Below are 69,942 nucleotides of genomic sequence, written 5' to 3'. Positions count from 1 at the left end.
ACTCCCTTAACTTCCCCCATTCATTTTCAATGGGAGTGTCTTTCAGTACAGATCCAATACTCGTTTTCACCACTAGAGCAAAAATGGGGGCGCTGTTTCGCTCCTTCCTCAGAGTTAAGGAAAGCAGTTGTTGTTGTTGTGTGTTTATCAGTCAGAGAGAGAGGAGCGTCGACTTTTATCAGATTTACAACTTTATCTCAAAGACCAGGACTGCCAGAGAATGAAGTACTGGAACCAGGAAGTTGTGACTGACTACATGAACCAGGACATGGTGACAGACTACCAGAAAAATGAAGTAGTGATGGACTCCTGGAACCAGGAAGTTGTGACAAGCTACCAGAAGCAAGTGGCCACAGGCCGCAGGAACCATGAAGAAGAGACGGCTTGCAGGAACCACCAAGTAATGACGGACTGCCACAAGCGGGAAGTGGTGACCAACGACTGAAAGCATTAAGCAGAGACAGACTACTAGAACCAGGAAGGTACTTACCAGTTGTACTTTTCTTCAGAATGAAAACTGTTGACGACAGGACAGTAACTGCACTCTGCATATTCCTCTTTCAGTATGACCAGCAGATGTAGACTCTGCTTTTCATCCTGGGCATGACTGCCTTGTCATTGAAGACCTGGATCACTCAGGAACTTCAACAGGTCCAGCTGAGGCAGATTAAAAGCCCTGCTGCATTGGCCAGGAATCGAGCCCGGGCCTCCCGCGTGGCAGGCGAGAATTCTACCACTGAACCACCAATGCCAGTATGCGGACAAAATTTCACCATGAGAAGACATCTGGTCCAACCGCAGTGACCTCTGAGCCCCTGCCCCCAACACCGTGACCATAACTCCTCCGGTCACGCCGGTTGGACTCAGTGGACAGCAAGGCACCTCTCCTCGTTAGTATAGTGGTGAGTATCCCCGCCTGTCACGCGGGAGACCGGGGTTCAATTCCCCGACGGGGAGTGTCTTTCTTATCACCCATCAACGTTGGCCTTCTTGCTGTCCCTCACTGGATTTCCATGGTGTTTTCTGTGCCTCTGACACCTTGGGCTCACACCCTTGTGTTCTTCTAAGAGCTTTCCATTGTTCTCCACACGATGTACAGCCATACCAAGCTGATCTCACATTAAGAAACCTCACGACTGTCTTTCGGCCGTTGCCAGATGCTAATTAACAAATGTCTTCTTTCGGAACTCTGCTAAGACACAAATGACAGTCATTGCACCAACCACAGTCTCCAGCTTGGCAGGAGAACATTTATCACTGAAACACCAAATGCCTGACTCAGACTCAGACTCAGACCCAGACTCCCTGAATCAAACACAAAAACATGCAGGTTTACTGCAGAGGAGGAAGAGACGAGCTACACAACCAGGAAGCCCTGATGGGCTCATGAGTTCATGAGGCCTCATTTGTCCATCGCTCTGGACCAAGTGATCTCTTCACTTGTTGGTCCTGAAGGCTCCAGATATTCTGTCATCTCTCAGGAGCTGCCTGGCCTGGAGCAGGTTCCCAACGTTCTCGAGGAGCATTCTGACCAGCCACAGTGTGGACAGGGAGTCTGTGCTATTGAGGACCGAGATAGCAGACACATCAGGAGGTTTCACCTGGACAAACGATTTCAGGCTCTTCCTGAGGACACAGTGGCAGTGCCCTCTTGTGGACACAGCTGCAAACAGCACCTTTGTGGATTCAGAAGGATCAGTCCGCTGGGAGCAGATTCTGTGGGATCTGAGGAGTTGAGATTTGGCTCATCCAGCAAAGGTGTGGCTTGGATGAAAACCGGCTTTATACAAGAGGGTGTGGGTGTTGGCAGGCTCAAAGAAAACTCGAATATCCCATCAGAGAGTGTGTGGAGAGATTTTCCATTTGGATGTGGGTGTTGTGACTGTCCAAGAAGACTTTAAAACCCCGCTCTGAATGGCACCACACTCCCCAGATGTCTGCAGGGCCCAGGTCTCCCAGTCAGTCGTCAACATGTTGGTGGTTGCGGGGGGCAAACTCCTTCTTCATTGCCATTCCTTTCACCTGCAGGCAAAAGTCACCACTGAGCTGAAAGAAATTTCTGGTCAGGTTCATCTCCACCAGCTTCAACAGTCATTGGCCAGGTCTGGTCTTATCTAGGTAAATCATCATATATCATTAGATTAGGGTTAGGGTTAGAGTAACCCTAACTCGAGGATTATGTAATCATGTAACAAGCCTGGATTACATCGACCATCAACTGGGATGGAGTGACAGACTTCAGGAACCAGGAAGGAGTGACCTTCCGCCGACAGCTGTCACCCACAACTTGGCTCAGTACCAACTATGAAGCACAGGACACGGACAAGAAAAGCTGTTGACAGCAGCCAGTCACTTCAATGGAAACAGACACGCTCCCCGTTGGGGAATCGAACCCCGGTCTGCACGGCGGCCGCATGTGGCTCAGCTGAACTCCCTTAACTTCCCCCATTCATTTTCAATGGGAGTGTCTTTCAGTACAGATCCAATACTCGTTTTCACCACTAGAGCAAAAATGGGGGCGCTGTTTCGCTCCTTCCTCAGAGTTAAGGAAAGCAGTTGTTGTTGTTGTGTGTTTATCAGTCAGAGAGAGAGGAGCATCGACTTTTATCAGATTTACAACTTTATCTCAAAGACCAGGACTGCCAGAGAATGAAGTACTGGAACCAGGAAGTTGTGACTGACTACATGAACCAGGACATGGTGACAGACTACCAGAAAAATGAAGTAGTGATGGACTCCTGGAACCAGGAAGTTGTGACAAGCTACCAGAAGCAAGTGGCCACAGGCCGCAGGAACCAGGAAGAAGAGACGGCTTGCAGGAACCACCAAGTAATGACGGACTGCCACAAGCGGGAAGTGGTGACCAACGACTGAAAGCATTAAGCAGAGACAGACTACTAGAACCAGGAAGGTACTTACCAGTTGTACTTTTCTTCAGAATGAAAACTGTTGACGACAGGACAGTAACTGCACTCTGCATATTCCTCTTTCAGTATGACCAGCAGATGTAGACTCTGCTTTTCATCCTGGGCATGACTGCCTTGTCATTGAAGACCTGGATCACTCAGGAACTTCAACAGGTCCAGCTGAGGCAGATTAAAAGCCTTAAAAGCCCTGCTGCATTGGCCGGGAATCGAGCCCGGGCCTCCCGCGTGGCAGGCGAGAATTCTACCACTGAACCACCAATGCCAGTATGCGGACAAAATTTCACCATGAGAAGACATCTGGTCCAACCGCAGTGACCTCTGAGCCCCTGCCCCCAACACCGTGACCATAACTCCTCCGGTCACGCCGGTTGGACTCAGTGGACAGCAAGGCACCTCTCCTCGTTAGTATAGTGGTGAGTATCCCCGCCTGTCACGCGGGAGACCGGAGTTCAATTCCCCGACGGGGAGTGTCTTTCTTATCACCCATCAACGTTGGCCTTCTTGCTGTCCCTCACTGGATTTCCATGGTGTTTTCTGTGCCTCTGACACCTTGGGCTCACACCCTTGTGTTCTTCTAAGAGCTTTCCATTGTTCTCCACACGATGTACAGCCATACCAAGCTGATCTCACATTAAGAAACCTCACGACTGTCTTTCGGCCGTTGCCAGATGCTAATTAACAAATGTCTTCTTTCGGAACTCTGCTAAGACACAAATGACAGTCATTGCACCAACCACAGTCTCCAGCTTGGCAGGAGAACATTTATCACTGAAACACCAAATGCCTGACTCAGACTCAGACTCAGACCCAGACTCCCTGAATCAAACACAAAAACATGCAGGTTTACTGCAGAGGAGGAAGAGACGAGCTACACAACCAGGAAGCCCTGATGGGCTCATGAGTTCATGAGGCCTCATTTGTCCATCGCTCTGGACCAAGTGATCTCTTCACTTGTTGGTCCTGAAGGCTCCAGATATTCTGTCATCTCTCAGGAGCTGCCTGGCCTGGAGCAGGTTCCCAACGTTCTCGAGGAGCATTCTGACCAGCCACAGTGTGGACAGGGAGTCTGTGCTATTGAGGACCGAGATAGCAGACACATCAGGAGGTTTCATCTGGACAAACGATTTCAGGCTCTTCCTGAGGACACAGTGGCAGTGCCCTCTTGTGGACACAGCTGCAAACAGCACCTTTGTGGATTCAGAAGGATCAGTCCGCTGGGAGCAGATTCTGTGGGATCTGAGGAGTTGAGATTTGGCTCATCCAGCAAAGGTGTGGCTTGGATGAAAACCGGCTTTATACAAGAGGGTGTGGGTGTTGGCAGGCTCAAAGAAAACTCGAATATCCCATCAGAGAGTGTGTGGAGAGATTTTCCATTTGGATGTGGGTGTTGTGACTGTCCAAGAAGACTTTAAAACCCCGCTCTGAATGGCACCACACTCCCCAGATGTCTGCAGGGCCCAGGTCTCCCAGTCAGTCGTCAACATGTTGGTGGTTGCGGGGGGCAAACTCCTTCTTCATTGCCATTCCTTTCACCTGCAGGCAAAAGTCACCACTGAGCTGAAAGAAATTTCTGGTCAGGTTCATCTCCACCAGCTTCAACAGTCATTGGCCAGGTCTGGTCTTATCTAGGTAAATCATCATATATCATTAGATTAGGGTTAGGGTTAGAGTAACCCTAACTCGAGGATTATGTAATCATGTAACAAGCCTGGATTACATCGACCATCAACTGGGATGGAGTGACAGACTTCAGGAACCAGGAAGGAGTGACCTTCCGCCGACAGCTGTCACCCACAACTTGGCTCAGTACCAACTATGAAGCACAGGACACGGACAAGAAAAGCTGTTGACAGCAGCCAGTCACTTCAATGGAAACAGACACGCTCCCCGTTGGGGAATCGAACCCCGGTCTGCACGGCGGCCGCATGTGGCTCAGCTGAACTCCCTTAACTTCCCCCATTCATTTTCAATGGGAGTGTCTTTCAGTACAGATTCAATACTCGTTTTCACCACTAGAGCAAAAATGGGGGCGCTGTTTCGCTCCTTCCTCAGAGTTAAGGAAAGCAGTTGTTGTTGTTGTGTGTTTATCAGTCAGAGAGAGAGGAGCGTCGACTTTTATCAGATTTACAACTTTATCTCAAAGACCAGGACTGCCAGAGAATGAAGTACTGGAACCAGGAAGTTGTGACTGACTACATGAACCAGGACATGGTGACAGACTACCAGAAAAATGAAGTAGTGATGGACTCCTGGAACCAGGAAGTTGTGACAACCTACCAGGAGCAAGTGGCCACAGGCCGCAGGAACCAGGAAGAAGAGACGGCTTGCAGGAACCACCAAGTAATGACGGACTGCCACAAGCGGGAAGTGGTGACCAACGACTGAAAGCATTAAGCAGAGACAGACTACTAGAACCAGGAAGGTACTTACCAGTTGTACTTTTCTTCAGAATGAAAACTGTTGACGACAGGACAGTAACTGCACTCTGCATATTCCTCTTTCAGTATGACCAGCAGATGTAGACTCTGCTTTTCATCCTGGGCATGACTGCCTTGTCATTGAAGACCTGGATCACTCAGGAACTTCAACAGGTCCAGCTGAGGCAGATTAAAAGCCCTGCTGCATTGGCCGGGAATCGAGCCCGGGCCTCCCGCGTGGCAGGCGAGAATTCTACCACTGAACCACCAATGCCAGTATGCGGACAAAATTTCACCATGAGAAGACATCTGGTCCAACCGCAGTGACCTCTGAGCCCCTGCCCCCAACACCGCGACCATAACTCCTCCGGTCACGCCGGTTGGACTCAGTGGACAGCAAGGCACCTCTCCTCGTTAGTATAGTGGTGAGTATCCCCGCCTGTCACGCGGGAGACCGGGGTTCAATTCCCCGACGGGGAGTGCCTTTCTTATCACCCATCAACGTTGGCCTTCTTGCTGTCCCTCACTGGATTTCCATGGTGTTTTCTGTGCCTCTGACACCTTGGGCTCACACCCTTGTGTTCTTCTAAGAGCTTTCCATTGTTCTCCACACGATGTACAGCCATACCAAGCTGATCTAACATTAAGAAACCTCACGACTGTCTTTCGGCCGTTGCCAGATGCTAATTAACAAATGTCTTCTTTCGGAACTCTGCTAAGACACAAATGACAGTCATTGCACCAACCACAGTCTCCAGCTTGGCAGGAGAACATTTATCACTGAAACACCAAATGCCTGACTCAGACTCAGACTCAGACCCAGACTCCCTGAATCAAACACAAAAACATGCAGGTTTACTGCAGAGGAGGAAGAGACGAGCTACACAACCAGGAAGCCCTGATGGGCTCATGAGTTCATGAGGCCTCATTTGTCCATCGCTCTGGACCAAGTGATCTCTTCACTTGTTGGTCCTGAAGGCTCCAGATATTCTGTCATCTCTCAGGAGCTGCCTGGCCTGGAGCAGGTTCCCAACGTTCTCGAGGAGCATTCTGACCAGCCACAGTGTGGACAGGGAGTCTGTGCTATTGAGGACCGAGATAGCAGACACATCAGGAGGTTTCATCTGGACAAACGATTTCAGGCTCTTCCTGAGGACACAGTGGCAGTGCCCTCTTGTGGACACAGCTGCAAACAGCACCTTTGTGGATTCAGAAGGATCAGTCCGCTGGGAGCAGATTCTGTGGGATCTGAGGAGTTGAGATTTGGCTCATCCAGCAAAGGTGTGGCTTGGATGAAAACCGGCTTTATACAAGAGGGTGTGGGTGTTGGCAGGCTCAAAGAAAACTCGAATATCCCATCAGAGAGTGTGTGGAGAGATTTTCCATTTGGATGTGGGTGTTGTGACTGTCCAAGAAGACTTTAAAACCCCGCTCTGAATGGCACCACACTCCCCAGATGTCTGCAGGGCCCAGGTCTCCCAGTCAGTCGTCAACATGTTGGTGGTTGCGGGGGGCAAACTCCTTCTTCATTGCCATTCCTTTCACCTGCAGGCAAAAGTCACCACTGAGCTGAAAGAAATTTCTGGTCAGGTTCATCTCCACCAGCTTCAACAGTCATTGGCCAGGTCTGGTCTTATCTAGGTAAATCATCATATATCATTAGATTAGGGTTAGGGTTAGAGTAACCCTAACTCGAGGATTATGTAATCATGTAACAAGCCTGGATTACATCGACCATCAACTGGGATGGAGTGACAGACTTCAGGAACCAGGAAGGAGTGACCTTCCGCCGACAGCTGTCACCCACAACTTGGCTCAGTACCAACTATGAAGCACAGGACACGGACAAGAAAAGCTGTTGACAGCAGCCAGTCACTTCAATGGAAACAGACACGCTCCCCGTTGGGGAATCGAACCCCGGTCTGCACGGCGGCCGCATGTGGCTCAGCTGAACTCCCTTAACTTCCCCCATTCATTTTCAATGGGAGTGTCTTTCAGTACAGATTCAATACTCGTTTTCACCACTAGAGCAAAAATGGGGGCGCTGTTTCGCTCCTTCCTCAGAGTTAAGGAAAGCAGTTGTTGTTGTTGTGTGTTTATCAGTCAGAGAGAGAGGAGCGTCGACTTTTATCAGATTTACAACTTTATCTCAAAGACCAGGACTGCCAGAGAATGAAGTACTGGAACCAGGAAGTTGTGACTGACTACATGAACCAGGACATGGTGACAGACTACCAGAAAAATGAAGTAGTGATGGACTCCTGGAACCAGGAAGTTGTGACAAGCTACCAGAAGCAAGTGGCCACAGGCCGCAGGAACCAGGAAGAAGAGACGGCTTGCAGGAACCACCAAGTAATGACGGACTGCCACAAGCGGGAAGTGGTGACCAACGACTGAAAGCATTAAGCAGAGACAGACTACTAGAACCAGGAAGGTACTTACCAGTTGTACTTTTCTTCAGAATGAAAACTGTTGACGACAGGACAGTAACTGCACTCTGCATATTCCTCTTTCAGTATGACCAGCAGATGTAGACTCTGCTTTTCATCCTGGGCATGACTGCCTTGTCATTGAAGACCTGGATCACTCAGGAACTTCAACAGGTCCAGCTGAGGCAGATTAAAAGCCCTGCTGCATTGGCCGGGAATCGAGCCCGGGCCTCCCGCATGGCAGGCGAGAATTCTACCACTGAACCACCAATGCCAGTATGCCGACAAAATTTCACCATGAGAAGACACCTGGTCCAACCGCAGTGACCTCTGAGCCCCTGCCCCCAACACCGTGACCATAACTCCTCCGGTCACGCCGGTTGGACTCAGTGGACAGCAAGGCACCTCTCCTCGTTAGTATAGTGGTGAGTATCCCCGCCTGTCACGCGGGAGACCGGGGTTCAATTCCCCGACGGGGAGTGTCTTTCTTATCACCCATCAACGTTGGCCTTCTTGCTGTCCCTCACTGGATTTCCATGGTGTTTTCTGTGCCTCTGACACCTTGGGCTCACACCCTTGTGTTCTTCTAAGAGCTTTCCATTGTTCTCCACACGATGTACAGCCATACCAAGCTGATCTAACATTAAGAAACCTCACGACTGTCTTTCGGCCGTTGCCAGATGCTAATTAACAAATGTCTTCTTTCGGAACTCTGCTAAGACACAAATGACAGTCATTGCACCAACCACAGTCTCCAGCTTGGCAGGAGAACATTTATCACTGAAACACCAAATGCCTGACTCAGACTCAGACTCAGACCCAGACTCCCTGAATCAAACACAAAAACATGCAGGTTTACTGCAGAGGAGGAAGAGACGAGCTACACAACCAGGAAGCCCTGATGGGCTCATGAGTTCATGAGGCCTCATTTGTCCATCGCTCTGGACCAAGTGATCTCTTCACTTGTTGGTCCTGAAGGCTCCAGATATTCTGTCATCTCTCAGGAGCTGCCTGGCCTGGAGCAGGTTCCCAACGTTCTCGAGGAGCATTCTGACCAGCCACAGTGTGGACAGGGAGTCTGTGCTATTGAGGACCGAGATAGCAGACACATCAGGAGGTTTCATCTGGACAAACGATTTCAGGCTCTTCCTGAGGACACAGTGGCAGTGCCCTCTTGTGGACACAGCTGCAAACAGCACCTTTGTGGATTCAGAAGGATCAGTCCGCTGGGAGCAGATTCTGTGGGATCTGAGGAGTTGAGATTTGGCTCATCCAGCAAAGGTGTGGCTTGGATGAAAACCGGCTTTATACAAGAGGGTGTGGGTGTTGGCAGGCTCAAAGAAAACTCGAATATCCCATCAGAGAGTGTGTGGAGAGATTTTCCATTTGGATGTGGGTGTTGTGACTGTCCAAGAAGACTTTAAAACCCCGCTCTGAATGGCACCACACTCCCCAGATGTCTGCAGGGCCCAGGTCTCCCAGTCAGTCGTCAACATGTTGGTGGTTGCGGGGGGCAAACTCCTTCTTCATTGCCATTCCTTTCACCTGCAGGCAAAAGTCACCACTGAGCTGAAAGAAATTTCTGGTCAGGTTCATCTCCACCAGCTTCAACAGTCATTGGCCAGGTCTGGTCTTATCTAGGTAAATCATCATATATCATTAGATTAGGGTTAGGGTTAGAGTAACCCTAACTCGAGGATTATGTAATCATGTAACAAGCCTGGATTACATCGACCATCAACTGGGATGGAGTGACAGACTTCAGGAACCAGGAAGGAGTGACCTTCCGCCGACAGCTGTCACCCACAACTTGGCTCAGTACCAACTATGAAGCACAGGACACGGACAAGAAAAGCTGTTGACAGCAGCCAGTCACTTCAATGGAAACAGACACGCTCCCCGTTGGGGAATCGAACCCCGGTCTGCACGGCGGCCGCATGTGGCTCAGCTGAACTCCCTTAACTTCCCCCATTCATTTTCAATGGGAGTGTCTTTCAGTACAGATTCAATACTCGTTTTCACCACTAGAGCAAAAATGGGGGCGCTGTCTCGCTCCTTCCTCAGAGTTAAGGAAAGCAGTTGTTGTTGTTGTGTGTTTATCAGTCAGAGAGAGAGGAGCGTCGACTTTTATCAGATTTACAACTTTATCTCAAAGACCAGGACTGCCAGAGAATGAAGTACTGGAACCAGGAAGTTGTGACTGACTACATGAACCGGGACATGGTGACAGACTACCAGAAAAATGAAGTAGTGATGGACTCCTGGAACCAGGAAGTTGTGACAAGCTACCAGAAGCAAGTGGCCACAGGCCGCAGGAACCAGGAAGAAGAGACGGCTTGCAGGAACCACCAAGTAATGACGGACTGCCACAAGCGGGAAGTGGTGACCAACGACTGAAAGCATTAAGCAGAGACAGACTACTAGAACCAGGAAGGTACTTACCAGTTGTACTTTTCTTCAGAATGAAAACTGTTGACGACAGGACAGTAACTGCACTCTGCATATTCCTCTTTCAGTATGACCAGCAGATGTAGACTCTGCTTTTCATCCTGGGCATGACTGCCTTGTCATTGAAGACCTGGATCACTCAGGAACTTCAACAGGTCCAGCTGAGGCAGATTAAAAGCCCTGCTGCATTGGCCGGGAATCGAGCCCGGGCCTCCCGCGTGGCAGGCGAGAATTCTACCACTGAACCACCAATGCCAGTATGCGGACAAAATTTCACCATGAGAAGACATCTGGTCCAACCGCAGTGACCTCTGAGCCCCTGCCCCCAACACCGCGACCATAACTCCTCCGGTCACGCCGGTTGGACTCAGTGGACAGCAAGGCACCTCTCCTCGTTAGTATAGTGGTGAGTATCCCCGCCTGTCACGCGGGAGACCGGGGTTCAATTCCCCGACGGGGAGTGTCTTTCTTATCACCCATCAACGTTGGCCTTCTTGCTGTCCCTCACTGGATTTCCATGGTGTTTTCTGTGCCTCTGACACCTTGGGCTCACACCCTTGTGTTCTTCTAAGAGCTTTCCATTGTTCTCCACACGATGTACAGCCATACCAAGCTGATCTCACATTAAGAAACCTCACGACTGTCTTTCGGCCGTTGCCAGATGCTAATTAACAAATGTCTTCTTTCGGAACTCTGCTAAGACACAAATGACAGTCATTGCACCAACCACAGTCTCCAGCTTGGCAGGAGAACATTTATCACTGAAACACCAAATGCCTGACTCAGACTCAGACTCAGACCCAGACTCCCTGAATCAAACACAAAAACATGCAGGTTTACTGCAGAGGAGGAAGAGACGAGCTACACAACCAGGAAGCCCTGATGGGCTCATGAGTTCATGAGGCCTCATTTGTCCATCGCTCTGGACCAAGTGATCTCTTCACTTGTTGGTCCTGAAGGCTCCAGATATTCTGTCATCTCTCAGGAGCTGCCTGGCCTGGAGCAGGTTCCCAACGTTCTCGAGGAGCATTCTGACCAGCCACAGTGTGGACAGGGAGTCTGTGCTATTGAGGACCGAGATAGCAGACACATCAGGAGGTTTCATCTGGACAAACGATTTCAGGCTCTTCCTGAGGACACAGTGGCAGTGCCCTCTTGTGGACACAGCTGCAAACAGCACCTTTGTGGATTCAGAAGGATCAGTCCGCTGGGAGCAGATTCTGTGGGATCTGAGGAGTTGAGATTTGGCTCATCCAGCAAAGGTGTGGCTTGGATGAAAACCGGCTTTATACAAGAGGGTGTGGGTGTTGGCAGGCTCAAAGAAAACTCGAATATCCCATCAGAGAGTGTGTGGAGAGATTTTCCATTTGGATGTGGGTGTTGTGACTGTCCAAGAAGACTTTAAAACCCCGCTCTGAATGGCACCACACTCCCCAGATGTCTGCAGGGCCCAGGTCTCCCAGTCAGTTGTCAACATGTTGGTGGTTGCGGGGGGCAAACTCCTTCTTCATTGCCATTCCTTTCACCTGCAGGCAAAAGTCACCACTGAGCTGAAAGAAATTTCTGGTCAGGTTCATCTCCACCAGCTTCAACAGTCATTGGCCAGGTCTGGTCTTATCTAGGTAAATCATCATATATCATTAGATTAGGGTTAGGGTTAGAGTAACCCTAACTCGAGGATTATGTAATCATGTAACAAGCCTGGATTACATCGACCATCAACTGGGATGGAGTGACAGACTTCAGGAACCAGGAAGGAGTGACCTTCCGCCGACAGCTGTCACCCACAACTTGGCTCAGTACCAACTATGAAGCACAGGACACGGACAAGAAAAGCTGTTGACAGCAGCCAGTCACTTCAATGGAAACAGACACGCTCCCCGTTGGGGAATCGAACCCCGGTCTGCACGGCGGCCGCATGTGGCTCAGCTGAACTCCCTTAACTTCCCCCATTCATTTTCAATGGGAGTGTCTTTCAGTACAGATTCAATACTCGTTTTCACCACTAGAGCAAAAATGGGGGCGCTGTTTCGCTCCTTCCTCAGAGTTAAGGAAAGCAGTTGTTGTTGTTGTGTGTTTATCAGTCAGAGAGAGAGGAGCGTCGACTTTTATCAGATTTACAACTTTATCTCAAAGACCAGGACTGCCAGAGAATGAAGTACTGGAACCAGGAAGTTGTGACTGACTACATGAACCAGGACATGGTGACAGACTACCAGAAAAATGAAGTAGTGATGGACTCCTGGAACCAGGAAGTTGTGACAAGCTACCAGAAGCAAGTGGCCACAGGCCGCAGGAACCAGGAAGAAGAGACGGCTTGCAGGAACCACCAAGTAATGACGGACTGCCACAAGCGGGAAGTGGTGACCAACGACTGAAAGCATTAAGCAGAGACAGACTACTAGAACCAGGAAGGTACTTCCCAGTTGTACTTTTCTTCAGAATGAAAACTGTTGACGACAGGACAGTAACTGCACTCTGCATATTCCTCTTTCAGTATGACCAGCAGATGTAGACTCTGCTTTTCATCCTGGGCATGACTGCCTTGTCATTGAAGACCTGGATCACTCAGGAACTTCAACAGGTCCAGCTGAGGCAGATTAAAAGCCCTGCTGCATTGGCCGGGAATCGAGCCCGGGCCTCCCGCGTGGCAGGCGAGAATTCTACCACTGAACCACCAATGCCAGTATGCGGACAGAATTTCACCATGAGAAGACATCTGGTCCAACCGCAGTGACCTCTGAGCCCCTGCCCCCAACACCGTGACCATAACTCCTCCGGTCACGCCGGTTGGACTCAGTGGACAGCTATTATGTAATTTATACTCTGGGTTGCTTAAGTGTTGTGTATTCCTCTCCATTATTTTGTGTCTATGGTTCTAAATAAAGATGAAAAGAACATTTCGTCCTATTCCTGCATCAAAAAGGGAAAGGCATCAGCAGGCACAGAGAGAGCCAAATGGTGGTGTTGAGAGCGCCTCGGGGACAGAGCCAGATGATTTCGGAGACACTGATTTTCAGAGAGAGGCAGATGAAGAGAGTGAAGAAGCTGAGCGTGAAGAAGCTGAGACTGAAGTGGAGTGTGAGACACAGACAGAGAAGCACCGGACCATCAGGTTTGATGTTGAAAAGAAAATTTGCCTGCTTTGTGTGTGTGTGTGACTTTTTATTTTAATGTTTAGCAGGGACGATACATGCAACGTTGCCTTTAAAAATGGGAAAATGGCCGTGTATTTGCAGTATTTGTGTCTGATCAGGCTCTAGAATACAATGAAAGAACGTACTGAATACAATAAAATTACAATTAATACATTTGTTAAGTATATGCAGTGAATCAGTGTCTGAGAGCTATATGTTATATACTGTGTCCATGCAGAATTTATGTTTTCATATATTCGGTTTGTCTTTCTCCACAGACATCAGCAAATGCAAAGAAGACCCACCAATGCAGCCAGACCTAACATCATTTCCAAGGACCCTGACACGGGACAGGAGGAGGACCTTCAAGGCAGCCTGGTACCACGTCCACCCCTGGCTTGAATATTCCAAACAGCTGGACTCTGCGTATTGTTACGCTTGCAGACACTTTAGCCCTCCCAATACCCCAGACGCAGTCGTTGACTCACCAGTTGGGTTCACAAACTGGAAGAAAGCATCTTACAGAGCGGGGGGGTTTGCACTGCATGCAAGGTCTGAGCGGCACAAACAAGCCATTGTTACATGGCGGGACTATCAGAGAGCTGCAGCAGCGAATGCAACGCTGGTCAATGCCTTAAACAAGGAGCATAACGGACAGATCAGAGAAAATTGGGAATGCATAAAAACAATAGGGTAAGTGCTGTTACTTACTGCCACTCAGGACATGGCTGAAAGAGGTCACTCTGAGTCTGCAGACTCAGATAATAAAGGGAACTTCAGGGCAATTCTCAACACAATTGCTAACCACGACAAAGCTGTTAAAAAAAGGTTGACTTCCATTCATAATGCAAAGTACACAAGCAAAATCATTCAGAATGATGTTCTGGATTGCTTAGCAGATATGGTTCGAACTGAAATTACAGAAGTGAAAAACAGTGAAGTCTTCAGCATCATAGCAGATGAAACAAAAGATGTAAAGAAAAAACAACAGATCTCTCTCGTACTAAGGTACTACTACAATGGAGCTATCCAGTAAAGTTTTCTTCATTTTGAATCCACAGAGAAGCACAATACTTCAGGGCGAAGTGAGAAAATAGTCCACATACTGGAAAATCATGGTCTAGAGTACCAAAAGGACCTTGTAGGCCAAGCTTATGATGGGGCTTCTGTCATGAGTGGTAAACATTCCGGGGTCCAGGCAAGAATCAAGGAGGAAGCAAAATATGCCTTTTACATCCACTGCACCTCCCACTGTCTAAATCTAGTTTTAGTATGTAACGGGGGGGGGGGGATAGTTTAAAAGTGTATTTATTGGGAGTGTAAATAAATATTGGTGGCCGGTAAAGTATTGAAATTGGATGAGTGAGAGCAAGGTGGGACCAAACAAAGAGCAATCCAAGTAATCAAGTACAAGTTTCAGTTTATTTAAAGGTGCCTTAAGGAGTTTGCACGTTTTATGCGAAACAGCGCCCCCTGCAGGCCTTGGGCATAACACAGCTTAGTGAAAAACTCGTCCCTGTGACTCGCATGCACGGAAGAGGGGGACTCCGTCTTCACTCGTTTAGAAGCGCTCAAGTAAGATTTAAGTTTCTTTTACCTGGTGGAGTCTGTGTGGAGCTGTGGCAGTGCTAGAAGCCAGTCTGTTCTTACTTCCTGGAAGATCCTGCTCAGTTGTTGCTCACTAAGCATCTGGCGGAGTAATGGCGGACATAATGAAACCTAACCAGCCGGAGCACGCATTACTCATTCCTTTCAAATTCTCCCCAAAAAAACTCTGGTGCCGGACCGGCACTGTGACTTTCAAGTGACAATTTAGCGCTGTTAGAGGTACTGGTAATGAATATGTTAGGGCACATTGTACACAGCATTAAAAATGTGTAACATATTTATGGTGGAAAATAAGTATTTTTAAGGTTGTAAAACTCCTTAATGCACCTTTAACCTAGAATATTAGAAATTCAGCTAAAACTATAAATAATCTTAAAAGAAGAATAAAAGGTTAAAACAATACAATGGTTGAAACCATTCTGAAAGTGTCTTTAAAATACTGCGTGGGAGGTCCGCGCACTCCCAATATCAGTTCCTGGGTGCTGCTCCGGGGGCAGGGCTTCTCCACACCGCGTGGATGGAGGCTGGATTCCCAAGGCAATCCCAACGCCGTCCGGTGTGGGGTGTAGTTCCTCCTTCTCCTGTTGCTCCGACCACCAGGGGGACGTCCGGACGGTGCCTACCACATACACAAACCGGGCCAGCACAAAGCAGGGACCAAACGACTCCAAGCTCTAGGCCATGTAGTGAGCACCACACCTGACCAGTATAATACTCAGGGGCGTGGCAGGGTTTCCTCCCTGCTGCTGCATGTCAACAGTGTGTGGTGCTCGAATTGGATCGCTCCGCTGGTCCCCGTCCTGGTTCCGTCCTGGTTCCGTCCTGGTTCCGTCCTGGTTCCGTCACGGCTCCAGAGTGTGCTCCCTTGGCGGTGTGGCTGCTCTCCTCCCGGTGCGCTGCTTCCCCTGTGTCTGCTGCTCCCTTGCTGCCAACAGCCGCACTGCCTTTTATGCACCTGTCAATTTGCCACAGCCCAGGAGCGCTGATTGAACACAGGATTGGCTGGAGTCTCACATGGACAGGGGTTCCAATCAAGGTGAAAGAGGAAGAGCTTATTTCAGAAAAAAAAAAAAAAAGAAAACCAAAGGCAAACACAGCAAACCACAGCACACAAAATAAAAACAAAACCCTTTCCCAAGCATCCGATCACAAGTAGACACAGTCAAAGCTGTCCCGGAGGTAGAGGAGTTCTTCTACTTACTAGAAAAACTATATGTGTTTACATCTGGATCTGCTGTCCATCCTAAATGACTGGCTATACAAAGAGAGATGTACAAAGGTGCACCAAGAGAGCTCCAGCTTTTAAGTGACACTCACTGGACATGTCGATTTATAGCTCTACGTAACATCATGGATAGACTGCCTGCCCTAAAGCGACTGCCGCAAGAGGCAGCTCAAGAAGGTGGTGAAAGATCTGTTGAGGCTCGAGGTCTGCTGGCACTGATCGATTTTGAATTCACAGAGCATCTTGTTACACTCTGTAAAGTGTTTGGAGAAACAAAACTTCTGTCTGATATGCTACAGTCTCCAACACTTGACATTTCAAAGGCTGTAGATTTAGTTGAAGCTTTAGTTCAGACATTGAATGATTTCAGGCAGGAGCCTTTTTTTGATGATGTGTGGGATGAAGTGTTGAATGTTTTTGGGCAGTGTGATCTAACACCACCACCTGCAAAATGACAAAGAACTCTAAGCTCTAAACTCAGGGAGCACTGCGTACTGACCACTGTTGGGCAGAGAGAGTTAGGAAGAGATAAAGACGGGTTTCGTACAAACTTTTTCTACCCTGTCATTGATCTAATGCTGAGTGAGCTTGAAAGACGATTTTCTCAGAGAAACTGTGACATAATGAATGGCATCCACGCTCTAAATCCCCAAAAAGATGCATTCCTGAAAGAGACAGCTCTATTCTTATTTGCTCTAATGTATGACTCAATTATTGGTTCAAAAGGATCTTAGAAAGGAAAATACAGACTGGAATGCAGAGACCCCCCAGTACAGTGGAGCTAGTACAGTTCACTGAGCCATATAAAGAAGTGTTTTTTGAGCTCTACAGACTGTGCAAAATAGGAATTGCGATCCCAGTGAGTACTGCTTCTTGCGAGCGGAGTTTTTCTGTGTTACAGCTTGTGAGAACATACCTCAGATCCACCATGAATGATGAGAGATTAAGCAATCTGGTAGTACTGAGCATCGAGTCTAGGAGGGCAAAGGCATTGAATCTCGACTCATTTCTTGATCGGTTTGCCAGAAATCATCAAAACCGCAGAATACAGTTGCTGTAATAGGGCAGCAAATCATCAAAACCGAAAAACACAGTTCCTTGTAATAGGGCAGCCAGTATATAGCATTGTTATATTTTTGTGAAATATTATCTTTTTATATTCCTCTGAAATGTGATATTTTGAACCATTCACTCTGGTTACAATGGGTAACACTGGTTTTTTTTGGGTTTTTTTTTTTTCTTTTATAAAAATACATAAAATAAGATTTTTAATCTTTGTCTTTTTTTGCCCAGGGTTGAATGTGCCCCTCTGACAAAAACCCTGGCCTCAGCCAGGCCCCTCAGTAAAATTGGTCTAGAACCGCCACTGCCACACTGTGACCACAACTAGCATACGAGGGGGTACCCAAAAGAAAATGGAATTAGGTCATAAAATACTAATAATGTGAGTTTTGACTTCAGGCCGTCAGATGTGCTGCAGGTAAGCCTTGTGCATATCTGTGAAAAAGCTGAGCTCCCAGAGTGACACTGACGCCTGTCAGGTGCTATTTATAGCAACAGAGTGCAGCGGTGGTCTGCGATTTTTTCCAAAATGGTGACATTGACTGTGAAGCCAGAGCAGCGCAAACATTAAATTCTGCTTTTTGCTGGAAAAACAGCAGCAGAAACACTCAGCTTGTTGCAGCAAGCCTACAAGGATGCTGCTCTGGGGAAGACTCAGGTCCATGAGTGGTCCGGGGGTTTGAGAAGGGCCAGATGTCGGCGCGTCAGGTCCGCTCAGCCGTGAAAACAATGCTGAGCTGCTTCTTGGCTGTCCAGGGTCTCGTCCACAGCGAGTCTGTCCCTCCAGGTCAGACTGTAAACCAGGACTACTACAGGAAGTCCTCAGATGCTCCGTGAGGATGTGAGGAGGAAGCAGAGCGTCGTGGCGGAGTGGAGCCGGTTGATCCACCACCACAGAGCGCCAGCGGACACGGCGCTGCGCCTCACGCAGTTTCTGGAGAAGAATGGGATGAATCTCCTCTCCCATCCGCCTGATTCGCCAGATGAAGCCTCCAGTGACTTTTTCTTGTTCCCCAGGTTGAAGAAGCAGCTGAAGGGACAGCGGTTTGCAGATGTGGAGGAGGTGACAGAAAAATCGCAGCCGGCTCAAAATGGCACGATTACGCACGGGTGTCACGACACATTGGTGAAGTGGGAGACACGGCTGGAGCGCTGCATTAATGCGGATGGAGATTATTTTCAAGGCGACGGTGATGTTTTATTTTGAAATGTCAGAAATAAAAAGTTACAGTCAAATTCCGGGAACTTGTGGGTACGCCCTCGTATTTATAAATGTATCTCAAACACCAGGGGTCTATTTCACCAAGCAGGTTGAAAAAAACTCTGAGTGAAATCCTGAAATCTGTGTTGATCTACTCGGAGATGGAAAACGCTGGGTTTTCGGTTACACAACAGCTGATTGAAGTTGGATTACTCAACTTGAAGTAGTTTCACCTGGAGTTTAGCACGTGCACGACAACTATAAAAAGCCAGCATTAATGGAGCACCGATTCGACGAGTCACCATGGCAACAGAGAAACAGAGAGCGGCAGCAGCGAAGAGAGAGAGATGCCATGGCAGAAAATTGCTGCCCGTGTCAATGCATAAGTTTAAATGCAGTCCTTTATATCAGAATATTATTGAATATTAAAAATATTATTACAGGGAAACTGTTTGAATGGTTACCTATTAAGGTATGTCATTTAGTTGTAATCACGTGGGTAAGAAGCACAGCAGCTAAAGATGAAATATAAACACATTGTTCAAAAGACCTCAGCATAATCTCATTGAGGGACATCTTTTTAAGCATGTTTAACATTGTAAAGTAGCATAAATACTAAGTGGCTGATGGACTGTGTAGTTGTTTTATGTCACAAATCCATATCATGTTATGTTAAATAATTAATCCTATTTAAGCTAATATTATTATCTATTATTTGAGTATAATATTTTAAAAATGTTATTGATGCAAATATGTATTTTGTCTTTCATGTCCTTTTCTTTTTTTTGACCCAGATTATGAAGGTTCTATCTGCCTGCTGGAGCCCCTTTATGCTACAACATAGAGCTTGACATTTAGCCGACACTGAAATATTCAAATTGTCATCCTTTGTAATAGATCATGGCTGGTCAGCAGCAGGATGGTCCCTCAACTCCCACACCACAGATCAACACTGTGAGATGATGTTCTGTAAACACCAGAGGTTCATTTCATTCAGTTCATGTGCAGCTGGATCATTTAATGTCCTCTATGTATTCCCAGTTACCAGTCAAAAAATTTACAAAATCCACCTACTTAACAAGATAGAGAAATCCCTTAAAGAACAGCAGGATCTGGACCTCCAGATGAAGAAGACGAAATTGGAAACTGAGATACTGGAGCACAAGTTGCAGGTGGGTTCATGGTCACAGTGAATTATGTTCACTATTGGAACATGAACTAAACCCTTTATTTTATTTTTTTTAGTAGGAAACAAAGATGACAAAAGGAAATGTGTGCCATGTCTTTTATTTGCTGTGGCGGTGATGATGGTGGTGATTTAAACTCCAAAGTACTCTACATCTCCAGTTCTATATAAAAAACTCCCATTTGCGAAGAACCGCAGTGCAACACACAATATCTGCTGGGATGTGAGTGGCGACTACGTTTGGTTATGTTGCAAATGTATGAACAGATAAGATTGTGAAATGCAGCATATGGATTGAGACGTGAAGCGGTACCATTCAAAAAGATAACTGTCTGGAAACGTCAAAACATCTCTGCGGTCTGTGAATAATCTCCCGACGAATATTCATTTCCCGCTGCAGTAATGCTGCTCCTTCATCTGCAGGATCGCTGATAAAAGGACATGACATTTTGACAGCTACAGAAAAACTCACCAGCTGACTGAAAGAATGAGGAAGTGGATCAGCGCGTGTGGCTGAAAGGGGGCGGAGCCAGAGAGAAACTTCAGGGTTGACTGAGAAAAACCTGCTTCCAACCACGTTAGAATCACAGTGTGTTACTGCGGTAACTGACCCACAGTTTCAGTTCCCTCTCCTGGTGGAACAGGCTGGAGTTACTCCTCTGTCTCTGGTTTGAGTTCTCTCCCTTTGTGGAATGGAAATCTCAGAGTTTCCCTCATTTCCGGGTTATTGAACACAGTTTTCTTTAAACCTGCTTGGTGAAATAGACCCCAGGACTGTTCCTTCCAGTTGTTTAAAGGGAAAGCCCTGAAAACAGTTCTTCCTGACTGTGAAGGCTCTGTTTCACTGAGGGTTTTCAAGCCGGACCGTTGTGACGTAGATGTGATCCGGGCTTCCCAGTATGGTCATGCTCAGACTCGGCCCTGGCTTCTCTGTGCCTGGTGTGGTGTGTTGGTGTTAGATCCAGAGAACATGGCTCCCAGAAAATGTTTATTTGGATATCCTGGAAAGGCAGTTTTATTTGGCTTTCCTGAAGACAAAATCGCCAGGCAGCAGTGGGAATTATTTCTTTTAGAAGAAGACAAATCCTCCAGTCTCTGTCTGCCGACGGCATTTTGCTCGGCACTGTTTTGCAGAAGCGGTGAGTTAGAACTTTTCAGTGTCCTGTGTTTATTCTGTGTTAGCTATAAAAGTTATTTTAGATGGTAAGGTTGGGTGCTCGATGAAATCATCAGCTGATAGGGGAATAGCGCAAAAAAGTTAGAATTACCACCAACGTCCGAAATTAACAGCCAAACGGCAGATGAATTTTCTGTTTGGCGAGTAAATAGCGGGGTTATCTGCCACACGGGGCAAGCGGGGGAATGTTTTCTACCATAATAATAATAATAGTAAGCGTTTTGGGACGCAAAGTGTGGGATCACTACAAGTTGAAATGTAAACACAGTGCAGCATGTCTGTGGTGCATCGGAGCTATCCTAGCATAACAGCACATCGTGTGCTACACCAAGACGTAGCATGTTTATTATCAGAGCAGCGTCACTGCAGCAGGTCAGTGAAAATACAATCGTCCCATGAGGGTTTCTGTCAGACCTTCTCAGTCCGGGCGCCCCGCCCGTTCTAAATTCTGCAGTGCCTGGACAACGGACAGAAAAAAAAAAGCGCCGCGTTTGCGGCTAATTTGCAGTTGCGCATGGCGGAGCAGCAGCGGCGGCTGCTTGGACACTCCGTGTGAGCAGCGCGCTGCTCGGCATCGCTTCCCCCCGCTCGGCAACTCTCGGCATCGCTCGTCCCCCCACACACACACACACACACACACACACACACGTTCCCCCCTGGCTAAACTTTTATCCTGCAGGAAACACTGTAGATGCAAATAAATATTTTTACAATCAGCTGTTCACACGTCTGAGTCCCAGAGGAGAGCCAGCAGTCGTCACCAACTGTCTTTGAATGCACCACACCGCCGAGGAGGTCCTTGAACGCAACGCTAAATTAAATGGAAGTGATTCCACAGAAGAGGCACAACATGTTCAAAAGTTAAGGCTGGATTTCTGAAGGATGTGCCATTTCACAAACAGCTGATATGGCAACGCTTGTCAGTTATCTCGACTTCCGTACCGGCAAAATGGGTGTGACCAATCACAGCGAGTGGGATGTGCACATGGATGAGACTCGGATGGAGTCAACTGAACAGAGCGTTTTCAGAGGAAGGAGGAAAAGCAAGGAAGCGGCGCAGTAAAAGACACAGATCTAAGAAGCTTTCAGTGCCGGTTATCCTGTATAGGCCCTCTAGATGGGGCTAGAAATTAAATACAAATGAGCAAAACCAGCCGATCAACGTCCCCTTTAACTTTCTGTTGTAGAGCGGTGACATCCTCCTCCCCTTGTGATATTCTCTCCTCCGTTTTTCCATTTCTCTTCGAGTGGGATAGCAGATCTCCCTTGATGCGGCTACAGTAATAGCCTCCAGTATTTCAGTTGACTGATGGCTGAGGTCTTGTTTCAGCAAACGAATTGCATTCAGTATCTCTGCATTTGACGGCCTCTTCGTGGTTATCGTTAGCATCATGGCCAGCATCGGTCAGAGCAACAGAGTTTTGCTCTGTTGCTTTCGAAGGTGATTGTCCAGGTTTACTGGCTTTTCGTGGCATGTTTCCCCAGACTTCTTCCAAGCATAAAAGTGGGTAAAAGTTAAGTTTTAGTCATTCGATTGAGATTGAGATGGCTCCGCCTGCCACCATCGCTGCTCTGTATTTGGCATGCGGAAGTCAGCTCCGGCTGCGGTCGCTTCTGGATCATGCTGCCCTCCGGAGGCGGTATGAGCTCGGTGAGTTCCACCGTCTTGTACAGGAGCTGCGCCTGGACGGCCGGTTCCAGCGCTGCTTCAGGCTGATGCTGTGTTTCCACCAGAAGCGGTGAACAAATGCGATCGCGCACTCCGCTCGCGGCTCTCCTTGGCATCATGCCAACTGTTCTGCGTGGTCGGAGCCCTGCATGCCCTACATCAGCACATCTGTGAAGACCTCCACGCTGATAGGCTGTCCTGGCGGGAATTCGCTTGAAAAGTTCAATTATTTCAACTCGAGCGATGAGCGGCGAGTGATGAAGCGGCGGGCTTCGGGCAGCGGGCGGAGAGCGGCGAGTGGTGGGCGGGGCCGAGTGGCAGTGCAAGTCGACGGGCGCGTGGATTTTTCACAGGAAACGCTCGCAGCTGGCCGCCCGCCACGTCATCGCTCGCCATCTGCCGCCCGCCACTCAAGATTTAGCGACAATTGCGTCATTACATTGACTTTGTATGCAATCTAGTCGCCTGAAAAATTTGCGTTGCGTCCAGTGGAAACACATCGTGAGTGGGGCTCTTAGGCCTGACACCAGCGCTGGACTGGTGCCAAAAATAGACATTCTGAGCCGTGACTGTCCCACCAGGTATTGATGGACAGATGATGAAGCCTGTGAATGAAAAGAACTGGTGACAGTGCTTGTTCACTGTCTTGTTGGCTGTGTGTTTGTCTAAGAACCTTCAACCTGCACCATCCTGTTATTCTCATACTGAGCAGGAACCAAAAGACTGTTTGATCGAGTTCACCTCCTGAAGAAGTTACAGCATATGATGGGATCCTGAAATCAGGGCCAAGAGGAATGCAGGTGAAAGATGATCATTGATCAGTATAAAGATCCATAAATGGTAGATTTGTTGTTTTCGCAGACAGTTTTTTGTTGTTTTCACAGATAGTTTTGATAGACATGAATAAACTTCACAGCAACACAGAGTATTTCTTCAAATGTGACAACTTTTAAAAAGTGAAAGAAGACAGAAAGAAAAGTGAGAAAGAACAACACTTGATGGACTTAATTTGATCACAGCACTGGAATGTAACAGTGATGAGATCAATATTATTATAGATAAATAACATATTGTGATTGGCTGATATTTCCAGACGATGTACTCACCAATTAAAAGTAAACTTTGACCTCCACAGCAGCAACGCCCAATATTTCTCCAAACAAGGAAACCTTTAAGAAGTAGAAGGGGACGGAGGTGGACTGACTCAGATGATCACAGTTCTAGGGCCTTTACTCCAGAAAAACAGTTTAATCATGTTTTCTATACAGTACTTACTGAGAGGCTTCCAGAAATGAGTGACAGCATCCTATAAGAGACCGTGAGAAGTCAAGACAAATAGAAAACTAGTTTAGAAAAACGCAGTACCTCGTTCTCATATTTATTCCATCTAGTGACTTAAAGGGCAACTTCGGTTTTTTGACATCTGGACCTTATTTCTAGGTGTGTGCATGCTCATATACTCTCTCAGACAAACATCGTGCAGCTCGGAGTCCTTCAGAAGTTATTTAGATCCAACCGATGTAGCCGCACTTAGCGGGGGCCACGGCAGGGGAGCTTCAGCGCGGGACATCATCTCTGCAAAGTCGCTCATTTCGGCTGTATTTCTTTTTCCATCGCCAGTGTTATCATAAAATCAGCACGTCTACCGTCTTCAGGTGGGTCAGCTGAAGAGCTGACAGTTTTCGCTAACTTAGCCACAATTAGCTCGGATGGGAACGTTGCTGCGCTCCTCTCCCCAGCAGAGAGGCACTTTGAGTCGGCCTCGGCTGTCACGGTGCCCCGGCGTCTGACTTCCAGGGGCCGAGTTGGAAAACGGCCCTCAGCTGCTCCACGGAGGCTCCGGACACCGGCGAAGACGCACGGCTCGCGCGCGGCCGCTGGGCCGCTGGATGTCTCTCCTCGCCGGGAGGAAGCATATCTCCGCTCCCCGGCGGATGCGCGCTCCGGGCCGTCATGCGGGAGGAAGCGTATCTCTGCTCCCCGGCGGATGCGCGCTCCACGCCGGCCGCGGGACGCGTGACGACCCACCGCGCCGCGGCCGGAGCTCTCTCCTCAGCGGGAGAATCCAGATCTCCGCTCCCTAGCGGATGCGCGGTCCGGGCCGGCCGCGGGACGCGCGACGGCCCGCCGCGCTGCGGCCGGAGCTCTGTCCTCAGCGGGAGAATCCAGATCTCCGCCATCCGGCGGATGCGCGCTCCGAGCCAGGCCGCGGGACACCGCCGGAGGCCCCCCTTCCGACCGAAAGGCAACCCAGCGCTGATGGAGGAAAAAATACAGCCGAAATGAGCGACTTTGCAGAGATGATGTCCCGCGCTGAAGCTCCCCTGCCGTGGCCCCCGCTAAGTGCGGCTACATCGGTTGGATCTAAATAACTTCTGAAGGACTCCGAGCTGCACCATGTTTGTCTGAGTGAGTATATGAGCATGACACACCTAGAAATAAGGTCCAGATGTCAAAAAACCGAAGTTGCCTTTTAAGCATTCAGACCTTTAGAGATTCACAATTCCAATTGACTTATTAAAGGAATTTTCTGAGCTTGTTTGATTTCAAGTCAGAAGAAAAAGTTTTTCCTTGGGCTTTATATTTTACAATGGCTATAGAATGTATTCTAATCTCATCTGATACATTATCAAGAGTGTTTTTATCATTTCATTTTACCTCAGACTGAAAAAGCAATTGTCTAATTATTGTCCATAAGAGTTTACTGATCAGTGTCAGTAAACAAAGAACAATTTATCTGGAGCATCTATCCATCTCTTTTGAATCATCTCATCTGTGCATGTGACAATAAAACTCTTGTATCTAAAATGGGCGTCAGCACCATAGATTTATCATTAAAGAGACGTGCAGATATTTGAACACCACAACTGTCAGTGTGCTATTTCAGCACCATGGACAGCTTCGTGGATTTTACCAATCATTTGCTCAAACATGGGTCAGATAAATGTTAAAAAGTGAAGCAGACTAAACCAACAGAGTGGGAAACGAAGGATATAAGGTCAGTGATCTTCAGCGGTGATAGATGCCTGATAGCGTGAATAATCAAGTCACACATGATCAACCCAGACAGGACAACAAACAAGTGAACAAACTACATGTGTGGCCTGTCATTAGTGCAGACACGTAGGTCCACAACACAGACAGCAGTGAAAACTAAAGTCCAGACAGCCAGCATCTCTAGCAAGCTGAGCCTGTGTCTTCACAAATACTGAATATGGAACAACTTACTGATGACATTTCCATCCAGCTGTGGGGCGTTTGACTCTGATCCAGAAAAAAGTGCCAACAAAAATGTTTCCAATCCAGCAAAAAGCCACTGCAGCCAACATGAAATGTCTGGAGTCCAAACTGTCCAATATTGAAAAAACAACTACAAAAAAAAAAACTCCAGCAGTTTGAACATGCTAATTGCTAATATCCAACTTATTTCTGAACTATAGAGAGTGATGTGGCCTCATCTTCCTCTCCATCCTACAAACCTTTGAGTGACCTGGTTCTTATCAATGACAGGGTCCCTCTCTATGGACTGCAGATTGAGGCTTCAGAGTCGGACCTCTTCAGGTATGTCTGCCAAGTTTTTCTTTGATTTCAGGCTGAAACTGCATTCCATTTTTTTCTCTATTAGTCTGGTGGTGGGGCGATGGTGGCTGATATAACATCACAGAAACCCTCCAGCAGTAAAGAAAGCCCAACATGCTAACTAGCTAGCTAGCTAGCTACAGCATGAAGAAAACAAACTACCCCCAAACTCAATCTCTATCTGACCCAGGTAGACTGCAGTTCATCACTTCTTACCTGAGGTTCAGCTTCCCTCAGAGCTGTCCACTGCACCACAGGACCACTGAGAACAACCCATCATGGTGCATTCAAGGACATTAATGACAACACGTAAACTCACAAGTTGCTTCTGTTTTCGACACTTTCTGAAGTTTGTCTGTTCCACATTTCAAATCCAGACACTTTGGATCAGCAGGTCATCTAAATGAAAAGCAGCATCTTTCTTCAACAGCCCACTGGTTTTAGGAAGAGTGTAGTTATTCTATGTTTCCAGGACGGTTTCCTCTGAGCTTCACACAGGAACACATCATTCATCTTGGGGAGGTTGGGAGCAGGTTAACATCTTACTGATAGTGATTTTCACACCAGAAATGGCTGAACAGAAGTGATAAAAGCCTGTGTCGCACCAGGACAGTCCGGAACCAGGTTTGATTCTGGCGGATCAAAGTTCAAGGAAGGTCAAGAGAGAAATGTTTGGCAGGAAGAAGAGAGAGGGTAGCTGAAGAGAAGAGGATCAACCAGGAAAGACCCAGTTTCAGAACCACCACCATGGTTTTCTTCACTGGAACTTTATTTAGACAGATTGAAGAAATACTAAGAAGCAGGGATATCGCTGTGTTGGTAGAAGATAGATTATCAACCATACGAGGGGGTACCCAAAAAGGAATTTGGTCAGAAAACAATAATAATAAAGAGTTCCGACTTCTGGCCATCAGATGTGCTGCAGGTAAGCCTCGTGCACATCTGTGAGAAATCTGAGCTCCCAGAGTGACACTGACGCCTGTCAGGAGCTATTTAAAGCAACAGAGTGCAGAGGAGGTCTGCGATTTTTTCCAAAATGGCGACATTGACTGTGAAGCCAGAGCAGCGCAAACATTAAATTCTGCTTTTTGCTGGAAAAACAGCAGCAGAAACACTCAGCTTGTTGCAGCAAGCCTACAAGGATGCTGCTCTGGGGAAGACTCAGGTCCATGAGTGGTCCGGGGGTCTGAGAAGGGCCAGATGTCGGCGCGTCAGGTCCGCTCAGCCGTGAAAACAATGCTGAGCTGCTTCTTGGCTGTCCAGGGTCTCGTCCACAGCGAGTCTGTCCCTCCAGGTCAGACTGTAAACCAGGACTACTACAGGAAGTCCTCAGACGCTCCGTGAGGATGTGAGGAGGAAGCAGAGCGTCGTGGCGGAGTGGAGCCGGTTGATCCACCACCACAGAGCGCCAGCGGACACGGCGCTGCGCCTCACGCAGTTTCTGGAGAAGAATGAGATGAATCTCCTCTCCCATCCACCTGATTCTCCAGATGAAGCCTCCAGTGACTTTTTCTTGTTCCCCAAGTTGAAGAAGCAGCTGAAGGGACAGCGGTTTGCAGATGTGGAGGAGGGGACAGACAAATCGCAGCCGGCAAAAAACGGCACTTTTACGCACGGGTCTGACGACGCATTGGTGAAGTGGGAGACACGGCTGGAGCGCTGCAGTAATGCAGATGGGGATTATTTTGAAGGTGACGGTGGTGTTTTATTTTGAAATGTCAGAAATAAAACGTTATAATCAAATTCCGTTTTTTTTTTGGGTACACCCTCGTACACTCCAGTTTACACAGATCACGGAAGGATCCTGAGACAGGGAAGACTGGTTTCACATCATTAAAAATACATTCCAGAACAGGATGGCAACAAAGCTGGGAAGCTTCAGTCCCAGGTAGACATGCTGACTCAGTTCAGTGAGAGGTGGACAGGTGAACTCATGAGAGTGGTCATCTATTGAAGAACTGCAGGGAGACGGATCTGCTCCAGAGAATGTAACAAGTGTGGACAGAAGGAGGAAGAGAACTTTGCTTCATAGTCCAGAACAGAAGGTGGAGGTAATGCACCTGGAAGGCTGGTGACAGCCACCGTTAAACTGAAAGAGAAGAAGAAGAGAAGAGACAGGCTGTGTTGTGGAGTCTGATAGAGGAAAGCTGTCATCTCCTAACCCTGACAATCAGTCCAGTTCAGAGATTATCAACCAGAGACTCACTGCTGCTGGAGAAGTCTTCACCCTGTTTGAGCAACAGTTCACTAAAGGTAGCTCATCACTGCAGCAGGTGAAAATCCACAAAGAGAAGTTCTGAGAGACTTTCTGGGAGATCTGATTCAGGACGTGAAGTTTGAGCTCCAAATCTCAAGTCAAGGCAAAGAGACGAAAGGACACAGGAGAAGAGGATTAAATAATGTCACAGCTTTGTTCAGATAAAGGTCATGAAATCAGTAAATTCTCCTGTTTATTTGAAAGCCTGAGTATGTCTGAAGTTGTGATTTAAAAGAAGTGAGTGTGTCAGTCCTCAGGGATCATCCAGTTTAAAGGAAACTTGACTGATTCAGTCTCTCTTTAGAATGTCCATCAGGAAAAAAAATGTTTTTCTGCTCTGTCACAACAAATGAAAAGATCTCCAATAAATGTGGTTTCCATTCGTGTTGAACCACAGAGGCTGACAGATGGTCCCCTGGTTGGATCATGATTTTTTTTTATTATTATTATTTCTAACACTACCGCTTTATTATATGTTTAAAAAAAATGTGGCTTCAAAGATCTTTTATGTGAACGTTGAAGAAATGGAAAATGAAATGTTGATTTGTCTCCACTGGGTGTTGTTAGTATTACAGAACATTTATAGCATGCAGTGGTGATTTCCTCTTCTCAATCAATTTCTCAGACTAAAGGTTGATTTGAATCAAGGGACTGAAGATGGATATTTTGGCGTTCATCCAAACACCTTCATCAGTTGTAAGACTGAGCCAGGAGAAAACTCTCGTGAATGAATGATTAAATTCTTTATCAGGTTCTCCTTTGACAGTGATCAGTTGGTTCCGATTCCCAGAACTATTCCTGAATCTTCCTGAGAAAATGTTTTTCTCAGAAATCCCAGGCATTGTGTCTCCTTCAGAATATCTGGTGACATGTTGAGGTCTCGCAGATTCTGATTATATTGATAGTAGGACAGTCCATTCATAACGAGGTGCAGCTCATAACCTACAGTTCCCTCTGTGTCCAGTAGGAGTCAGTATGAAACCAAGTGTCTGTCTGCAGAGGTGGAGGCTGCACTGTCAGGACCACACCAAACACCATGTCATGCCCCCCCAAGACTGTTCCAACCAAATCCAACTGATTGAAGTACAAACTTACATAATGTGATGTGACTGGTATGAGGTCATTCATGTATTGATAATTTATTGATCTATTTTGAAAGGTGAAGCAGACACGAGGCTGCAGAAGAAGTGAGGCTGTGAGCTCTTTATTTGGGGCTGAACGTGGCAAATAGATATGCGGTCAAATTTCTTCCAAAACAAGAAGCCACATGAAGCCAACAACAGTACATCTCTAAAAATAGAAGCCGTGGAAACACCCGACAGATGGAGGCTGTGGGGAGCAGGGACCTCCAGCAGAGGGAACACCAAAGCTCACAGTGCAACAGAGAGGGTTCTCACACAGCAGGGGTCCAAACAGAACACAGAACATCCTCCACCGCTTCATGTGTTCCCCAGAAACATTCCAAAGAGGAACCGCAACACCGAGGCCCTGTTCACAGCGTTTGACACTGAACATGGCGACCTTACACCACAAAGCTGCCTCGAGTTCATGCAAATGCAACTTCTTGAAAAGGTTCCAACTGTGTGGAGGAGAGGCAACAGTTTAAAAAGTCTCTGACTGTGTGGAAACAGGCCTTAAATGCGATGTGTTGAAAAGACTTTTGGGTCTGCGGTGGAAACGCAACTTTTTGAAGCAGCTATAACTGTGAAAGCAGAGAAAATACTACTTTTTTCAAAAAAACACTATGTCTCTAGAAACGGGGAAAGCCGCAACATTTTGAAAAGTCTGACTTTGCAGAAATGGGAGAAAACACAACTTTATGGAACTGTTTCTGTGGAAACGAGGAAAAGCACAAATTTTTGAAAATGCCCACGCTGTGTAAATGTAGATGGTGGAAACATCGTGTGGTGAGGGAGCGTATTGTTCTCTTCAGCCTGTGCATTTGGTTTCATTACAAAAACAGCCACCAGCTTCACCTAGAGGCCCAACGTGATAACTCCATCGTTTTCAGCTTTCCTGCCATTTCCATGGAAACATTTTCAGAATGTGTGAACAGGAAACTTTTAAGAAATACAAAACACCAAAACGCTGCGTTGCCAGTTGGACTGTCATGTAAACGGGGCCTCAGCTATGAAACAGTCAGCCCAGCTAGTGGGACTCACATCAGGAGGAAAACAGCTGGATGATGGGATCAGAAGCTAGCAGCATGTCTTTCATTCTAAAGATTATTGATCAATTGATTAATACGATAACACTGCTGGAAGTTTTCAATATATGCCAAAAATCTTCTAAAACAACAAGAAACCTTTTATGATCATATTAACCAGTTTACAATGTTTTAACTCACTTTTAGTTTTAGTTCAGTTTTAGTCAGAGCTGTTATTTTACTGAAGCTATGTTAAAGTTTAAAACCAGGGCTGGAGGAACAGAGTATCCACACTTTATTTTCCTCAGAATTCCCACTTTAACATTCCAGTCCTGTAGAAAAAAAGAAAAGTAGAATCCTATTATTTTTCTCTGATTTATTTTTTAGACATTATTTCCCTAACCGTTCTGACTTTTGTGTTTTCGTAATTTCAACATTAAACTCATTAAACTTATTTCAGTTTTTGTTGCAATCAAAATCTTGATACCCAATTTTTTTTTTTTTTCATCGATTTTTTGTAGAAGTTCAGAATTTCACAATTTTCAACATGTATGACAATGTAAATATTTTGTCCAGGAGTTTTGACATTTTCCCTTCAAAATTCTGACTTTGTTTTTGGATTTTTTTTTTTTTTTAATTACTGTTTGTTTGTTCTTTAATTGTTCCTTTAAAAAATATTCTTTAAATCTTCAAGTCCTGAAAGTTCACTTTTCAATTCTGACTTTTTATGATTTGGACTTGTTTTCCACTGAATTAAATTCTCTCAATTGTTATTTTTTGTTTTGTTTTTTTTTGTTTTTTTTTTTTGGGGGGGGGATTTTACATTGTTTTGAGGACTTTTCTTTCTTTTAAATCACAATTTACATTCAAATCTTGACAGTTTTCCTCAAAATTTTCATTTTAATCTTGGGCTGACGTCTTTTCATCTGAAATTCTAATTTTAGTTTTCATAAGAATCCTGACTTTCTTCAGTCTCAGAATTTAAACCTTTTTCTCCCATAACTTCAGATTGTTTCTCCTGGAATTCTTCCTCTTGCTTGCGGCAATTTTTATTAGCTTTCTGCTTACAATTTTCTTCACAACTTTCTTCTGGAATTCCAACTTCTTCCTGGATTCTGACTTCCTCCTGGAATTCCGGCTCTTGCCCATCACTAATTAAAGTTTTATGAGTTCCTGGTTCTCCGCTGGATTCCTGAGGCAAGAAAAGTATTTTTGTTCTGATTCCGTTGGTAAGTCGGAGGGAAATCCGACTCGAGGAGCAGCTTGTTGAAGGAATACTGACGGCGAAACATCCGGTGGCACATTCTCCTCGTTCCTGCTCAGGAACACGAGGAACCACTCAACATTTGGCTTGGAGTCCGACTTCACATCAAATACAGGACATGAAACAGCGGGCGAGGGACGAGCAGCATTCCTAGGGGTTTTCTGGAAGTTTCTCCATCTCAGTAATCCTGATGTGAACGAACAAGGAAGAGGGATGAATACTGGTTCCATCTTTGGAGAGCAGGTGGATGTGACGATAACCTGGCAAAGAGACAAACCACCGCAATCAGCAACGTCTCAGTGAGACACATGAAGGCAACGTTTACCATCATCTCAAGTGAACACCAAAAACCTTCGTAGCATTCTTAGTGAATTTACATGACAATGGACCACGGAGCAACTGGACACCTCTGAAAATGGTTCCTAAGGTGGAATTTTTGAATGATAAATAAATGGGGAAAATGTAACTTGTTGAAAAAGATCCAACGCTACAGAAATGTAAAAAACACAACTTTTCGAAAATACTCTGTCTCCATGGAAATGGGGAAAATACAAGTTTATGAAAAAGTTCCAACTCCATAGAAATCAGGGGAAATGCCACAGACTTCGTAGGAACTTAGGAGTCTACAACTTTATGAAACACTCCATCTCCACGGAAATGGTGGAAAAACTCAACTTTTCTGAAATGCTGCTACTACGGATGTGTGCCGCGGTATTGGACGGATAACTCTCCCGACACACTTGAAAGGTTGTCATGGAAACGGAGCTGCTGCCCCGATGAACTAATTGCTTCAGATTCAGATTCAGGAAGACGCCAAACCCTGTGATTGGGTTGCTGTGTGCACCAGGCCTTCAGACTTTATTACTTTCTAAAGTAGTGACTGGTTTTAGCAGCTGGCCGAGGTTCGGTCTTCCCCTGGAGAAAGAGGAATGGGGATAACGTGAGGAGTGTCACCTTGCTGCACGCAGCTCAGAGGAAGCGTGTACTGGCCCACAAAGTCGTTCTTGGAGGTCTTGTCGTAGTCCTCCACCACGAAGCGCACCATGGCCAGCTCGGGGGTGTGGATGGTGAAGCGCAGCGTGTCGTACCACACCGGGTTGAACCCTGAATGCAAAGGAGGGGAACGTCTGGGTGGATCTGTGTCGATGTGAAGAGTTTCCGAAAGGAATGGTACCGTTGTTCTCGATGTATCTGGTCTCCTGCTTGGCCTGGTCCAGAGGGACTCCGTGAATCTCCACTCGAACCTGCGGGTCCACGATGGAGTCCTCCTTGATGTTGACTTTGGGCAGCTGCTGTCCGCTGATCACCTTCATCACAGACAGTCGGGTTGAAACCAGCCCATCTCTACGGATGGGCAATGCGAAGCAGAGTACCTGTACAGTGAGCACGACGGGCCGGTGGCCATCCTGCCGCCGAGGCGCCTCGGGGTCAAAGCGCTGCTCGGGGTTCGTCATGAAGCCGGGCTTCAGGACGTAGCCACAGCAGGCGTTCTGCCGGAAGAGGCCGTCATTCAGGTCCATGGCCTCGCCCGCCGTCTGGAAGTTCAGAGCAACTGGACACGCCCACACGTTTCAGCAATCATTCCAGCAAGCTCAACAAATCAACAACTTGTGTTTTCTTAACATATTAGGTCCCATTTACAAGGTGACTTTTCAAGTGACAATAGGTCGTTCTTGCGACAACGTCTGTTTCCATGGAAACAGCAGAAAAACTGAAAACCATGTAGTTAACATGGTTGGCCATGAGTTGGCGCTTTCCCCTATTTTACAGAATTGAACTGCTTTAGAAACTTTGGGATTTTCCAAGTTTCCATGCTGTCAGTCGGAGCGTGTCCAAAAAGTAGTATTTTACCCCACTATGCATGGAGACAATGTCAGTGCTTTTCCAAAAAGTACTGCTTCTCATCGTTTCCATGGAAACAAAGTTGAAGTTTTTTCAAAACACTTTGTTTTCTCCTCACTTCCATGGAAAGAGTGCTGAAGCATGTGTAAACAACTGCATTTTTCTGTGTGTAAAGTGAGATAGAGTTGGACCATTTTCCCCCAATTTTGTTTTTCTCCATTAGAGCATTTTTTTGTTTCCACAGTCAAAACATCCATCCTTCCATTATCTAACCCGCTTGTCCTTCTCAGGGTCAACGGATGGAAATTAGCCCTTGGCTATAATCTGGCATGTTTACATTCATGTTTTTTTATGTATGTTCATCAACATGCACTTTCCCAATCAAATAAATGAATAAAAGGGTCACGGGGGGCTGCAGCCAGTCCCAGCTGTTGTAGGCGAGGGCGGGGTCACCTGGACAGGTTGCCAGTCTGTCGCAGGGCAGAGTCCAAACAATTTAAAACTATTTTCATTTTTCTAAGTTCCTACGGATGCCCTGCAGAGGAGATCGGACCTTGTATTTTAGTGGCTCTGAGCACCACTGTACGCCCAAAACAACCCGGCTGTTTTCATTTTCTCAGCTATTTTTGCTTTAAATGGTGAACAGGGCCTGAGGACCATCGATCCTCATCGGACTGTCGAGACGCCATCACCGATTTGGCAGCCGGCGTTCCACATCTCCTGAGGGTTGAAGTTGGAGGAGTCCGTCCGGAAGCCGGTCGGATAAACTCTGGTGAGTTGCCTGGAGTTGTGACGGACGAAGTCAGCTCCTGTGGGAAGAAGAGAAGAGAAGGAGAGCGAAGGTGCTGGCGTCCGTCCGGTGTCGATTCGCAGCGACCGCTGTCGCTCACCGGCCTCTCGCAGGTGTTTGCGAGCTTTGTTCTCGGTGAAGGACGCCACCTCGTAGAACTTGGAGTGGATGCGGGAGTGCTTGAAGCTGCTGAAGTGGACGCTCTTGCAGTAGACCACGCAGTCCGACAGCTCCTTGGACAGACGCTGCTTCGACTTCTGGAGACAGAATCACAGAACCGTTCAGGTTTCTGATGTTAGTGTCTACAACCTGAGGCCTGGGGACCACCTGGAGACTCATGGTAAACATGCACAGAGTGTGAAACACATCATATTACATCTCCACAGAGCTGAACTCAGATCATCTGTATAAAGAAATGCCATTTAGAATAGTCTGTTTTATAGTTTCAACAGGGGTTCCTGCAGAAATCAGTCAAATTTAAGGCTTTTTAATCCCATTTCAGTTCTTTATTTTTAAAAAACCAAACATTTAATGCTCAAGAAAAATACACAGGCTTGTTCTTTTGGAGTAAAAAAAGGACAAAACTACAAGCAGATTTTATTGCCGCTGAGAGTCAAAATGGATTTTTTGTGCCATTTGCGGTCTTAATTTTCATGAAATCAATGTACTGCTTCTGAATGCTTCTTAATGTCCTCACATGGCTGCAGTCTAATTGATTAGCAGTTTTCCTTCGGGCAACATAGCTGTTGACTTCCCTTCACACTGTGTAGAAACTCTCTAACTTTTATTGAACATCACCCAGAGTTCCACTGCGGCTCTTTTGTGATGTGATTTCACCAAACATCGAAGTGATCACCAATCAATCGTGATCATTTAGGACCATGACTCACCATTCACCTTCTCCTTTTTAATAACGTGTTGGACAATTCTTAATGAGGATGGCGCGATCTGATATACTGGATTGGTAACGGGTCCGATATGGACGTTTAAGCTCTACAGAATCACGTTACTGGCTGAAAAAAAAAACATGTTTTGGATTAACCGACTTCCTGTGAACTGGTGACCATCGCAGCTGCTTGTAACAACAGATTACCCAAGATAGCCACCACGCTTTAAAACTTTATTGTCACTGCTGTTAATCAGCATTCAGTTAACAGTTTTTAGCCAGGAAGAAGTTTGATTTAGTTCATATCTCTTTCAGGTCCCAGTCAAGTAAAAAAGTTTCAAAATAAAATGAATCCTGTCAGAAAAACTTCATGTTTCCACAGCAAAAAGTGATCCTTTTTCGAATAAAGGTCTCAAAACAGTTCAAATGAGTAAAATCAAGGGACAAGGGTCTGGATCACAGTTCATCTTGGAACTAGTTCAAAAAGCTAAAACTATAATAAGTAGCTCTCAAAATGTATTTGACTCTTCTTCATCTCCCTTCTTTTCAAAGGTTGAACCAGTTCTGTAAGTTTGATTTAGCTCTAAATGGTAAAAATCACTTTTTTACAAACTCATTGACAGAAGTTTCCCTTTTGCCCTGTTTCCACGGAGACAGAGTCAGAGTGGTTTCAAAAAGTTGTATTTCGTCTGTTTCCATGGAGATGGAGTAAGAGCATTTAAAAAAAGTTGCTCTTTAATGCAGCTGGATTGTTTCGAAAAAGTTGCACTTTCTCAGTTTCCATGGAAACGGAAACGGAGCATTTTCAAAAAGTATTTTGAAAAAGATGCATTTCCTCCGTTTCCACGGAGTCAAAGTGTTTCCAAAAGTTGCATTTCCACTGTTTCCATGGAGACAGAATTGGAGCATCTTCAAGAAGGTGTGCTTCCAAAGAGTCAGACTGTTTTGAAAAAATTGTGCTTTTCTTTTTCCACAGTTTTGGAGTGTTTTCAAAAAGTTGCTTTGTTCCCATTCCTTTGGAGACAGAGTCAAAGCATTTCCAATCAGTTGTATTTTTCCCCCATTTCCATGGATATGGAGTCAGAGACTCAAAAAGTGGCACTTCTCCCCCGTTTCCATTGAGATGAGTCTCAGCATTTCCAAAAAGTCGTGTTTTCATGGAGCAGCGTCGTTGCGTAAACTTCACACTAGTTGTTGATGCTCTTTGCTTCAGATGGTTGCCATGGAAACGGCCCCCCCAGGCTCGTCTTAGCCTCCGTGTCACGTGTCCATGGGCGAAGCCGCCGTCTCCCTCTGTCCCCGAACGCCTCAGTCGGCCGGCCGTCTGTAAAGCGATCTGTGGCTCTGTCTGCTCCCGCCCCGCTGCCAGCCTGCTGCATGTTTCATGAGCTCTCGCAGAAGTTTACACAACGGCCCGCGGCTCGTGGAGGCGAGGCGCTGTCGCAGCAGCGTCACGGGGAACTCCTGCTGGCTTTACTGACAGACAGCGTCACTGATCATCAGGAGGTTACTGACTGGGCCGAGCTCCTCGGCTAGCAGAGCTGGCAGCTCTTATGAATTGTTACTAAAAAGAAAGAAAATTAGCCTCAATTAACTAAACTTTACAATGAAATGAAATGAAATTAATTGAAATGAAAAAGCCAAAGCATGATGAGCATAAAGCCATGACGCTAGCACCGACATTCAGGGATTCATGGAACTTTACGGTCATAGCAGCTCACATTTACATGTTGGTGGAGGGAAATTAGGACTCAGGTCTCAGTATAAACAGCCTTAAGATAGTGAAAGCATGTGCTAACACCGTTAGCAACTCATATGTTCATGTCTGAACTTCAGAACAGCCCACTGAGGTTATTTGAGGGTCTGTTCAGCTGGGTGGTTCGCTAGCTTCAGCAGCTAGCAAGACCTTCATGATGCGAATGACACTTCTGTGACTTTTTCCAAATCTCCACTTTGGCCAGGATTTTTATTTGGAATCATTTTTGTTAACTTGAAGAAAGACTGAACACGTTGAAATCTCAACATTTCAGGAAAAATCTAAAGTGTGAAGTGTATCAACGTCTCAATTGAAAATGCATCATTTTTTATTTTACGTTTTGGAAAAAGTTTTCACTTCCACGACGTTTCAAGTGAATCTGCGTGGTTTCTATTGAGGTGGAAATGGATCCCGGGTCATTTCAGGGTGTGTTTCAGAACTGTGATCAGACTCTAATCAGAGTAATGACTCAATCAGACGGAGTGTGTTTATTTTGGGTTAATCTGACGTTCTAATCCACTTCCTGAGCGGCTAACCTTGGCGCGGCGGCGGACGCTCTCCCGGTGCAGGTTGTCGTCGTCGATGTCGGCCCCCTCGTCGTCGTCGCTCACCTCCCCACCCAGGGCGTCCTCCACGGCGCCGTTCAGACTGTCCTCCAGACCACCGATCTTCTTGGCCTTCACCAGGATCTTCCCCTTCAGCTCCTGAACGCAGCGTCACACAACACAACGATTTTATTCTTCAGTTATTCAAAATTCATGTTCAGGGCCTCTTAAAGACAAAACAATCAAATCTGCACCTTTGTTCTAGAAAAAAAGCTTCACGTTAACACGTTTCCAGTGAAAACACGTTGTTTTTGCATTTTCATTTCAGAAAAGTTTTGCATTTATGTGAAATTTCAGGTCAAAATGCATCATTTTTGTGTTTTGGTCCAGAAAAGTTCTGCATTTATAGAACGATTCAAAAGAACAACACACTCTAAACATTAACAATGAGAGATCACAGACATCTGAATGGACAGTCAACCAAGTTGCATTGCTGTTATGGTGGCTGTCAACTGTTTACAAAACTGTCAAGCGTTTTCAAAAAGTTGTGCTTTCAGAGACTCTGAGCATCAACATCATGTGAAAGGACACCAGAAGGTTTCAGTTTTCTCTCAACAATGTCGTTAAACAAGGTCTCAATAATCACCCATTAAACATCATCAACTCTTAAAAGTTCTGCCATGTAGAGCTGTGACGTTCAATGAACGAGCCGTTTGTTTGAACGGCTCTTTTAAGTGAACGATGAGAGCCGGTTCACAGCTGTCTGAGAGCCGTTCCTTTTTGTAAATTGTCCATGTGTCCTTCACGTGTCTCCTGAGTCCCTTCTGAGTCCCTTCTGAGTCCAGCTGTCACCGCTGCCTTCATGTGAACGACCGAGTTTCAGTTTTCCAAAAGCCTCTCGCTCCAGTCACCTGAACGCAGCAGCTAGCTAACTAGCGGAGGAGGAGTGTCTCGAGACCGGAGCGGATCCGGTGTTTTGGAAGAACTGGTTTCCTTTTTAATTGGCGACTGGGTTTCTTTCTCGTCCCTTGTTGCTGATAGATGCTAAAAACCAGACAAAAAGCTGTGTCCAACCTTTTATGAGTCTGATTTCAACATCTGCTGCTAGCAGCAACAGCAGCAGCAGCAGGAAGTGCTAAAGGAAGTCAGTCACTAGTTAAGAAGGAAACCAGTTAAATTATAACACCGTATTTATTGCGTTATCAGAGGTTTTAACAATGGAACACACACCATAAAATGCCAGCTAAAGGACACGTAGCAGCATTTTGAAGCTCTTTTCTGGGGACAACATGCAAGGTAAGCCACAATGTAATGTGTATCAGAAAAAAAACATCTCTTAAATCTGTGTCATTAAACAAATTAAAGCACCAGATAACAACTCATAACTGACAGCAACCGTGTCAGTTGTCAGAAAGTAACAGATTGACTCTACATTAATGAGGCTGATGTATCTAATAGAGTCACGTGACGTTCGTCAGGGAGCCAGTCTTTTGAACGGCTCTTTCAAATGAACGGCTCCTCAGGAGCCGGCTCCCTTCAAAGAGCCAGAAATCCCAGCACTACTGCCATGTGAACATGAAGCGGGACGCTGACCTCGGGCGACGGCAGTCTGATGTGGGCGCTGCCTTCCAGCGTGCTCTTCAGCAGCTTGTCTCCCAGGATGAGGTCCAGGTGGCGCGCCATGACGCGCTGCTGCTCCACGTTGCAGTGGTTCTCGATGGACAGGATGACCGGGAACTCAGACACCTGTGGGCGGAGCCAGAGTCCAGCTGATGTAATCTGAGTCCTCATCCCTGTCCCCCATCCCACCTCCTCCGTCCCTGTCCCTGCCCCCGTCCCCGGTCCCCCATGTCCCGGTCCATCCATCCACCTTGAAGGCGTAGTTTCCCACGGCGCTGACCACGTCCTTGAAGAGGATCTTGGAGGTGAAGGTGTGTCCGTGGTAAACGATGGGCTCGCCGTTGGCTCCGTCCCAGCAGTCCACTTCCACGCAGCGGCAGCCCCGGGTCAAAGCCCTGAAGGAGGACGTTGGACGCAGATTCAATTCTGGGTTAACAATGGCTTCCCAGCACAGGCGTAATTTACGTAGGGTTGGTGGGTTATGAAAACCCACGGGCCCCCCTGGCGCCCCGACGCTCTGTGTTCCGAGTGAGCACCGCTCTGCGCCGCTGTGACGCTCCGTGTGAGCACCGCACCGTTCGGCACCACTCGGCATCGCTCGGACATGCTTGGATACGCTTGGATACGCTCGCCCCAGAGCCAATCAGGGAGAGGCTTTTCATTCATTGTTTATTTCATTCTTTGAAATAAATGAAACGGAGCAGAAAGAAGTAAAACTTATGATGTCTGCCCCTACCAGCCCCACAACCAATCAGAAGTGCCTCATAAATGAAGTTAAGTTGAAAGATAGTGGCATTTCCTGGTTAAAAACAGGTAAAATATCTGGAACTGCTTTAAGAAAGATAAAAAAGAAAAAAAAACTTCTGGGGAAATGAAATAAGAAATACAATCACCTGAACTCAAGTAATACATTTTTTAGTGAAGCACTTATAGCCATTGAGCCAATAGTTGCGTTATATACTTTTTCCAGTTTCAGCCATTTTTTTTTTTAAGATAACATTGTCTGTTTTTATGTATTCCCGGTAATCTGAGCTCTTTTAGATGTTCTGAGCAAGTATTTTTACAAGCAAATTGGGACAATTCTTAGATATTTTGCTTTTTTTTTTTTTTTTTTTTTTTATTCATTCATTACTCATTTCTAAGCTAACGTTACTTTGTAAGCTAATGTCATCAGCGGCTGTCGCAGCTGTCTGAGCTGTGCGAGCGGAGCAGGCTGACCTGATGTAGCCCTCCACACTGCTCTGCCCTCTCAGCTGGTCCTCCATCAGGTAGGTGTTGTGGGAGGAGGAGATGAAGTAGTTGCAGAGCGGCTGGCTCATGTCCTGGAAGACGTTCCTCCTCCGGGGGTTGAAGATGGAGCCTTCGGCCGAGCCCAGGTACATCAGGAAGCCGTCTAACGTCATGGAGTCCAGCAGCTTGGCTGCAAAGAGGCGGGTCAGAGGACAGATACCACTGCTGTGTCGGATGAGTACAAGTACAAGTGCTAACCTTTAGCTACGATCAACACCTTGTACTGACAGCAGTGCTACTCTTGAGCCCAAGGTTACGTGGGTTCTTTCCTCGGTCAGTCCTGAATGTGATACTCTCTCTCCTCACCTGCCTCTGAAGGCTCGTATGTCTGGATGAACTGCTCGGCTCTCTGTCGGACGTCTTCGTCTGCGTCGGCCTCCAGCTGCTCCTCCCTCAGGAAGTCCTCCAGGTCGGCCAGAGACAGCTTGTGTCCGTCCGAGGAGAACTCCTGGAAGACCCGCAGCACGTCGTCCCGCTGGGTCAGCATCTTGTAGAACAGCACGAACTCGTCGTCCTCCAGCGTTCCGGATTGGGACTTATCGGCCATCTGGGGAAAGACGAGCAACGTCAACGTCTGGGCCAAAAAGACGATGAGATGAAGACAGGTGGAGACGTGCTCTGCTGGCTGACCGTGAAGAGGCGCAGGGCGTGGTGCTCGTTCATCTCCACGTTCATCATCTTCAGCAGGTCCTGAACTTCCTTGAAGTTCATCCGGCCGTCGTTGTTCTTGTCGGCCTTCTTGAACCAGTCTCCGATCCACCTGGGTGATGTTTAGGAATCAGAAAGACGGATCGTGGACATAGACATTCAGCTGTTACTTTAAATACCAGTCTTTCCGTCTAAACACGCTGCTTCACTTGAAGATGGAGAAACATGCAAAAAGAAGCTCGGCTGAAGATTCGGAAGTTTGACAGCCATCAGGGGAAACTATGGAGTTTCCATGACAGCGTTTAAAAGGCCAACTTGTGACTTGTAAACTACATTGTTTACAGTATTTCTGCTGTTTCCATGGAAACAGACATTGTTTTCAAATCATTGTCATGCAAACAAGGCCTCTGATTGGTTAAATCTGAAGATGATGTCACTGTGGTCTCAGCAGGATACTGGTCCAGTCTCTCCCTCTCTCCCATGTTCTCCAGGTTCTCCATGAGCTTCCTCATGCCGTGGATCCAGGACCGGGCCTCGTCCTCGGACTCGGCCACCAGGTCCAGGTTGGACCTCCGTCCCCGGAACACCAGCGTGAAGCAGCGCTCGGCCGGGAACTCGTCGGCGATGCTGAGGAGAACCTCGCTCTGGTGGCCTTCTCTGACAGCCTCCACGTCGCTCACAGAAACTGCACACACACCGGAGAGGGTATGAGGAGCTGGGAGGGCCGTCGTGGTTCTGGGGCCCTGTTGGGTCCTCTTACAGGTGGAATGGGCGTTCCCGGCCTTCTTGGACTTGTACCAGATGGTGGTGAAGTCGTCCTGCAGCTTGAAGTATCGCTGCTTCTTCCAGGTCCGGGACTTGATCTTCCTCATCACCGTGCCCACCAGCATGGACTGGAGGTTGTCGTCCCCCTCCATGCCTGCGGAGAACCGGAGAACCTTATGGAGAACTGTGATAAGAACCATGTGGAGAACCACTGGAGAACACCAGTGAGCCATGTGGGGAAACATGTAGGGAACCATGCGGAGAACCAATCCCAAGTGGGGAACTACATGGAGAAACAACACCATGTGGGCTCATGAAGAAACAGCATGACATGGAGAACCACATGGTGGGGGACTACATGGAGAACCACATGGAGAACCACATGGTGAACCACATGGTGAACCACATGGAGAACCACATGGAGAACCACATGGAGAACCACATGGTGAACCACATGGTGAACCACATGAAGAACCACATGGTGGGGGACTACATGGACAACCACATGGTGAACCACATGGTGAACCACATGGTGAACCACATGGAGAACCACATGGTGGGGGACTACATGGAGAACCACATGGTGAACCACATGGAGAACCACATGGTGGGGGACTACATGGACAACCACATGGTGAACCACATGGTGAACCACATGGTGAACCACATGGAGAACCACATGGTGAACCACATGGAGAACCACATGGAGAACCACATGGTGAACCACATGAAGAACCACATGGAGAACCACATGGTGAACCACATGGTGAACCACATGGAGAACCACATGGTGAACCACATGGAGAACCACATGGAGAAACACATGGAGAACCACATGAGGGAACCACATTTAGAACAAATGTTTCAATCAGCAAGTCTTCAAACATGCAGAACACAATGTGTTTATTTTCATTTCCACTAATAGGCAACAAAAACAAATAAATGCATAATCTATAAATAATCTATAAATAAATGTACTGAACATAACCTTTAATTTGTGAACCGTTACTTATTTATAATTGTTAAATAATATAGTTTTAATCTATCGATAATTCACAAAAGATCAAATATATGTAAAATATTTATTATTATCTAACACATGCAAATGAAATTGTAATCATTAATAACTAATCAAAAATAATGTGTTAAAAATCTATAGGTAATCTATTAATGGATATGTAAATAATATATAAATAATTCATATTTAGATGTAAAGAAACTGAAAACAACCTTTAAGAGATTTATAAATAATCTGTTAATAATTATGCATAATCTGTATTAATAAATAATCTTGAACTGGGCCTTCAACATTGACAGAAAATATTTAGTCATTTATCTAGATGCTATCCTTAAGCAATTTGCAAATGATCTGTTAGTTATATCAGTAATCAAGAAATAGAGTATAGAAATAGAGTAATAACAGTAGATATAATACATATACATAATTTGTCAATCACCTGACTATTATGTAAACAGAATTTGCAAAAGAACTGTTGACAAAGTATAAATAATATGTAATCTGTAAATGATGTATAAATGAGAATATTCAATCGATAATATTGTTGAACTGATTTAATAGAAAACATTGACGGTAAAGATTGACATCTGGATGGTAGTCTGAGGTGGAACAGGGGAACTTACGGAGGCCAGTTCCAGTCAGCGCCATCTTCTTCTCACCTGAACATCTGGAAAACAGCAGATCCAAGTCAAGAGATTTCCATGTTTGACGTGTTTCATGGTTTCACGTCTCATCTGCTACTGCAAATAAAGGAACGTTCAAACCGCCAGCTGAACGAACATTTAGTCCAGAGTGGAACCTCGTCAGTGGAGATTAATAAAGTCTATTCTGTTCTATTCTATTCTATTCTATTCTGAGGGCATCCAGGATCAGGATGGAGGCTCACTAGCCATGTCTGTGTGTGTGTGTGTCTCTGAGTGTGTGTCTTATTAACTGTCAGTCTGTCAGTCAGTCAGCCTCTCTGTCTGAGTGTCTGTCTGATGTGAGTGTGTCCTCGTCCTGTGTCTGTCCTCCTCCTGGCTGCTCTGTCTTGTTCTCATGCAGACAGTAACCCTTCCCTGTCTTCCCTCCTTGTGTTCTCTCTTGAACCTTGAGCTCGTCTCCTGGTTCTGCCTTGACTCAGGAAACTCTATGAAAACATCATCGGACACTCCGTCTGCTCCTCAGATGTTCTGACAGCTTTTCAGAACATTCATGCATGAACAGAACGTTTCTGCATTGTTCTGCACTGGCTCATCTTCCATGGGTGTTTTTCTCAATCCCATGGAAAACACTCATATTAAACACATGTGTATACATGGACGGCATACAAAGTGATCCACGATCAGTCCTGGTTTTCCAGGGCCCTGGGTGGAGTGGATTATATGGCGACCTGTGACATGAGGACAAAGTCTCCCAGGGATTTTTCAGGTTCTGCTCAGTAGCTCTACAGCAGCAGTCCTCAGTGTTTTCATCTGCTGGATATCTGCTCAATAACGTTCCAACATCTGCATCATGAGCTGTTCAGAAAGCGAGCGCTCCCCGAGCCAGAGGCCCGCCCCGCCCAGCACCACGCCCTGGTGTCGAGCACCAGGTCTCTGCTCCGTCTGCTGATGTTTCAGACTAACTGGTGTCCGTGTTAACTTGTGACCAACAGATGTTGAAATACCAGCTGAAACTTGTAGTGGTTCTAGTGAACGTCGGTTTTCTACAGTTACAGTAAACTTATCAGTTTAGAGTCTTTAGTGAGTCTGATTCTAACATCTGCTGTTTCCAGCATGTGTTTACAGGAATCCATCACTCGTTACCATGGGAACCAGTTCATCCAGAACACCGGGCGGCGGTCCGCTGGTAGTCTACCACCGAGCTCTTTCAACACCTGGCTCCATCTCTCCTCTCCAGCGTTTGCTCTCTCAGGGTTTTTATTCAAAAAGTATTTCTCAGCCAGCGTCCAGTTCTTCTGCTGGCTTTTGACTTTCCTGCTTCCTGCTTCCTGCTTCCTGTCACCTCATCACGTCAGTACGTATGAGGGAACGCATGGCAGAACCAATAATCCCCGTATATATGCACCGTATATATGAGGCACGGAGCGGATTATCAATCGGCATAGACCACCTCGTACAATCGGGTCCAGAAGACAATCCGCTCTGAGTGAAGCGGATCAGGACCAGTTCTCTGTTGTGATTCCAGCCACTCCTGTCGTCTCTGTGCATAAGATGAAGAGTGTGTCATGACAAACCATTCCCAGCGAGCGGGTTCCCCGTGTTGTCCTCTGAATTGCCGCTCTCTCTCGTTTGGCTGCGTTTCGTCCAGTTTGCACTTTCAGTCCCGGCCCAGTTGATCCCCGTTAAGCCGGAGCTGTCAGAAACATTTCAGTCTGAGAGGAGGACGGGCGCTCGCTCCCATCAGCTTCTTTAAAAGAAACTCAGCTGACATGTGTTTGTAACCGATGTAAACACACTCACACTATCTGGTTTTCTGGACAAATTCAGCCTGACTGGGCCTTTGATGCCAACACTGGTTCTTCAGGGTTAGCATTTAAAGCTTTATTAAAAGAAACCGTCATGACAGAGAGAGAGAGAGAGAGAGAGAGAGAGAGAGAGAGAGAGAGAGAGAGAGAGAGAGAGAGAGACATAGGAGGGGCAGAACATGGTCTAACCTAAATAGTTATTTTAGGACCTTTTAACAAAACATCTCAAGAGCAAAATGCTTTTTTTTTTTTTTTCATATTTCTATCAAAAGAGTTGCATTTCCCCACATCCCCACAGACACTAAGTGATTTCAAATAGTTGTGTTTCCCACACAGACAGAGTTGGAGTGTTTTCAAAGGTTGTGTTTTCCAGAGTCCGAGTGTTTGATAAAAGTTGCACATCCTCTGTTTTCACTCAGAAGGGGCATTGATGAGAAGTTGCAATTGCAATTTCAGTGGCTCTGAGCAGCGTTTCTATGGGAACAGACCGCCCCCCCCAAAAAAAAAAAAGAAAAAGAAAAAAACCATCATCCCTTTTCACTTGAAATCATGTAACCCGGGCCTGAATGTTTTTTTTCAATATCCTGGAAACTCCTGTTTGCATTCCAGGAAGTTTCTCTGACCCCACGTTTGGTTTTCTTTTGGATCAAGAGATACTTCTTTTGTTTTTGATGTGAACCTTTTTTGGTTCACAAATGTAGATTTCTAAAAAAAAAAAAAAAAAAAAAAAACTAAACTAAAAAGAACTTATTAAAATCAAAAACCAATCAATGTCAGGTTATTTGCTAAACATTTGAAATGAGCGGAGAATATAGCAGTGTCTACATCTCAGTGGAAACCCAAAATAACATGATGAACTATGATTCATCTGACATTTATGTTGGCGGCCATTTTGAATGAAGTCAAGAATCTCCCATGATTCCCAGTTCCGCTCAATTGTTTCTGACTTGTTTTTTTTTTTTTAATGCAAAGTTATAATAACATTATTTTTTGTTAAAAAAGCTACTTGCTAGTGGTACATCAGAAATACTTTACATATCTACGTAAAACCTTTACGTTTTATGAACTTTAATATTTTGCTTTATTCAAGCTCAATATAAAAAATGATAGTTTCAAATCCAAATCATTTACATTGTCATGTTCTACATTATCTGTGTGTTTTTGATTGTCACCTGTAAATTTAAATATGCTCACTAAAGCCTCTTGAATCGTCCTCATGTTGGACACCCTGCTCTATAATCTGAGATAATCCCGCTGCATTTGGTGGATGACAACACTATTAGTCCAAATTAATCTGAACAAAAGACGTTACATTATGAATTCATTCATTAGAATTAAGGGTTTTTTTTCTCTGACTGATCGTCTTGAAGCCGCACCTCATTTAATCTGAGGTTATTGTGTAAATGATCAACAGTCTGCACATCGAGACGATATGGATGGACAATAACAGGAAGTCCATCTCTAAAGACGTCCAGATGGGAATATGAACGATTCAGAGACTTTTGAAAGTGATACAATGTTTCAGTTAATAAAATAAATGTTAATAAAAGTGTTGGATTAAAAGACAGATTACATAAAAGGAGATCAGAGGAGAATGTGAGGAGAGCAGGATGACGGGTAAAGGTGAAGAACCGGAGAGGAAAGAGGACAGAGTGAAGGAGAGGAGGAATGGAGGAAAGAAGGAATATAGGAGTGAAGAAGGTCTGACCTGCTGTAGGATCATCGTGGAGTCCAGTTTTTCCCTGTAGAAGGAGCCTGTATGCACCGAGTACTGGACCCCGGTCTGAACCCTCCTGATGGATTACTGAGAGAGAGAGAGCGAGAGAGAGAGAGGTAGGGAGGGAGGGAGGAGGGAGGAGGGAGGGAGGGAGGCTTCCCCTCTCATCATTTAAAGCTCATGCAGGGTTCAGTTCCCTGAAGGAACTCTCAGGCTCATGTTTCAAGTAAAAACATTGTTTCAGAAAAGTTTTCCATATTTGCACAGCAACCGTTTTGAAAACAAAGTCCATTTAAATACAAACAGCAGAAAAACTGAAAACCATGTTTTCATGTTAGTCCAGGAGTTGGTGCTGTGGTTTGACCTAAACCCATTTTACTCTGGCTGCGAACCGGGTCTAGAGAGAGACCATCGCATCACGCAGCAGTGAGTGTGTGACTCCCCATAGTGATCAAGGGCTGCATTTCCACCAGATACAGTCTGCTTGTAGCTGGACTCTCTGCAGCCGCAACAGCTGCAGGTGATCCGACAGCGATCTCCACAAATGGCGGCCAACATGCCAGACGACACCAGAGGCTACAGCCAGAGGCCACAGACGACCAGAGACAACAGACGGCCAGAAGCCACAGACGACCAGAGGCACACATGACCAGAGGCCAAAGACGATCAGAGACTACAGACGACCAGAGGCCAAAGATGACCAGAGGCCACAGATGACCAGAGGTCACGGACAACCAAAGGTCAAAGACGACCAGAGACAACAGATGACCAGAGGCCAAAGATGACCAGAGACCACGGATGACCAGAGGCACACATGACCAGAGGCCAAAGACGACCAGAGACAACAGATGACCAGAGGCCACAGATGACCAGAGGCCACAGATGACCAGAGGCCACAGATGACCAGAGGCCACAGATGACCACAGTGTGGTCCTCCAAAATAAGAGTTCCCCTTGCACTCCCCAACACACACACATCTGGTGGGGATGGCAAAGCTCTGCGGAGTTCTAACCCGCTCCTGATCTATTGTAAAATGGACTTCAGTAATGAAACCCTGTTACATTTGCATCCTTTTTCAGGGAGCTGGAGCATTTTTGGTCCAGCTCCCTGAAAATGGATCTGGACTATTTTTGGTCCAGCTCAAAGTTGCTCCAAGTTGCATTTTTAATGACTCTCACCACATAAAACACATGAAAGTTTTCTGTTTTTACTTGAAAATGTTGCTGACAAAGAAAGAGTCTAAGACTGAGCCAAAGACTCCTTTTTATATTTTCAACATATTTCTAAATTTCACCTGAACATTCACTAATTTAATGTTTTTATTTTATTTTTTGAAAACATTTTCCATGGGAGTCATTTTCAGAGTGCATATTTAATCCAGATTAGGGGCGAACCCTGAAGGTTTGTGTTTTCAGACAGACGCAGTGGCTGCTGGGTAACGCAGTCCCCGGCCGGAGGTCACCGTCAGTCTGACTGGAGTGTAATCTGACCTGAAAGTGAGCCGCGGCTGTGGATTATTAATGGGAACCTGAGCAGGGAGCTGAACACTCCTGAACGTGTGTGAGCTCTCAGGTTCAATCTGCCTCGGTGGCGGTGTTGAAGGTGAAGCGGAGGAGGGAGATCTGTCAATCACACGCTCACATGGAGAATGCCCCGTTTCTACGGCAACCACATTGGGTGAAAATGGAAAAAATCTGAGTTGGATTACACAACACTGGCGATTTGTATCAGTGAAAACAACCTTTCGAAAAGGCTTTGTCTCCATGGAAATTAGGGGTGCAATGGTTCAGTTAGCCCACGGTTCGGTTTGTACCTCGGTTTCAGGATTACGGTTTCGGTTCGGTTTCGGTTCGTGCTTTGCATTAAAAAAAACAAGAAGTTTGACTTTCCAAAAGATTCATTTTATTGTGCTTTAAAGAAAACTAAACTATGACAATGCCTCTTAGCCTTAACTATTATTTGGCTTATACATGTTATCAGGGTGAGGTTAGGTTATCAAAATAAAATACAATATAATAATTAATGTGGAAACAGCAATACTGTGATGATTAAAAGATAACAATGGCAATAATAGTCATAATAGCAATTATAAAATTTAAATAGAATAAAAATATTATACTAACTGTGATAACATGTGATAATAATAGATATAACAGTACAATATCACAATAATGCTGATCAGAATCATACAACCATAATATCAATAGCAATCAAGTACAATATACATCCTTAAACCAATTCTCTCAGTAAAAATCTCTGTCTGAAGAGTTTATGACTTCATTTCATTCTGTGTATGTCTGTGTGTCCTCCATGTATGATGTTTACAATAAACTCCATCAGAAATTGAAAACTGATTGATTTATGGTCACTTCTATGCGGCACACAGCAGCAGACTCACGTGACAACAATGCTTGTTTTCGTTGGTTGTTGCGTTATTTTAGCCCCGCCCCTTCCCTTTTTTGATTGACAGGTATGTGACAGGCTTGTGTGTGATTCGTCCCGGTTCCACAGCGGCGGCGCACCAGACAAATTTACCGGTAATTTTTTTCAGTTACTTGGGACCGAGCTGATCGGGAGTCGGGGCCGAGTTGGTCGGGGGTGGCTTGGTTTGGGGCCGTGGCGACAGTAAACCTTCGTCATTATAATCCACAGGGAAAACGAAATGTCCCCATACCGCCGATTTGAAGGAAGCCGGTGCTTCTTCAAACTCCGGTCTCTTCGCCCCTCCCCTCGCCATAACTTTTCTTTTGTTTTTCTCCTTCCTGTCTCAGTGTGAGACACTGAGCCCAGCTTCCTCCTCAGTGAGAGACTCCGCCCACTCGGCCATGTGCTCGCCTCCCATTGCACAGTCGCTGCATATTAACTAGCGGGGCGGGGTTTGTACAGAGTTGGGTGAGGAGGGGAGGAGGGGTGTCTGCAGAGCCGGAGAGCAGGCGCTGAATGCCTCCCACAGCTGTTAGAAATGATTTAATTGTAAAACCGAAAAAGCGCACTTCATGAAGGCGAATTGAGCCATGCAGGGCGAACCGTACGGTTCGGTTTTAAACCGCAAACCGTTGCACCCCTAATGGAAATAGGGAAAATGCATTGGGAAACACTCGGATAAACATCAATAAAACCATCTATTGGTCACGCACACCTCGGTGGTAGTAAATAATAAACTAACAGCAGCAACTTGCGGACCAGTATGCTAGCTGCATTGTTTTCAGCACTTCTGCGGTTTCCGTGGAAACGGACATTGTTTTGGGACGTTGCCATGTAAATATGAAACTATTCCAAAATGAAAATCCAACTTTCTGAAAACAATCCATCTCCATGGAAACAGGGGAAATGAAACCTGAAAAACATTCCATTTCCATGGACAATTCAACATTAGCTCTGCACATGCTCAGTGGATCAGCAACAACAACAAGGCTTTTCTGCAGTGTCATGACACCCAGGCTGACCTGGTCTTGGCCTGGTCCTGGTCCCAGTCCATTTCCTCCTTGTCCTGGTCCTGTTCCCAGTCCATATCGTCTTGGTCCTGTCATAGCCCCAGTCTATATCCTCCTAGTCCTGGTCCTGGTGCCAGTCCATATCCTCCTGGTTCTAATCATAGTCCCAATCTGTATCCTCCTAGTCCTAGTCCTCCGAGTCCAGCTCGTCTCCAGCAGAGCCATGAAGCTTTTATAAGATATCATGGAAACAATCACTTGTTTTCATTGTCATTTGATTTGCATTTCACATTACCAAGATTAAAATGACCAACATTGCTACATATGTTAGCACTTGTCTATTTTGGTTTTTTTGATACAAATTTTTGGTTATTTGATCCCGTCAAGCTAATTTCACGACTGAATTATTCCTGTGGTTTGATGGATCAAAATGAAGCTTCTGATTAATAAACATGGGACAATATTCAAATTTTATATAAATTAGAAGCTAAGCAACTAAGATGCTAGCAACTTCCAGATGTCACCAAAACCTGCTGGATTTACTCCACAGAATATTTTGTGAGAAAACGTTTTCTTTTTTTAATTGCAATTGATTTTTTTTTTTTTTTTTTCAAATTTGAAATGACCTGAAGTCTTTTAGGTTATGAATTGTCCTGTAACTGAAAAGGTCCCGATAGCATCGTGGTGTCAAAAAGTTTGACTTTGCGGTGTTGTGGCGCCCCCTTATGGGTGCCTGGGAGGAACTGTGAGATCTAATAAACTATGGAACATGACTTATCAACACACTAACCCCCAGCTGATGGTCATCCAGGGTGTAAAACAAGCCACTGGCAGCCATCCGTACAGTAGAAATTCACTGTATTCATCGAATCCCCTGTTTTTATCTAAATGGACAGCAGCAGCATCATATGTCGTATCACCATCAGTACACCCAATGATTTATCAATGAAAATGGTCATGGGACTGTATGTGACTGAATGGGTGGTCCCAGAGAACCCCCCACCCCCCACCCCCCTTTCTGTTATGCAGCCCATCGTCTCTGTAGAAACCTGATCTGAGGAGAGTTCTGACAGCTGCTACATTACCGGTCTGTCCTCCTGTGAGAAGACATGGGTGAGAGAGGAGCTGCTGCTGCTGCTGCTGCTGCTGCGTCGTTCACCTGCAGGAACAGGACCTACGTCTACCTGTGGACGACTCAGCAGTTCCAGGTACAGTCTGAACCTCAGACCTTTGTTCCCCCCCCCATTCATTACTCATCTTTACTGACTCTAATCTATTGCGTGTGCAGCGGGAGCAGGTGGAGTGGAGCGACCTGAACAGACTCCTGCAGCGGCGGGGCTTCATGCCTGTCAGCTTCACCGACCCTGCAGAGAATAAAAACCTTCCCGGTAAGAAAGAATCTGAATCTGATCATGATGGAGTTCTCATGTTGGTCCACTAGGTGGTGCTGTTGTTTGATTTAGTACTGATTCCAGAGAACATTATGCTATAAACATTAAGAATGGGAGAACACAGAGAACAATACACTCAAGTGACTTTTTACGGAGTTTTAATGGACATTTGTTTAATGAAGTAATATTTTCCATGTTTCCATGGAGACAGTCAGGACATTTGCAAAAAGTTGCACTTTCCTCCGTTTCCATGGAGACAGTCATATGTTTTCAAAAAGTAGCATATCCTCATGTAGATGGAGACAGAGTGGGTGTGGTTTCTAAAAGGAGCTGTTTCAACAGAGGTGATTTTAAGAAGTTGTGCTTTGCCTCATTCCCAAGTGTGAATATCTGATATGAACTTCTATGTTGGGAATCGTATGGAGAGACACAGTGTTTGTTATCTGATCTCTGACTCTGTCAGATTTGGTCCTCTTGGACAAGAAGTCTTGCAGTGACCTGCGGTCGGCGTTGAGGACGATGCTGAGTGACTGTGAGAGGAGGCAGACCCAGATCCAGGAGCTGGTCCAGTCCAACAAGCAGCTGAAGTGAGACATCACTCCTGAAACAGTGTTTGAAAAGTCCTCATGCAATCCTAAAACACCCTGAAGAACCTTAATCCGTGAACAACAACCCCCCACCCCAAAAAAAAAAACAAAAAAAAACAAAACAAAACAAAGAACACCCTTTCCACAGGCCGACACTCCTAAAACAACCCAAAAACCCTCCGTTAAACGACACCCCTAAAACAACCCAAAGGATAGACACTGAAGACTCTCCTTGATCTGATAAGCTGTCTTTGAGGGCCGGATCAGAAGGTTCTGGTTCAGTCTGTGTTGTGTTTCAGGAAGGAGGCCCAGAAGCACATGGATCGAGCTGCTCAGCAGACTCTGAGGGTCTCAGACCTACAGGTCCTGTTGGGCCAGCTGAAGACCCAGGTCCAGGACCTGGAGAACCGCTACCTGAGTAGGACCATGGAGAACCATGTCCACACCCAACAGTTACAGCAGGAGAGGGAGGAGGCGCAGGTAGGTCACAGAGCTGGTCTGAGGAGATCTGAGGGGTCTAGGAAGTTCAGGGGAAGTCTGAGAGGATCTGAGGATGTCTGAGGGGGTTCGTACTGAGGAAGTCTTGTTAGGCCTGTTAAGGTTTGGTAAGGTCTAAGAAGAACTGAGAAAGTCTGAAAAATTCTGAGGGGGTCAAAAGTGGTCAGAGGAGGTCTGACAAGGTTTGAGATGGTCCAAGGAGGTCCGAAGGACTCTATAGAGATTTTATTAAATTTACAAAGGCCCAATTAGGTCTGAGATGGTCAAAGAAAGTCTGAGATGGTCAGAAGAGGTCTGAGAAGGTATGGGAAAGTCTGAGAAGGATTTAAAATGTTTTAGAAGGTCTGACTGAGTGTGGAAAGGTTTTATACATTCTGAGGAGGTTGGAGAAGGTCTAAGAAGGTCTGAGGTTTTTGGAGGTCTGAGGATTTCTGAGGTTTTTGAAGGTCTGAGAAGTTCTGCGAAGGTTTTTCAGGGTTTAAGAAGGTTTTAAAAGATCTGATGATGTCTGAGGTGTTACAAGGTCTGAGGAGGATTGTGGTTTTAGAAGGTTTGACAAGATAACACAGTGATTCACCAGCATGGACTCAAAGATCTTTGAAGGCTTGGCAAGGTTCTGGAAGATGTGGAGTGTGAGGACAGTGTCCTCTGCATGTCTTCTCAGAGACGGTGTGAAGTTCTTGAACAGATGCTGTGTGAACAGAAGCAGGAAGCATCGGAGCTCCACAGGAAGCTCCACTTCACCGTCAGAGAAGAAGAGACCAGAAGGGCCAGACAGGCTCGGACCTTCCAGAAGGTCTGCCGGAGGGCGGTCCAGCAGAGTCCTGCAGACCAGCAGTAAGATCTAAGCTCTCAGTGATCAGCAACAATGGTTCCTGGAGGTGGAGCCAGGTTCTCCACATGTTCTGTTGTCATTGTAGGATTCTGGACGTGATGGCCTTCTATGAAATGAAGCTGGCTGAGGTTCTGGATGAAGTCAGGTAGAACCAGGAAGTAATTTTGTTGTTGTGGCAATTTCCTGTAAATAAAGCAACTTCAAATGAAATTATAAAAAAAAAAAAGAAAGAAAAAAAAAAAAGAAATGTCTTCTTCTTCTCAGCATCGTCCTGAAGCTGAAGCAGCACCAGGAGTTCTTCCCCCGGTTCCACACTCTGACCAAGGAGATCCTCAACACACTTGGTAACACATGCACGCACACATAAACATGCTGAAACACACTAACACACTCCATACCGCAGCTGGTAACACATGAACTCACTCAGCGCGTTTCTGTAACCAACAGACCTGATAACACACTGATGCACTCAGGACTAACACATTAATGCATCCTGTGTGTGTGTGTGTGTGTGTGTGTGTGTGTGTGTGTGTGTTCCAGGTGTGAGTCAGCTGGATGACGTCCTTCCTGCTCTCAAGTCTTTGACTCAGACTTCTCACTGAAACTTTGTTCTTCATGTTTTTTGTCTCATTTGAAGAAAACAAATAAAACTGAACAAAGTTCAATGAAGCCACATTTCAAATCAGGTAAAATGACATGAAGGTTAATGATGATGATGATGTAGCCTGGCAAAACAATACTGCACAGGACACAGAAATAAATTTTGCGTTCTTTATTCTGGACAAAATTAATTGGGGGTTTCTCAATGGATGGAAAAATAAAATAAAATAAATTTCAAAAGGCTCAAAGCTCTTCACACGAGCTGTACTGTTGCTTTTCAGTTCTTTCTAGTACAGTCACAGATTAATCCAAATAAAACTCCTCTGGTGTGCAAACTACAGAATGAAAAGCTTCAGCAACATGTAAAACAAAACTTCACTCCTACATAAAATAACGGTAGTGGCTCCCCCCTCAATAACAGAGCACACGAACATACGTATACATCTTCAACATTTATACATTTTTATAATGAACATTACAAGAAAATAATTCCAGAAAAGTTTCATACCAACAACGTGGGCTTCCACAACACGTTATTTGGCCTGGAAACACCGTAGCTCTCGAGATTGTAGAACATTGAATGGAGACATTTTTCTCAGTTCACACATCAGCAGCATATACAGTCATCAAACGTTTACACATGCATATGGCTGTAGAACACAAAAGAAAAACACACAATGATCATTGTTTTACCTTCTGACACCGGAGAAAACTGTCCCGGACAAACGTGCGCGTTGTTCAGGAGGGAAAATGAACTTCCTCATTCTTGCTGCTCATAGAACCTCCAAGTCTCGCAATGTCACACGGATGACTCAAAAACAGAAAGTGCCCTCTGGTGGTGTTTAATGTCAACTGCATGCACCCTGCATTTCCACCCGGTTACAATGAAATAACAGCATAAACATTTTTCTGTCTGTGTAAATGTTTCCACTGTTACATTTTATTAAATACCTTCATAAAAATCACGAAAAAGTTTGGTTCTGCAGAGAAAACTCATTGTTTAGAGGAGCATATTCCAGTTCAGTGTTTCCAGAACACTCAGTATTTAGTCCAGTTCAATTCATTTTTACATTTTTACAGTGAGGCCTGGAGAAAATGTAACTGTTAGAAAACACCACAATTCATTGGACAAGGGGAATCAGACAGCTTTTTGAAAAGCTCCATATCCTTGGAAATGGAGGAAAAACGACAAATGAAGAAATGTTCAAATGAAGGTCTCAGGCCGTGCTCCAGGCGAAGCCGAAGAAAGTTCATGCAAGGATGAGAGTGTCAGGGTCGTCACCTGTGTTCTGCCAGAAGGAGCTGAGAGAACAAACTGAGGTTGTGGGTGGTCCGCAAAGTCTGCTGTGATCAGTCAGATTTTTCGGGTTTCAGCATGTATCAGGCCAAAATGCCTTGCAAAATTACGTCTATCAAATAACAACAAACACAAACCTCATTGACGTCTACATACCTCAAAGACTGAGTGGAGGTCATAGAGGGTCAAGTCAGTCTGCAGACCTCAAACCAACCGGACACCTGCGGAGGAAGCTGCAGATTCCTGTTTCCAAGCAGCAGCTAAGAAACAAGAAAGGTTCAAACTGTCTGCAAACCTGGCGACCAGCAAGAAGCGTCTGCAGGTGAGTTGTAGTTCACGGGGAAGTTTGTGCTTTAAAGTGCGGTGTTTGCGTGAATTCACAGATCAAGAAGGGATATGCAAAGAGTTGAGCAAGCAGTACACCTGCAGTGATTGGTCAGTCATTAACAAACTGTCATTAAATTAACAGTCATTAATAGTCACTTAAGAGAACACTCCGAAGATTTTGGACCCACGCCCTATCCCGATCATTTACAGAGTGAGATAAGCTCATAAATACCTTTCTTGTGTCTGTTCGTCCAGTGGCTGGATCCCAGCTGTTAGCATCGTAGTTAGCTTAGCTCAACTGCTGGAGGTGAAGAGGAGACAGAGCCAGACAGAGAAAGTGGACAAAATCCTCCTTCCAGTGGTCCAGGGGACGGCGTTTTAGCACGCGAAGTAAATCCGAATGGTTATAAAACTTTTTAAAAGACATGTTTTCTTTTCAATCCCTTAAAATAGCATTTTGATACACACAAATCTGCACAAGCATAGTGCGCTGTGGAAGGATATACCGGAGCACAGCGACCGAGTCTACGCTTCTACTGCTGTGCTATTCCAAGGACGAAAAAACAAGCTCCCGTTGAAAGGCCAAAAACTTTGATCTGGTAGGTAAAACTATTTTAAAGCTTCGACACAGACAGAATGTGGGGCTACTATTCTCCATCATTAGCCATATTGTTATATTGTGATAATCGCCTTGAAAGCTAAGCCAAACCTGGAAATAAAGCAAGCAAAGGCCACAGCACTATATAAAAAAACATAAATACTTAAAAGAGAACATAGTGCAGCATTGTATATTTCTTTATCGTGAGCAGGTTACACTGCTACTGTCCTAATTGCATGCCATGTTGTGCCAAGGTTCTCTTTATTTTCATTAATCAGTTTTCTAATGTTTTGTCCATTGTTTTGGTTATCAAGTCATAGCCCATGAGAATCATCAAACTATTAACAAAATATCACACCATTAAAGTGGAACTGATTTGGTATCAGATGTAAAATCTGACATGATTGTGATATTTGGTAGAGAAACTTGTGATGAAGGACTGATGGACTTGAGATCCAGAGGGAGGGCCTGCTGTGAAGGAACTGATTCACAGCATATCCTGTGGTGATTATAGAGGGCACCAGATACAAGTACAGCAACTTTGCGTTCCTGAATTAGTGGATGCAGTCACAGAAAAACTATAAGCACTGCTGACACTTAGACTATAAGACACAATACTTATGGAGATTGCAACTGACAGAATTGCGTGTTACGTAATGTTTTTGATCTTCTAGCCTGTTTCTCAGCTTTAATTATTTCTGCACTAATTTTTCCTGTTTTCCCCTTAAGATGGAAAGCTCTTCTACCTCAAAAAGGGGAATGGCACTGAGGTGGTGTGTGGGGCTGAAAAGGCAGCAGAAATATTCAAAGACTTCCATGCCAGCAGCACAGGGGCACACTGAGGCAAAAAAAAAAAAAAAAAAAAAAAAAACCTGCAATGCAATTTGCAAAAGGCCAGGCCTGGCATGTCAGAAGACATTGACACATGGGTGAGTAGCTAATGTGGCTCATGAAGCTCTTCACTGCTCTACCTGCTACATGTACTTAAGTTCTGTAAATAATTTAGATCGATATCACAGCTACATTTGTGTCACGATTGACTATCTGACCAAATGGCCCCAGGCTTATCCTTTACGCTCTAAACAAGCAAATGAGGTGGAGGACTGTGCACTGAGGAAACTGGTTGGGCAGAGGCCACAGACTTGGAACCAGCATCTCAATGCTGTGATGTTTGGCTTGAGGACCAAAACCCATGTCACAACAAAGTATTCGCCGTACTTCCTGATGTTTGGAAGAGAAGCTCGGGACCCATCCCAGGTCCCTGAGGAGTACATGCCATTTTTTCTTTTAAAAAGTGGCATTAACTCAGGTCTGTCATTATTTATGTTACTATGTTGTCCTCATAAAAATCTTTTTTTCAAAAGATTGACAGCAGCGTTGAGTCAGTGGTGGGAAATCAGAGCCTAACTGAGGACATCCTCCAGGTGAGTGATGCTCTGCAAGCTGCTCAGGATAAGCAGTGCAAACAAAAAGAAAAGTAGACTGTTAAACCCCCCACAATTCAAAGTGGGGGGCAAAGTGTGGAGGCTGAGTGTGAGGAGCCAGCAGAGAAAGGGAGGGAAGCTGGAGCCTGAGGTTTTGGGGCCTTTCACAATAATTGCTCTTAAAAATGAAAGTGCTGATCTTAAGGGCCAATCCCAATTCTACCCCTTACCCCTACCCCTTAGCCCTTAGCCCTACCCCTATCACTCTCCTACCCCTTTTAGAATAGGGCTGAGGGCTAGGGCTATCTTTGCAGCACTATGAATTGGGATACCCCTTGGCCCTTTAAGCCCCGCCGCGCTCCTATAACAACAAAAAATTATGGATATTAGAAATGATAGAAATTACATTAGAAATTACTTTTATTTTTAATAATAGTATTATTATTTACCTTATATTTTTGAGGTTCTCCCACTTTTTTGAAGCTTGCTGGGCTGTAACTTCCCCTTCTAAGCCATTTTCTTTTATGAATTTCCTAAAGTAATACAGATATATTTATATAAACACGTTTTATTACTAACATATTAGAGCTAGACGAATAATATAATTTACTCCCAATGTGTTTTGGCGCTATATTTTGATTTCAAAAACTTTTATTCATTTTCACCTCTAAACTGAATCAGAAGTTGGGTTTCATCGGGGGTCCCTGTGTCAAACATTAAATTAAAAACGTGATAAAAGATGATGTTAATTCAGTGATTAGTGCTCTTCAGAAGTTACAAATTTACAATTGGAAACAGTGCTGCGCAGCGCTAAAACGTTAATCCATGACTGGGACACTGTCACGCTAGTATATCTATAAATTCAGTGAAGCAAATACACTTTTTATAGCTTTTTAAATAGTATACAGAAAGCAAGCTTACATTTGTGCGACTCCGTGATGGGCGCCATGTTTTTTTCTGGCCAATGTGAAACTCCGCCTACCCCTATTGAGAATAGGGAGCATCGATGCAGACTTCGCTGAAAGGGGTGATTTCCCCTTACCCCTACCCCTATTCAAAAAGTAGAATTGGGAAAGCCCTTAAGCCTCGTGAACGCGCATATCATAGGGGTAGGGGTAAGGGGTAGAATTGGGATTGGCCCTAAGAGCAAGGAAGGGCAGTTGTTCCCTAAGATCAGCACTGATCATCTGAAGAAATATGTGGAAGAAAATCCACGTGTCCCACATAAACGCACCACCACCGCCGCAGTCTCATCAACCCCACCAGCCGCTGCAGTCTCCTCTGCCCTTATAGCCGCTGCATCCAGTAGCCTGAAAAGGACCAGTGCCCTTTCAGGTTATACACCTCCCCTACAAAGTTCACACTGGACACCAGTGAGCAAGCATATTGTCATGGTCGGTGTGCAGTCAGATCCAACTGCAGAGAGACAGAAGCAGGATCGAAGATTGAACAGGTTTAGTTGGTGCAGATAACGAGGGCTGCAGCCTGGCAGCAGCATCACAGGTTGGCCCGAGGTGTGGCCGTGGCGTGACGAGGCCGTGGCGTGACTGTGGCAAGGTCCTGGCGAGACCGAGGCAAGGTCCTGGCGAGACCGAGGCAAGGTCCTGGCGAGACCGAGGCAAGGTCCTGGCGAGACCGAGGCAAGGTCCTGGCGAGACTGAGGCAAGGTCGTGGCGAGACGAGGTCCTGGCGAGACTGAGGCAAGGTTGTGGCGAGACGAGGTCCTGGCGAGACCGAGGCAAGGTTGTGGCGAGACGAGGTCCTGGCGAGACCGAGGCAAGGTTGTGGCGAGACGAGGTCCTGACGAGACCGAGGCAAGGTCGTGGCGTGACGAGGTCCTGGCGAGACCGAGGCAAGGTAGTGGCGAGACGAGGTCCTGGCGAGACCGAGGCAAGGTCTGGGCATGACGAGGCTGTGGCGTGACTGTGGCAAGGTCATGGCGAGATGAGGTCCTGGCGAGACCGAGGCAAGGTCGTGGCGAGACGAGGTCCTGGCGAGACCGAGGCAAGGTTGTGGCGAGACGAGGTCCTGGCGAGACCGAGGAAAGGTCATGGCGAGACGAGGTCCTGGCGAGACCGAGACAAGGTCGTGGCGTGACAAGGCTGTGGCGTGACTGTGGCAAGGTCATGGCGAGACGAGGTCCTGGCGAGACCGAGACAAGGTCGTGGCGTGACAAGGCTGTGGCGTGACTGTGGCAAGGTCATGGCGAGATGAGGTCCTGGCGAGACCAGGCGAGAAAAGGCAAAACAAGGCAAGACGAGACAAAAACCTCCTGTCTGCTTGGCAGAGCATCTGAATCCCTCTGCAGCAGCAAGGGAGTCTGGTACGGGTAACGATCCAGCCCAGAGCAGGTGGCAGGGGGAGGTTTATATAGGCAGGTGGAGTGGCAGTCCCCAGGTGAATGCAATCAGCACTCAGCAGGACCCAGGGAGACCGAGACTGCCTTCTGCCTGCCAGGCCGGGGTCCTGACACATACGTTTTATAAAATGTGCATACATATGTGCAGTCACTGTGTGTGTGTGTGTGTGTGTGTGTGTGTGTGTGTGTGTGTGTGTGTTCTTACTTATGTCCAAATTGGGGATTTTCATCAGCTCACACACCAGTTGATTGGGGACACCATTGCCTTTGGGGACCAAAACCACGGTCCCCAATTAGATTGCATTGTAGTTGCATTCAGCATGCTCTAAAATGGGTTTCTTCCTTAAAATCTCCATTGTCCCCAAAAATAGTTTTTTTCAGATATTTTGTGTGTGTGTGTGGACCCCCCCCCCCAATCTGTGTATAACTCTACATTGCCCCTAATGGATGTGTGTGGTACTGCACGACCCCAAAGGTAGGGTAATAGAACGGATACACAGTTAATGATAATTTAGCAAAAATAAAGTCTGACTGATATATATATATATATATATATATATATATATATATATATATATATATATATATATATATATATAATATATTTAAATAATACATTTTCATCTACTGCTATCCATAGCTAGAAATGTAGCTGGCACTGCAGTAGCATGCGTATACCAGTGCTATCTGCTAAAGTCAATGGATTTGCTTAACTTTAAATAAACCTAACTTGCTTAAAGTTAAAGGTATACTGGAGGATCCTTAGAACAATCAGAATTGTATGGTTCCAACTTATGATTGGACAGTCATAATGCCAATCAATGTGGGAACGCGTTTGCGTGATGACGTATCATGGCGAGTCGCCTCCTCTGTGTGCGCTCTTGTTTCGAGCCGCGCATGCGCAGAGCATTGTTTAGGAAGTGGCATGCAGCGGGAGCGACCATCGCAGAAGCAGAAGTCGCAGAAGCAGAAGTCGCAGAAGCTGTTTGTTCCTCCCGCGAACACCTCCGAAGATGGCCAGCCACAAAAAAGAACATTGTTTGAGATGGCAGAGGATAGAAGAAAGGCCATAGAAAAGAAGGACAAAACGCGTGTTTTACTCGGAGATTCCTTTACGAGGTGGCGGACATTCAAAGCACAAACAGGATTTAGGACTGATCACGACATGGGGAAGTTTCTGCTGGACAGGTAACATGCTTATTATCCCATTCAAATGTGTTTCTGTTGCATAAACACGTAAGACACTACTTTACGGATCGTATTCTTATGTATGATTTGAAGAAGAGTCCGACATGATTACAAATGTGTTTTAATCCTATGCGGAAAGACGATGCTCCAGCCGCGCAGATGTAAACAAACTGACATGCGGCTGACGTGCGCGCTCCCACAGTCCTCATGCGGAGGGAGCCTCGCATGCGCAGTGCTCCAAAAATGGCAAATCGGCCATGTTGTACGAAATCGGCAGAGAATCCACCAGTATACCTTTAAGTACAGTTGTGAGTCACACTTTGTAATATTGAGAAACCTGATTCTTTTTGCAAACTTTCAAGTTGCAATCACTTGAAGCCGGTTTGGCAACATTAGCTATGTCAGTGGTTCCTAAACTTTTTCTTGTGGCCCCCCCTTTGTAGTTAAAAATATTTTCAAGCCCCACCACCCTTGTGAATGCATATACACATCTTCTTCTTGAAAACGTCTTAAGACTTGTTTCGTAAACATTGTCTCACCAATACAGAACTGCAACTTCAGTGTGACATCGCAACTAAAAAAAAACTTAAAGAACAATTTTCTTTGCAAACTGTAAACCTTTTATGTGCATGATTAATTTGGTAAATTTACTTGTACACAACAATTATTTCTCTCAAATATCAACAGGCTCTTTTTTATGTCTCAGATGTCTACTTATTCTACCTCACACTGTCAGAATCTAATATTTTGACTTTTGAGACACACAGCACACCACAATCTGTCTTCATTAGCCAAAGACTTCATCATATTTCCTTGTTTTGTTCCTTCCTTTGTTTCGTAGCCTTGCTGTGACCCCCCTTGTGATAATCTCAACAAATTCAGTACACCATCCTCATCTCCCCTTCACTGTGTCCTGACTGATACATCATCTTGTTTATTTGCATTACCCCTCCATCACGAACCTGTGCCTATCTATAACCTTCCCAAAATTGAAGGTATTCTAAGTCCTGTCATGCAGTTTCTAAGCTGGTCACCTACAGCTTACAATCTGCTAGCTGACTGTCCTCTGAATATGCTCTGAAAAAATTCAGTCTGTTTGAACAGCCGAGGCTGCAACAACCAGCCAGTCACTGACGAGAGGTACTGGGGGTTTGCATCCCTGCACTTGAAGAGGGTGTGGGGAAGTAGAGTAGATAAAAGAAGTTAGCTATGGGAGAGCGATGATGCCAACACCGATAGAGAAACAACAGTTTTTTTTTTTTAATTCGACATGGTTGACACAGGACCAAAAAGGATATGTTCAGACGCTCATCCTTATGTGCATTCATGTCAGGAGCATAAGAGGGGGAGAGGCAGAGATGGGGAAGTCCTGAAATTGAAGTCTTTATTTTGGGCTACATTTTGTGTTTGAAAAGTAGGGGACGGAGCTACGGTCCCAAACGTAAGACCTTTTCCCAAAATTTACGTCCCTCTAGCTCCACCCCCTTATGCCCCACGGGGCCGAGTCGGGTGGATTCTCGTTCAGGGTGACCCGAGCTTTTCTAACAGTGCTCTTTTTTAGGGCGTGGCTCCAAAATTTAAAACCGGTGTCTGACCCCGGCTCAGGAAATCAAGTGGGTGAAAGGGTTTCACCTCACGCCCCCCTTTTTTGGGCCTGGGGGGTCCCGACCCAAGACCGAGTTTCCACACCGCCCGGTAGAGCCCCTCCTGCCCTGCACAACACCGTTGACCCTGCCTTTCCTCTGGGCTTCCGTTGCCGAATTACGGCAGGTTGAAGGACGCTGAAACGGGGTCCTCAGACAGAGGTCAAGGCATCGAGCTGTGAAAAAAGGGGGAACACCTCCGTCTGGGATCTTCAAACTCTAGATTATGTTTCAGAGCTACTACTACATCTGAAATTTCAGCTCCTTCTGATGTTTTTTTTCTGAAAAAGTTCAGTTGTTTCCACTTGTGAATTTGCTTTCCCATTCTGTACTCTTATTACAGGGAAACTCTTCCACGCTTGGAGCTCTAGATTATGTTTCATGGCTACTGGTACATCCTCTTTGTGTAATTTCAGCCCTCTGGGACACACTGGAATGATGCTAAGGCCACAGGTCAAAGGTCAACCTCATCAAAACTCCTCCACACTTTCACCTAGGAAGGTGAAATTCACATTTTGTTAGTTTTACATGTGTCCATATTCCCTCTGTCAAATTGCTGCCGTCTAGCCCCAGTGGATCCCTTTTGGGGGGTCTTCTGAGTCCGTTCTCACGGGAAATTCCAAAAATTGCTTAACGGAGCATCTTTTGCTCATAACTTTTAAAATACTGCACCAAGATAGCTCAAAGCAGAAGGGAATCACTGTCTCTACACCCCATTTGTGTGTGCAAGCTGTGGTGGGACCCTTTGGGCAGGAGACACATCTTGAAGCCTCATCCAAGTCCCTTTCAGAGTTATTCACCGCCACTTTCAGAGCTATTCAATGAAACGTGCGGCGTAGGTCAAAGGGCAACGGTCCGCAGGTGCTAGAGGGATGAGATCGCACACAGGTGTCAAGGACCCCCCACCCCGGGAGACACATATTGCACCCCCATCTCCCTAGCCCCGCCCCTTTCAGAGTTATTCACCGCCGAAGTCGGTAACGGCAGCTAACGGCTAAATCCATTAACTGCACATGTTCCTCAGGTGCTAGGGGGATTGCCTCTCACAGAGATGTCAGGGACCCCCTCAGGGACACACACATCCAACCCCCATCTCCCAAGCCTCAACCGTTTAGGAGTTATTCAAGCTGGAAGTTGGGATTAGCAGCGAACAGCTAATCACAGCTCACGCCCACTTTGTGCAGTATTTCTACAAGGTGGGCGGGGCTGACCCATGCCCACGGATGTGTAAGGTCTCCACAGACCAGGTGTGAAGGTTTGAGCCAGCTAGCTATCACTGTTTGGGAGCTATTAATGGAAACAGCTAAATTAGCTTCTTTTTTAGCCACAAAATGCTAGCATTTGCCTCATTTGCATATTTCTACATGTCCCGGAGGGCTGAAAATCGCACCATAGATGTGTGATGGGACAACAAGGAATCCCTGAAGGTTTCAGCCCCCCACCTATCACCATTTTTTTTTAGAAAATAAAAACGTGAAAACGCAAAATATCGAAATTTGCTTTTTATGGGTACTTCCGTTTGAGCTGTAACCACCACAGCCGGCACACATGAGCGCGGTGTGGAGAGGGTGATTTCATGCTGTTTTGAGCTCGTTTGGCGGAGTATTTCAAAAACGGCGCACAAAATATACTCCGTTAAGGTGTTTTTGAAATCTGCTCCTTCCAGCTCCCTAGAAAGGCTTCCGGTGGGGCTGGAGGACTGAGATTTCACACAGGGGATGGGGTGGCATTCCCGAGGCATAATCTTAAGTTTCATGTCTCTAGCTCAAAGCATTGAGGGAATTCTCGCCACGTTGACCTTTGACCTTTGGGGTTAGGAGGGTCCCAGAGGGCTGATACACACAATGGATGTCCTGGCAGCCCTCATTCAGGATCTAGATTTTCAGCTCCCTAGCTCAAAGCGTTGAGGCATTCTCCTGTCTATCAGGCTGCAGTTCGGGCCTCTCACTGTGCAAGTGGAAACTGATGGATTTTTTCAGTAAAATCTTCTAGAGAGCTGAAATTCACACAGTGGATGTCCTGGCAGCCCCCATGCAGGATCTAGCGTTTCATCTCCCTCGCCGAAAGTGTGGCAGAGTCCTGTTGAGGTTGACCTATGACCTTTGACCTTTGGTCTCGGCACAACCCGGGGGGGGGGGGTCCCAGAGGGCTGATATTTCACACGGGGGATGGGGCGGCATTCCCAAGATATAATCTGAAGTTTTCTGTCTCTAACTCAATGCGTTGTTTTCATCCTCTGGGGGAATCCCGATTAGGGTTACCTCACCTCACCTCTGTGTTTTCCAAACTGATCCCACAGAAATGCATGAAATGAGCATGCATTGTTAGTACCAGAGGGTCCCAGATTACGTGCTCCTGTCACGCAATATGCTGAAATTGCGTGTGGAGACTTTCAGTCTCCACTGAAAGTCAATTGGAATCCGTGGCGTGGTCTGGACACGCATTTTCAGCTTCAACGACGTCACTCCGTGAGTGTCGTTTCAAATTCTTATTACTTTTCCTGGGGTTGTTGTTTGCACTAAATAGATGTTCAACCGTGGATCTGAAATTTGATCTCGGCATTTAAAGGGGGCATACGCTTTTTTCACTTTGTGAAGAGTTTCTTATAGTATTATGTGTCGCCGTAGCCTCATTATGACGTTCAAATGTGAAAAGTGTCTGTTTCCACCGTGTGTTGCTGCACCACATTTTGTGAAAATGAAACGGAAGCTGAAATGATCAAGTTTGAGTTTGGTCCGCTTATCCTGAAATAAGCAGGTTCAACTCCTCCCCCTGACTGTGCCCGCACCATGTGTGTGTGTGTGTGTGAGAGTAGGCCTGGACAGACACGTTCAAGTGCATACCTGGAGGCAGGCTCAGAAACAGCTTGTTCTGAGGAGGGCTCCTCAGAGCCACTTTTTAGACCACTGAAACTCCGAACAAAGGATGAATTTGGGGTGAACAAACTTAAATACTATGTTTTTGGGCTTCTGAGACCTATATGACGTGACTGAAAAATATGTTCCCTTAAAACTCCTCTGAGCTGCCGACAAAAGTACAGAACAGAAATGCACTTTAATTACTGAATCTAATGTTAATCACTGACTGTGTTGCTTTAAGGACTGTTTGCATATTGTGACCTGATCGCTAGAATAACGCAAATAAAACAATTTAAATCACAAACTTGTCTTAATAACTGCAGTTGCAGATTGGTAACTCACCCTGAGCAGTCATCTCCTCACAGCTCTTAACATCTCATCTTCAGCTTGATTCCGCTGCAGGGCCTCCCAGACTCTTCCCTACTTTTCTTTCACATTATTTCTCACTGTTTGTAACATTTTATGACTCTCTTCTTACAATGAAAAGCGCCAAAACAGCAGAAAGAAACATGACGGCCTATGTCCTTCGTTCAGCTTGTTTATGTCTGCTGAGGGGCGGAATGTTTACCATCTGATTTCCCCGCCCACTGAGAACAGTATCCATGGAGACAAACAAGGCCAGTGGAGACACCACAAAACCGAGTCAAGTACAGCGGGGCAGAGTCGAGTCTAGTAGAGTGGGGTAGGTGGAAACACGTCATATGTCAGTAGTATTAATTTGAGGGAACCAAAAAATTAAAGATGCACACTGTATGACTGACAGCAATAAAGCCTCAAAACTCAAAAAACTCAATCTAGATGTAGTGTATAGAAATAGATCATTTTATACCTAAATGTGAAGAGCTTATTCGCTGTGGTTGATGTGGGAAAAAAAAAAAGCTGTGGTTGATGTGGGAAAAAAAAAAGCTGTTGTTGATGTGAAACAGGTCACTAAGGTTTGGAGAGATTCACATGGATCAAAATGTTCTGGGATAGAGGTAATAAGTTTTCAAACCATGCATCCTTCGTTTTTGTCTTTCCTCAGCAGAATTACTCTAATCTTGATTTAACCAAAGGTTAATGGAAGTGAGACACATTTTTATTGACCTCTATATTACAAATCTAGCCAACTGCTTTGATCACTGTTCTAATAAACAACTTAGGAACTAATTATCAACATGCCATACAGTGTATATAGCACTGCTGGATCAGTTTCAGTATTATGAAAATTGTAAACAATACTGCATTTTAGGTGAACAGTATTTGTGAATGTAGTTGAAATTAATACTGCTGCTACCTATTTCTAATAATAATTGTTTTATTAAGCAATTAATTATTACAAGGTGTGTACTCAGGTGACTTGCACAATAAATAATAGTCACCATTGACTAAAGTGTGAAACACTCATTTAATCGGGCACCACAGCCCATCCCCCACTCCCGACAGGAAGCGTGTCTTCCTGCCAGCTCTGCGCATGCGCGTCAGTCAGTGTTGGAGGGAACGACAGCAGGACGCCTGATGGAGTCACCTTTAAAGGTAGGCAAAACTTTTTATTGGAATAGCAGGGTTTTGTGCTGTGTGCCAACATCCAGTTGTGTAGTGAAAACGTGCCGCTTCCGGGTTTCTGATGAATTGGTGCAGATGGTCGGACCTTTTAGCCCTGATGCTAACGAGGCTAACGTGAGTGACAGACGCAGGTGCACTAATTAGCAGAGATGTGGACTCAGTCTGACTCGACTTCCACTTGAGACTCGAGTCTTTACTTGGGCTTGAGCCTTCTGAGTTGATCTGACTTTCTGCTTTCAACCAAACAGATTTTTTTTTTTAAAAAAAGGTATGCTAATTGACGCTCTGCAGTGCTGGCTCTCGTTCTCTCTCTCTCTCTCTCTCTCTCTCTCTCTCTCTCTCTGAGAACGTGTGTATGTGATGTGCGCCTGCATGCATGACACGACTGGATGTACTGCATTCTGCAATAAAGTGGTTTATTATGTACAGCATGCACTTTACATTGAGCTAACATTAAACCCCACCGCTCGCCGTAGCCCAGGTCGGGCGGTGGGGACGCAGAGTGACGGCAGGGCGAGACACTGCTCCTCAGTGCCGATAAGACAAGTGTTGATTTCTGCCAGAAACTGATTTCTGGTCCGCAGGAGCGCACACAGCTGAAAAGTGCAGCTTCTGTGACTCTGTGAAAGTCTTCATCAGTCTCAAACAACCAGTTTGTTTATGATCATTGAATGATGTTTATTTGTGTGTGTGTTTGATAACCTCCTGTCTGTACAGTTGCCTTATCTCGCTGTCAAATAGGCTTGTTGGTGTTTCATCCCCCTTTTACTTCACAGACCTGCATATTCTTTGCAAAAAATGACTTGGTATCATGCCATCAATACATGTAATTAGCAAAATATCCATCTACATACAATACTAGAGACATGAATAATTTTTTGGTAAGCAAAAAAGCAGATTTTTACACTGTGATGGCCCTTTAGTCATGTTCCCAGTAGTAAAAAGTACTGGTTGTGTTCAAATGTGGTAAATCTGACTCTGCTGTGTTATATTAACTTATTTTGGGGCAAAATATCCCTCTATGTATAATACTAGAGGCATGAATCAGTTTGTGGCAGGTGAAGTAAGCTGATTTTGACACTGTGATAGCCCTTTAAGGCCCGTCCATGCTTCACATGTCCGCGTGGGTGCGCGTTGCGCGTTGGTCCGCGTGACGTAAAAATCGTCATGAATTCCTGTCCGCTAGGGTCCGTGCGGACCGATCCGCGGACGTCCGCGCAGCAGCCAGAATTTGAGACCGCGTTGCGCAGTGCGGGCAGGTCGCGGAAGTGTGCGCCTGTGCCAGAGCGCCATAGCAAACAAAACATGACGGTAAAAGTGAAAGTAGACGGAGCTCCAGCCTGATGGCTCCACTTAAAGACACCGAAAAAGTGAAAAACTCGTGGAAAGAGAGAGAGACTGTCTGGAGGGAGGAGAAGGTCCGCAGACAGAAGTGAAAAAGTAAGTAATCGCTCCGGCGCCGCCCCCGCGATTCAGAAACAGAAGAAAAAAGGCTAAATAAACTTTAATATTTAAAGATAATGTACTGGCAATGTATGTGCTTAATTTTCTCTAAATAATCCGTAATAAAGGAGCAGATAAACAGTCTGTAGTGCCGGAAAAGCTTCTCGAGGCTGCGTGGATCACCGCGCCTGCATGAGACGCGCACAGCTGAGCTCAAAATGTAGCATGGGAGAAAGCGCGTCCACATCAGTGGTGCGCGGACCTTCCAAAGCGGACGCGGAAACGCGTACATGTGAAGCATGGACCAGCCTTTAGTCAATTTTCAAACCGTGCAAAGCACTGCTTGGGATCAAATGACTCTGTTGAGCGATTTAGTAATTTTGATGCAGAAAAAACGAACACATAGAACACCTCAGTGACACTTATCTTTATTAGCGTAAATACAAGCCAGATTAGAATCACCAACGAGCACCCACGATTTAACAGCGATATAAGGCAACTGGAGGAGGCTATCAAACGCACACACAAACAACGTTTGATGATCATAAACAAAACTTGTTGTTTGAGATGGGTAGATGGGGGTATGTCACATCCGCCCACTGTCCAGGCAGATCGCTTCAACCCTCGGCATTAAAGTGGATTTAATCCTTTGTCTTTCCCATGTAAACGCCAAGCTAATAAATGTAATTTGGAATTAAATAATTCTGAACTTCCATGTAACCGTGGCCACTGACACGGATTGTGCTCTATGCAGCAGTGCAGTCCCCCCCCCCCCCCCCTGTGGGCACTGTATACTGTAGGACAGGGGTGCCCAACCAGTAGATCGCGATCGAGTGTCCCCAGGTAGACCGCGAGGT

The 69,942-nt window shown here is 45.9% G+C and overlaps 2 protein-coding genes and 11 non-coding genes across 13 annotated transcripts; 6 read left to right on the top strand and 7 right to left on the bottom strand.

The window, feature by feature from the left end:
* Positions 1-680: 680 nt before the first annotated feature.
* trnag-gcc (transfer RNA glycine (anticodon GCC)) lies at positions 681-751 on the bottom strand. The gene has a single exon. It is a non-coding gene; the product is annotated as a tRNA-Gly (tRNA).
* Positions 752-885: 134 nt separating this feature from the next.
* On the top strand, positions 886-957 carry trnad-guc (transfer RNA aspartic acid (anticodon GUC)). Its single transcript has one exon. It is a non-coding gene; the product is annotated as a tRNA-Asp (tRNA).
* A 2,161-nt stretch (positions 958-3,118) lies between these two features.
* Positions 3,119-3,189, bottom strand: trnag-gcc (transfer RNA glycine (anticodon GCC)). The gene has a single exon. It is a non-coding gene; the product is annotated as a tRNA-Gly (tRNA).
* Positions 3,190-3,323: 134 nt separating this feature from the next.
* trnad-guc (transfer RNA aspartic acid (anticodon GUC)) lies at positions 3,324-3,395 on the top strand. The gene has a single exon. It is a non-coding gene; the product is annotated as a tRNA-Asp (tRNA).
* A 2,152-nt stretch (positions 3,396-5,547) lies between these two features.
* On the bottom strand, positions 5,548-5,618 carry trnag-gcc (transfer RNA glycine (anticodon GCC)). The gene has a single exon. It is a non-coding gene; the product is annotated as a tRNA-Gly (tRNA).
* Positions 5,619-5,752: 134 nt separating this feature from the next.
* On the top strand, positions 5,753-5,824 carry trnad-guc (transfer RNA aspartic acid (anticodon GUC)). Its single transcript has one exon. It is a non-coding gene; the product is annotated as a tRNA-Asp (tRNA).
* Positions 5,825-7,976: 2,152 nt separating this feature from the next.
* trnag-gcc (transfer RNA glycine (anticodon GCC)) lies at positions 7,977-8,047 on the bottom strand. The gene has a single exon. It is a non-coding gene; the product is annotated as a tRNA-Gly (tRNA).
* Positions 8,048-8,181: 134 nt separating this feature from the next.
* On the top strand, positions 8,182-8,253 carry trnad-guc (transfer RNA aspartic acid (anticodon GUC)). The gene has a single exon. It is a non-coding gene; the product is annotated as a tRNA-Asp (tRNA).
* Positions 8,254-10,405: 2,152 nt separating this feature from the next.
* Positions 10,406-10,476, bottom strand: trnag-gcc (transfer RNA glycine (anticodon GCC)). The gene has a single exon. It is a non-coding gene; the product is annotated as a tRNA-Gly (tRNA).
* A 134-nt stretch (positions 10,477-10,610) lies between these two features.
* Positions 10,611-10,682, top strand: trnad-guc (transfer RNA aspartic acid (anticodon GUC)). The gene has a single exon. It is a non-coding gene; the product is annotated as a tRNA-Asp (tRNA).
* A 2,152-nt stretch (positions 10,683-12,834) lies between these two features.
* trnag-gcc (transfer RNA glycine (anticodon GCC)) lies at positions 12,835-12,905 on the bottom strand. Its single transcript has one exon. It is a non-coding gene; the product is annotated as a tRNA-Gly (tRNA).
* An 18,977-nt stretch (positions 12,906-31,882) lies between these two features.
* Positions 31,883-42,029, bottom strand: LOC115385029 (1-phosphatidylinositol 4,5-bisphosphate phosphodiesterase delta-4-like). The gene is made up of 13 exons (XM_030087109.1): positions 41,870-42,029; positions 41,566-41,794; positions 41,092-41,221; positions 40,768-41,008; positions 40,390-40,591; positions 39,422-39,566; positions 39,145-39,297; positions 37,543-37,710; positions 34,465-34,621; positions 34,267-34,383; positions 32,907-33,284; positions 32,687-32,836; positions 31,883-31,992 (listed from the first exon to the last, which is right to left on the bottom strand). Exons 1-13 carry the CDS (start codon positions 42,024-42,026, stop codon positions 31,883-31,885), a joined length of 2,337 nt encoding a protein of 778 aa, XP_029942969.1. The 5' UTR covers positions 42,027-42,029.
* Positions 42,030-42,187: 158 nt separating this feature from the next.
* cep70 (centrosomal protein 70) lies at positions 42,188-54,267 on the top strand. The gene is made up of 8 exons (XM_030087108.1): positions 42,188-42,664; positions 51,781-51,880; positions 52,347-52,470; positions 52,770-52,950; positions 53,633-53,805; positions 53,889-53,948; positions 54,068-54,147; positions 54,251-54,267. The coding sequence occupies exons 1-8, from the start codon at positions 42,188-42,190 to the stop codon at positions 54,265-54,267; spliced, it is 1,212 nt and encodes a 403-aa protein (XP_029942968.1).
* The last annotated feature ends 15,675 nt before the right edge of the window (positions 54,268-69,942 follow it).

Source organism: Salarias fasciatus, unplaced genomic scaffold (genome assembly GCF_902148845.1).
Source record: "Salarias fasciatus unplaced genomic scaffold, fSalaFa1.1, whole genome shotgun sequence".
NCBI lineage: Eukaryota > Metazoa > Chordata > Actinopteri > Blenniiformes > Blenniidae > Salarias > Salarias fasciatus.
Note: the sequence above shows the minus strand (reverse complement) of the source record. Positions and strands in the feature narration are given on the sequence as shown.

What these genes read in the sequence shown, in the direction of transcription:
- LOC115385029 (XM_030087109.1), bottom strand. Translation starts at nt 42,026, where the DNA reads ATGGAGGGGGACGACAACCTCCAGTCCATGCTGGTGGGCACGGTGATG. An exon ending in GAACGCCGGCTGCCAAATCG is followed by an intron (nt 33,285 to 34,266) that starts GTGATGGCGTCT and finishes GGGCGTGTCCAG; the next exon opens with TTGCTCTGAACTTCCAGACG. An exon ending in TCTGAGCTGCGTGCAGCAAG is followed by an intron (nt 31,993 to 32,686) that starts GTGACACTCCTC and finishes TCTCTTTGCCAG; the next exon opens with GTTATCGTCACATCCACCTG.
- cep70 (XM_030087108.1), top strand. Translation starts at nt 42,188, where the DNA reads ATGAAGAAACAGCATGACATGGAGAACCACATGGTGGGGGACTACATG. An exon ending in ACCACATGGAGAACCACATG is followed by an intron (nt 42,665 to 51,780) that starts GTGAACCACATG and finishes TTGCGTGTGCAG; the next exon opens with CGGGAGCAGGTGGAGTGGAG. An exon ending in GAGGTTCTGGATGAAGTCAG is followed by an intron (nt 53,949 to 54,067) that starts GTAGAACCAGGA and finishes TCTTCTTCTCAG; the next exon opens with CATCGTCCTGAAGCTGAAGC.